The sequence below is a fragment of the Buteo buteo genome, chromosome 2, assembly GCF_964188355.1.
Source record: "Buteo buteo chromosome 2, bButBut1.hap1.1, whole genome shotgun sequence".
In the NCBI taxonomy this organism is placed as follows: domain Eukaryota; kingdom Metazoa; phylum Chordata; class Aves; order Accipitriformes; family Accipitridae; genus Buteo; species Buteo buteo.
The window spans coordinates 37,619,166-37,690,603 of NC_134172.1; the positions used below are offsets into that span (position 1 = coordinate 37,619,166).

General features: G+C 42.2%; 3 protein-coding genes across 11 annotated transcripts; 2 read left to right on the forward strand and 1 right to left on the reverse strand.

Moving 5' to 3' along the window:
• Positions 1-20,099: 20,099 nt before the first annotated feature.
• NFE2L3 (NFE2 like bZIP transcription factor 3) lies at positions 20,100-23,075 on the forward strand (the record flags this gene model as incomplete). The annotated part of the gene is given in 3 exon segments (XM_075051097.1): positions 20,100-20,751; positions 20,754-20,964; positions 20,966-23,075. Coding segments are annotated over 3 exon segments (972 nt in total), but the record flags the coding sequence as incomplete, so codon positions are not given.
• Positions 23,076-28,067: 4,992 nt separating this feature from the next.
• On the reverse strand, positions 28,068-42,527 carry HNRNPA2B1 (heterogeneous nuclear ribonucleoprotein A2/B1). Of its 7 annotated transcripts, none has more exons than XM_075051005.1 (13): positions 42,318-42,527; positions 36,738-36,848; positions 35,649-35,795; positions 33,923-34,133; positions 33,487-33,588; positions 33,308-33,397; positions 32,700-32,762; positions 32,190-32,309; positions 31,783-31,905; positions 30,692-30,774; positions 29,613-30,537; positions 29,241-29,371; positions 28,068-28,413 (listed from the first exon to the last, which is right to left on the reverse strand). In XM_075051005.1, the coding sequence occupies exons 1-10, from the start codon at positions 42,345-42,347 to the stop codon at positions 30,713-30,715; spliced, it is 1,059 nt and encodes a 352-aa protein (XP_074907106.1). In that variant the 5' UTR covers positions 42,348-42,527; the 3' UTR covers positions 28,068-28,413; positions 29,241-29,371; positions 29,613-30,537; positions 30,692-30,712. The 7 variants fall into 7 exon arrangements, with proteins under 7 accessions (XP_074907106.1, XP_074907143.1, XP_074907151.1 ...); XM_075051042.1 differs by having other exon boundaries at positions 33,317-33,397; positions 42,318-42,526; XM_075051050.1 differs by lacking the exon at positions 42,318-42,527 and adding an exon at positions 40,809-41,144.
• Positions 41,691-53,890, forward strand: CBX3 (chromobox 3). Of its 3 annotated transcripts, XM_075051069.1 has the most exons (6): positions 42,592-42,716; positions 44,392-44,442; positions 48,307-48,449; positions 50,015-50,180; positions 51,574-51,668; positions 53,247-53,890. In XM_075051069.1, exons 2-6 carry the CDS (start codon positions 44,419-44,421, stop codon positions 53,371-53,373), a joined length of 555 nt encoding a protein of 184 aa, XP_074907170.1. In that variant the 5' UTR covers positions 42,592-42,716; positions 44,392-44,418; the 3' UTR covers positions 53,374-53,890. The 3 variants fall into 3 exon arrangements, with proteins under 3 accessions (XP_074907183.1, XP_074907176.1, XP_074907170.1); XM_075051082.1 differs by lacking the exons at positions 42,592-42,716; positions 44,392-44,442 and adding an exon at positions 41,691-41,824; XM_075051075.1 differs by lacking the exon at positions 44,392-44,442 and having other exon boundaries at positions 42,581-42,716.
• The last annotated feature ends 17,548 nt before the right edge of the window (positions 53,891-71,438 follow it).

The window sequence follows — 71,438 nt, forward strand, 5'->3', positions numbered from 1 at the left end:
CCAAAAAGTTGAAGGAAATGTAACACTTTTCTAGCCCGGAGTTGTGTCCAAAGGTCTTCTCCCACAGCATATCCACCAATGCCTTCAAAACACATGCTCCTTTTCTTCTCCATCTCTTGCAAGAAACTCCATAGGTTATATCCATCGTCATATATTTCCTAATCGTTAGAAGAGTTGATTTACAAGATTAAAAATTATTTGCAAAGTTTTTGGCTTTGCTGAAAAATAAAAGGGGGGGGGGCTAACACCAATGAATAATGTGGAATGTAAGGACTTCTCATGGTGCATGTCTGTCCTGGCATTTGTGCCATGAATCATAAAATGAAGTCTCCTGTATTTAGCTTAGGACACTTATAAATTTTTTTTTTTGCAACAGCAAAATAAACATTGTTACCTTCAGTTATGCTTTCAGTTAAAAAGCCTTAAAAAGCCAGCTATCTCTGGCATGGGTAAAAAGCTGGCAATGGAAGACCCTAGCAGATTCCAGTTCATCTGGATTTTTGAAAGAAAACTATTATTTTATTGGAATTCAGGAAACAAAGTGCAAGAAAACACTAGGAGTATTGCAACACACCCATTGCATAGTATCACCCTGGACACAATGAAAAAAGGGAAATGTCATCTGTGATAACAGAAGAATGAGAAACTGTACCCATTACACACAGAGTTACCACTGAAGAAGTGACACTTTCAGGGTCTGCCCGAACAGCTTTACACCTTGCCAATGCCAAAACAAGTCTGAACCACTCAGATAAGTAGAAGTGATGAGAAGTGATAAAAGGCCTTTTTGGAGGACAGAGAGAACAAAACAGCTGCAAAAGTTATCTCTAGGATGTGTGAGAGTAAGTTCGGGCAGTGCTAAGTAGATGTGTTGTGGAAAATGCAGTTCAATAGGTGGGACAGCAAAGGCATTGGACAGATATTTAGCCACCAGGTTGATTGTAATTAAATTCTAAATACCCGGGGGTGGGAAATGTTTACTACCAGAGGCAGGTGGAGAATCTCTTTGCATCGTTATATTCTTGTATTTTTTTTTTCTCCTCACCCCCCCCCCCCCCATCCCCCGTCCCCAGCTGCCTACTTTCTAACTGGTCTCCTTTATTTCCAGCTCCCTCCAGCAACCGACGGCTGTCACTCCCCCCGGGCACGGAGGAAGCCCCCAGGACACAGGTGGGGTGCCCGGCCCCGCGGAGCGGCGCTGGGTGCGGGGGTGTCGGGGTTCCCGGGGTGCCGGGGTGGGGTGTGCGCGGAGTGGGGCCGGCTTTCAGCCTGGCTGCGGGAGCCGGGGCGGCGGTCCCCGCCCCTCCCACGCACACGCACCCCACGAAGCGCGTCGGCTGCGGGATCAGCGGGCCTGCCGCCGGGCAGCCACGGGTCACCGACCCCCCCGAGCCTCCGCTGGCAGCCGGATCTGCTCCGGCCGGTGCCCGCCTCGGCCCCGGGGAGCGCTGCCCGCCCCGCCCGGGGGAGCCGCCCCCCGCCCCGCTGCGGGACGAGGAGGAGGAGGAGGAGGAGGAGGATGGGGCTGGGGCTGCGGCGGCTGCCCCGTGGAGGAGGTAAGGGCGGCGGCGGCGGCAGCAGCGGGACGGCCCCGGAACGGGGGAGGCGCGGGCTGTCCCGGCCGGGCAGGCACCGGCAGCCGCGGGCTCCGGCTCTGCCCCGCCGCCTCGGCCGAGCGAGGGGTGGGAGGTGCGCCCCGGGGAGGGCGGACGGACGGTCTGGGGGTGTAGGTGGGGGGAGAGCCGTGGGGACGCGGAGGAGGACGCTTTTCTGAGCCAGACACCCCCCCCAAAAAAAAAAAAAAAAAAAAAAAAAGTGAGGAGGGACACCTCCAGAAACGTCCCGGGAGGGAGTCACGGACAGCGGGCAAACCAAAGCGAAAGCAAAGCGAGCGGCCGGTTCGTGCTGTGGAGCAACGCCGTGCAGCGGTTTGCTAACGGAGCAGCGGGCGGTGGCTCTCCAAGCCCCGGAGCGGGGGCAGCCGTTCGGAGCTGCCCCGGCCTGGGCACACGCGTGGCCCCCAGCGCCGCTCGTCACCTGCAAGGCAGGGGGGGTGCGAAGCCCGGACTGACACTTCGGCTCGGCACGTCCTCCGGAATCGCCTCGGTTTTCTTCGTGTGGGTGCACGGGCAGCTCAAGAGCGTCGTGCGGTGCATCGCGATGAGGAGCAGAACTGCACCCCTCGCCCCGGGGAAGGGCATATGTGTGCCATAGTCCCGTAACTACACTTGTCGGGAACATTTCTTACATCTTGGAAGCCTCCCTGTGCCAGGGCTGAACTCCAGCCTCGTTGTATCCGCTTCTGTTATCAGCATGGCATCTCAAGCAATACACTCGCGTGAGAAGCAGCAGCAGCCGGTTTCCCTGTTTCGGTCCCACACCATATGCAGCTCTTGCTGCGCTTCTGTCTGCATGCAGCCGCACAGACCCTCGTCCTGCGGAAGAGCTGTGCACAGCTGTGATTCGAAGATTAGCCGAGCCGTTCAGCTGCAGGGACTGCTTTTCTGAGTTGAGTCGCTAGTGGGCATAGAGCTTCATTTTTCTGGGCTAGTTTACGATCTGAGACTTTCATAATACACTGTGCAGGTACAAAAGATACAGTAATGCCAAAATGATGATTTTTTGACTCAGATGTTCAGTACATTTTGAAATATCAAGTTGAACTACCAACATTTTTCAAGATGGTTTTGAACCATTATGAATAGCTGATTCTTATTATGAATTAATGGACCAGCACCAACTAACAATTATTAAATTTGTCTTGCATGGTAGTGTTTCTTTTTTCCTTCTTCCTTTTCTTTTTCCTCTTCCTTTTTTTTTTTTTTTTAATTTATTTCCCCATGCATCCTAGGTTCAGCTGGGATGGAGTTAATTTTCACTGGGAAAGGGCACAGCCAGGACAGCTGACCCAAACTAGCTATAGTAAGCATTCCTCTGCTCAAGAGAGAGGAAATAGAAGGTACACACCACGGGGTAACCTGTGGTTTTACCTGGGTGACCATGGAGAGTACATGAGGAAGTGGGATGGAAAACCTACCTCCCTAGATTCACAGGTACCTAAGTTGCAAGGAAAAGCAATCAGAAAAGAGGATTCCTCCTGGAAGAATGCCACGGGCAATTCCCCAGACAGAGGGCTGATCTCATTTCTGATTCTCCCAAACGGAGTTCTGATTCACATTTACAAAGAGTGAGTAATGAATACTTTGGCCAAGATTAGGGGGGCCCTGCCTCCAACCAGGTGGAAGAAAGGGACAACCAGGTTTATTGGACTGTGTGGATTTGATGGCCTGGCATGTCAGACCCACAAGGAGTATAAGGCTCTGGTAGACACAGGGTACCCTAATGCCATCAAGCTATAAAGGGGCAGAACCCATCTGTATTTCTGGAGCAACAGGGGGATTCCAACAGCTAACTGTATTGGGAGCTGAAGTGAGTCTAACTGGGAACGAGTGGCAGAAACACCCCACTGTGACCGGCCCAGAGGCCCTGCGCATCCTTGGCATAGACCATCTCAGGAAAGGGTATTTCAAGGACCCAAAAGGGTACCGGTGAGGCTTTGGTATAGCTGCATAGGAGATGGAGGAAATTGAACAGCTGTCCACTTTGCCCGGTCTCTTGGAGGACCCTTCTGTTGTGGGGCTGCTGAAGGTTGAAGAACAACAGGTGCCAGTCGCTACCACAACAGTGCACCAGCAGCAATATCACACCAACCGTGACTCCAATTCCCACCCATAAGTTGATTCATCGGCTGGAGAGCCAAGGGATGATCAGCAAAACTCTACCGTTTAATAGTCCCATATGGCCAGTGCAAATGGCCCTACCTGGAGGCTCTGGCAGAAAGCACCTGGGGACACCCGAGGCCGACCCCTGGGGTTTTGGAGTCGGGGATACGGAGGATCCGAGGCTCGCTATACTCCAGCTGAAAAAGAGATACTGGCATCATACGAAGGAGCTTGAGCTGCCTCGGAAGTGGTTGGTACTGAAGCACAGCTCCTCTTAGCACCCCGACTGCCGGGGCTGGGCTGGATGTTCAAAGGGAGGGTCTCCTCTACACATCATGCAACTGATGCCACATGGAGTAAGCGGGTCGCACTGATCACACAACAGGCTTGCATAGGGAACCCCAGTTGCCCAGGAATTTTGGAAGTGATCGTGGACTGGCCAGAAGGCAAGGATTTTGGAATGTCGCCAGAGAAGGAGGTCACATGGGCTGAAGAGGCCCCACTGTATGATAAACTGCCAGAAAATGAGAGGCAATATGCCCTGTTCACTGATGGGTCCTGTCGCACTGTGGGAAAGCGTCGGAGGTGGAAGGCTGCTTTATGGAGTCCTATACGACAAGTCGCAGAAACTGCTGACCGAGAAAAGTGGCCAGTGCTCTATCTCTATACTGACTCATGGATGGTGGCAAATGCCCTGTGGGGGTGGTTGCAGCAATGGAAGCAGAGCAACTGGCAGCACAGAGGCAAACCCGTCTGGGCTGCCCCATTGTGGCAAGATACTGCTGTTCAGCTAGAGAAGCCAGTGGTAAAAATACGTCACGTAGATGCTTACGTACCCAAGAGTCAGGCCACTGAAGAACATCAAAACAACCAGCAGGTGGATCAGGCTGGTGGGCCTATGACACCTCAGGCCATCAAGGAAGAGATGCAACATATAGATGGGCTCATGATCGAGGGGTGGACTTGACTGTGGACACTATCGCACAGGTTATCCATGAACATGGAACATGTGCTTCAATTAAGCAAGCCAAGTGGCTAAAGCCCCTCTGGTATGGAGGGCAATGCGATGGGTGAAGTATAAATATGGGGAGGCCTGGCAGATTGACTATATCACACTCCCACAAACCCGCCAAGGCAAGCGCCATGTGCTATAATGGTGGAAACAGCCACTGGATGGCTGGAAACACATCCCGTGCTCCATACCACTGCCCAGAACACTATCCTGGGCCTTGAAAAACAAGTTTTATGGTGACATGGCACCCCAGAAAGAATTGAGTCAGACAATGGGACTAATTTCTGAAACAACCTCATAGACACCCAGGCCAAAGAGCATGGCATTGAGTGGGTATATCACATCCCTTATCATGCAGCAGCCCCCCGGAAAATTGAACGATACAAGGGACTGCTAAAAACTGCACTGAGAGCAATGTGGGGTGGGACCTTCAAACATTGGGATACACATTTAGCAAAAGCCACCTGGTTGGTTAATACTAAAGGATCTACCAATCGAGCTGGCCCTGCCCAAGCAAAACTTCCACATACTGCAGAAGGAGATGAAGTCCCTGTAGTGCGCATGAAGAGTATGTTAGGGAAGACAGTCTGGGTTAGCCCTGCCTCAGGCAGAGCCAAACCCATCTGCAGGATTGCTTGTGCTCAAGGACCTGGGTGCACTTGGTGGATGACATGGAAGAATGGGGAAGTTTGATGTGTTCCCCAAGGAGATTTGATTTTGGGTGAGAATAGCCAGTGAATTAGACTGTATGATGTTAACTGCTAAATAACCCTGCCACTGTACGTCATTATATCTGTAGTGGCTATATGCTGTATCAATGGTATTACAGTAAGAATCACCCAAGTCACTGAAAGATGGACTTTGAGACCAAGTGAAGTGCAGCAGTGATGGAACTTGAACTGGCACCCAGTAAATTCCTCAAGATCGATGTCTTCAACCCACAGACCGTGGGCATGGATTGCATCAAATACACCAGCTGCAAGCTCTGGAGGCAGCATGCAGCAATCCAACAGCAAACACCATCTCTCCTACCCTGAAGGACTCTTATGACAGATGGAGCCCCAAAGTCATTAAATAAAATCAACTGTCACGTTAGAGGGATGGCCCATAGACTAAGGGAATGATATCTGTGGGCAGGGGTATGTATATATGTATACATATATATATATATATACACACACACATCAAAGACATGGAAATTGGTGGTGATTAATTGGAAAGTCTAGGAACTGGGCATGACGTAGATGGTATAGAATAAGGGGTGGATAACGTCCTGGGTTTGGGTGGGATGGAGTTAATTTTCACAGGAAGCTGGGAAAGGGCACAGCCAGGACAGCTGACCCAAACTAGCCAAGGATATTCCGTACCATGTGATGTCATGCTCAGTATATAAGTGGGGAGCGGCTGGGGGGTCAGTGTGGTATCGCAGCAGGGGAAGCGGCGGAGCATCAGGTTTGGGGTGGTGAGCAATTGCATTGTGCATCGCTCGTTTTGTATATTCTTTTATTAGTACTATTATTATTGTAACTCCTCTCCTTGTGTTGTCCCAGTAAACTGTCCTTACCTCAACCCATGAGGCTCTACCTTTTTTTGTTGTTGTTTCTCCTTTCTGATTCTCCTCCCCATCCCACCAGGGGCGGGTGTGCGGGGTGCGGGGGAGTAGAGTGAGCAAGCGGCCTTGTGGGCTTAAACCACGACACCATGTGTTAGCTTGGTTATTTTTGTAAAGTAGTCGCAAAACTAGTTTCAACACCCTAACTCTAAGGGATCACTCATTTCTGTGGAGAGAAGATGATTCATTTCTTTGCTAAATGTAGGTCTGGGCCTCTCAAGTACATTTTATTTAGGTGAAAGAATGATTGGACCAAGATAAGGCAGTATTAAGTTCTTGACCTAAAACGTAAATGGACTTCTAAGCGAAAACCCCTGTGTCTCTTCCACCAGACTTCTTTTGAAGTGCATGACAGGTCCAAAACATGAAACAGGAAAAAGTTGATCATTGTTTTAAAGGTGACCTCTGTAGGTTTGGTAAGTCTGCTGGTGCTGTCAAAATGTTATTGTAACAGTATAATGGATTTCAAAGTGGTTTAGCTGATTTATAACCTTCATTTTGCCTTTTGTAAAAATAGACCTGAGCTATTTTTAGTGTTTCTCTTATCCATGCTAGATCAGGGTGAGGAGTCTGTGTAAACAGATGAAAGTGATTGCTTTGTTCTGCTTGGTATTGTGGGATTGTGTGACGTTCTGCAAAGTTAGCAGCTGGATTCACCCACCACTGGATTAATTTTATTCATTGGGCTTCAGTCCCTGGTGAGAACATTGCTGGCAACACAATGCGAGCTGTTGATCCTCATCCTTAGGGAACTGGTATTTATAACCGCTCTGGAAGATAACTGCAGATGAAAAAGAAAATGAATCAGTGGCGGGAGCATACTAAACTGTACGGGGTTGCCTGGCCTATTTTTCTGTTCTGTGCTAAGATGAGATGTAGTGCAGTGTTAGGACAGCCTGAGCACTTCATCTTTGACAATGAGTACAGCAAACAGGTGGGTTCCTACATTTAGCTTGCTGCCCGACAGGCTGGGATCAGCCCTAACCTTTGTATTCGCTACTTTCCCAGCAAACTATTTCCTTCAGTCCGTTTCTGTAATCAAACATGTTTGGTGATGAAATGTAAACCCCACAATATTTTGTTGCCTTAGTAATAAATATAACAAAATATATTTCTTCTAAAATACACCTTTTAATGGAGAAAATAATCGTGTGATCTCAGTGTCTTGCTACCTGTTTTCTTAGATGGATGTGTGTAACAGGACCAGGGAAAACGACTGTACCACAGCAGAGACTACATTTAAAAAAGCTTTTTATTCTGAATCCTATCCATAATTCACTGTCCTCCATTACCTACAGCAGGTCCTGTTCAAATTTCTTTGCTGGAAGGTTGTCAGGCATTGGAACAGGCTGCCCAGGGAAGAGGTGGAGTCACCGTCCCTAGGGGTGTTCAAAAAACACATAGATGTGGCACTTCAGGATGTGGTTTCGTGGGCATGGTGGTGTTGGGATGACGGTTGGACTCGATGATCTTAAAGGTCTTTTCCACCCTAAACGATTCTGATTCTATAGCAGGTGGTTGGTAGAAGATGTGCTCCTATGGCTTAGTTTATTAGTTTAATGCCTCTGCGCTGTTCTGATCTGGGTCAGCTACAGAATCAAAGCTTGTGGGTTTGGTTCTCGTGCATGGTTAAGATTGAGACTATGGTACCAGGGCTCCTGCACAGGAGCCATGAGTTACATCTTTAGAGAAAAAAAAAAATCAAGAAAAAAAAGCAATAAACTTTTGCTTTGAATAGCCAGGAAAACATGCATCAGTTCATGTAAGGAAATGGAATAATTTCTATAGTAATGAAAGGTCCTACCATTTGCAGAATACCCCTGACCAAGGTTTGAGGCTCCAGTGGGCATGTTTGCTAAGGAAATAGATAAAAAACATAAGAGTGAACCTTGTCTTTTCTTTGGGGTGATTATTTCTCACGGTACTTTTTTTCCAGATACAACAGTGTTTATGGACCACCTAGTCTTCCTCTTCACAGTTTGCTGAAAAAACAGATTGCAATCTTATTTTTTTAAGAAAGAATTTGTAATGGGAGCACCACTTGCTCCTTAAATGCTGACAGTATACTCAGCACCTATTTGAATGCCGACATGTCCTGTTGAAAACATGGGTGCCTAACTTCTTTTGTCCTACTCAAATCTACTCACACAGGTTTGTCACACTGAGTAGGCCATATGTGAGTAGGTCACATGGACTCACACAGGTAAAGTTAGGCATGTCTGCTTATTTTTTCCTACTGTGCTTGTAAATTATTGTTGGATTGCTCAAGCAGTGTGTTTTAAGGAAAACACTAAATTGAGACACTGTGTGGCTGTGTAAATGTTGGAGTTTTAAGCATAGAAAAAGTAACAAAAAATACAGAATAGACATGCAGCTGGCACTGGATGTAGGTCTGATCTTCTTCTTCTGAGAGAAGCCATCCCACAGGCGCTAACCTGGGGTGCTGTCCATGCCCCACTGTGCCAACCGAAGGCTGCATTTTCCTTAGGCTTCTCACTGTAACCTGTTCCAACAACACTTCTAAAAGCTGTTATGTTGATGCAAAATGAACGAAACCTGTTTTCCAAAGCACCTTAAAAACTGTGTATGGGGAAATGTGAGGCCTCAGTGATGCAATGTGTGGCATCAGTCCCATGTATGTAGTAATAGTATTCACAAATACAGAGAAAGTCTCAAGAAGCTTGTAATACAGTAGTGTCTTAGCTGAAGATCTTGCAAGACTTAAGAGCTGCCCTACTTGGTTCAGTGGTTATCTTTTCCCTTTCTCTCTGTATATCAATATTTCTATGTGTGCATGTATGTGTTTATATACGTAGACATTTGAAGAAAGGGAGTACAAAAATTGGATGAGTTCTGTATCTTTCACGGAATATACAGGGGGAATTATTTAGATTAGCAGGAATGGACTACGTAGCTCTTCAGTTTTTCATCTGTGGCCTGAATCTTACAGTAAAAATGTTCTCACTTTCTAAATCGTGTGAACCCCAAGCAGTGATGCTGCCCATGCCAGCAGAAGAGGCAGTACCTGAATGAGGGCAGCAGTTGCTGTGCTGGGTCATCGTGCCGTACATTGGACATGCTCCAGCTCAGGGTGAGACAGAGGAGGAAGGCTCTGCTCCCACCCAAACCAAAGTTTGTTACATCTGGATGTATTACATTCTCTACAACAGATTTTGAAGTGATTCCCAAGAGCTGAATTCCTATGCTCAATTAAAGAACTCCTGCTCTAATTAACAGCATAACATAGCTATTGTTTATGAATTGCAAAAGTTAAGGAAGAAGATGCACAGCAGATAATTTGTATTATTTGTGCTGTAGTCTCTAGGTTCATGTTTAGAAAGGGCAGTTTGGGTCAGGTCATGTAAAACCCCATATAGGCACAGTTCTTCGAACACTGTTAGAGGCAGAGTTTCACAGTATTAAAGCACTGGAGGGGGTGAATCCATCCTGGACTTTGGGTACTACTTGAAGTATTTACATGTATTTTTATGAGTGAGAATATTTTGAGTTTGGGATTTTTTTTTCCTTGGTGAGTGTCAGAAGTTTGGTAGAGTGAAGGTAAGTAGAAACCAGGTAGACCTTTTTCTGAAGGCTTTTCTCCAGTCCGTTTGAGAGCAGTCCCACTGAAGCTGTGTCCTTAACTTACAGAACATATTTCAAATTATTCTTTTTTTTTCCTTTTGAACTCATTGAGCACTAGGACATGGCAATATTGTTGTGGAGGGATATCTGCAAATAGATAAGTGGGCCAGGTCCCTGCTCGTGGATGGCTCTTACCCGTTAGCCAGAACTCACCTAGGTTTAATAAGACAGGGTGTGAAGGACTGCGTGGTGTTTCAGGGAGAGATGGGGTCAGAGAAGAGCCTCAAACATTTGAGGTATGTATTGTCTTGAAAGACTGTGATTTTGATTTTTGTTACGGTGTGCTGCAGCAAGCACAAGGCTTTGAAAAAGCCAAGTCAAACCGGTGGCCAAGAAGGGTGTAGAGTGAGTCAGTGGTGTGGGGCTGACCTACACCAGCATTTTTTTTCTCCCCTGGAGAGCAGAAAAGGTATTCCTGGTATAGGGTGTGAATGAGAACTGTTCCTTTTCATTCTTTAGGATGAAATTAGTTTCTGATGCAAAACACCACCAGCACAGGACCAAATGGCTGGAGTGTAAAACTGTTTGGTTTATGTTTTAGAAGTGGTTTTAGAAGTTCATTTTAATGGGGATACCGAGCTGTCTTCAGCATGCAAACTGATGTCTTAATTGAAATTAGTGACGATACTATTTGTGTCTGTGTCTTCAACTTGTACCCGTCTCTGCCTCCATTTGGGGAGTGGGTTGCGTGTTAATTCTGTGTTTATGCTGAACATGTAGAGTGCACAAGTATATATGTTTTGTAATAGCTGACATAGCTAAGCCATTCTATCTAAAGCCCTAACGCTTTTGTTTCCGAAATGCATGTGGTTAGAGAGGTGCTAAGAAGTCACAGCAACAAGTGGGAGTGCCTTTAACAGTGTACATTTGGTTGTGGCCCAGGTGGTATTTTTAGGATTTAGAGTAGACGTGTTGTAGACATTTGACAGGTGCCATGTTTGGAGTCACAGTTATGTACTGTTTGATTTACTCAATCGCATTGCTTAAGCATGGTTTAGTGTGATTTTTTTTTTAAGCCTAGCCATATATAACATAAAAGTTATTTTGAGATTTTGCATCTCTGTCCACCATTCCACCCTCCATGCTTTCTAAACCCTGGCTGCATTTTAAATAATAAAGTACTCTTCTGTCCCTGTGTTTTCAGAATATTTTAGGGCTCTTTATTAATATAGAGAAACAGCAAGAAATATTTTGCTTTTTAGCTGAGATTAAGTAGATATCAATTGGTAAGAATAATTATCATCACATATTTAAATACACAGGCAAGGAGGAACATCAGTAACCTTAGAGCTGTAGGGTAACAGCTATGCATCGTTATATTTAATTATTAATCGTATTTAATCCTACAAAGTAGTAAAGTGAAACTACTGGTTATGTTACTAGAAGCTGTATTTCTTTTGCCTAACTTCTACTGGTGGGACAATTTTCTGGAAATACTGCTTAATTATTCAAAACATGGCAAAGATCACCAGGTTACTAGCAGATCATCAGCTAGTAGCAAGGAGAGGGCTGGTTCTACAGACAAGTGCAGTTAATAAAGGAGAAGGGACACAAGTTTGCAGAAAAGCATCTCAAAGGTTAATGACAGTAATGGAGTGATTTAAAGCTTGACAACTAAAATAAAGAGAATGTATATGTAGAGGAATTAGAAGTCAGCATGTGAACAGGATACATAAGTAATCAGCACAAAAAGTTATGTCCTTTTGCAAATAATGGTGGTCATATACCTTTGCTCCGGTGCTGGGATATTTGTAGAGATAACTCAGAGTCTGTCCGCAGTGAAACAGCTTTCCAGGGGCAGGTACCCCCTACCTCTTGGTGCTGCCTGTACACCCTGGCAAATCACCCTGTCTGCTCTGTTCTGCTGCTGCAAGGTGTTTCTGTTACTCCGGAGCTAGTTCAAATATTTCTGTGCACTTGTAACCCTGAGCTGTGTAGTTTTAGCCCTCTTTGCCAGCTGCATGCTGATCAATAGCTGAAAACAAGCTTGCGTATGCTTTCTGCTGCTCGTAGAGAGGGGTCTCGTTCACCCAACCAGTGCATCGCGATAGGCCTATTCATATTTTGATATCATTACAGGTTCTGCTCCCTATGCGTTGTTTTATGGGCAACAAATAATATATGGCTGTAGGAAGCAAAGGAAGGATATATGCAGAGGGCTAGTTTGATGTACAATGCACTCAATTCATGCTGAGATCAATACTCCAATGTACTTAATTGGAAACCAAAGGCTCTATTTTTAACATTATAAGAAACTCTGGAAACTTGCCAGAGCAGGCAGCATCCTTCCAATTAAGTGTAGGCCAGGCCACCCACAAAATCATACTTGTTCTCACCTCCACATTGATTCTTGGACCACTTTAAGTAGCAGATTTGACATAAATTACTATTTTTCATATTCCAACGACTGACAAACTGAAGCTGATAGTTGACCTGCGGTAAGTTGTACCTTAGGGAAAGGGCAGATGCACGGTTAGAGCCCAGCCTTCCAGCCTACAAGTCTGCAACTACAAGGGAAATCAGACTTAGTCTCAGATTGTGTTCTCTAGCCCAACTGAAACTAGTAAATGGCAGTAGCAAGACTAGAATTTAAGATACTTGGGTTTTTGGTTTTTTGGTTTTTTTTTTTTTTTTGTGGGAGTTTTAGTGTAAATCTCCTGCCTTGCACTTGCACAGAAATCCTTCCAAATGCAAATCGAAGGTTGTCTTCAGGTAGGGTTGCGGTTTACCGTTTGGAAACAGCCTGCTGTGGGAGGTGTGAACTTCCACACCCTCCAGTGTTAGAAGTGGAAAGACTGCTGCAATAAATGGGTTTGGTGGTAATATTATATCTTCTACAATCAGCAAAAATCAGTCTTTTTCTCTGTACAGAGACCAACCACGTGTGGTCCTGATCTAGCTCTTGTGCTCATAGTGGTATGACTATAACTCAATCACTGTTTCTTCTGCTACCATTAATGCAAAATAAGCAACAGGACAGAAATGATAATTGTGGCAGTGCAGTACTCACTAAGTAATATTTACACCTAATCCGTTTTGTCATTAGATGTATATTCAGACTGCAAAATTAAGCTATCTTTAAAGAAATGCCATGTTAAAAAACATGATATGGCTGTTTCTGGGGGAGGCACCCCTCCTATTCTCTCCATAGCAGTAGCCCAGCAATCAATCACAAGTAATGCATGGGCAAGGGAAGAAGTGTTCAGTTGTTGAGCGGTATTTTTCAGCTGTTCTTCATCACTGGGAAAGACTAACAAGCTGGTGGGAAGTGTAATTTCAGAGAGTAAATCTTTAACAGCATAATCCAAGGGATTTTTGTTAAAAGCCAAAACTGAGAAATTAAGGGGAAAAGATTCTTGTTGTGTTACATGATTTCCATGTAGAGTGTTTCACTGAAATGATCCCATATGTGGAAATTGGTGCTGTGAACAATCTTACATGCACTGTATCTGTACCACCACTGTTGTGAAAGCTGGTCACAAGGCCACGCTCCTTCAGAAACTGCCCTGGTAGTGGTGAAAACAGTTTTTTTAAAAAGGGTGGATAACATTGTGGTAATAATCAGTGTGAACAGGCCTAAGTATATTTTAATATCATCTGCTGGCGGAAGAAACGGTGGTAGTAAGACTAGTCTTCAGAGCCACACGGTGCAGCATTATAAAGCTCATTCAGTAGAGATGATACATTCCCCTTGGTAAACTACAGTGAATGGTCATGATAGCAAACGTGAGACCCTGCCTCCCTCCCCTCCCATGCCTGCTAGCATCTCCGTTCATATCAGCAGGAGCTTTGTGCGAAGATCAGAGGGAGGCTCTGAAGGACGAAACGGCATGTGATCCTGTAGTGCAGTTGGTGGCTCTCGGCCTGGAAACTAAGGGTACCGAGACGCTGGCTATGGCTTAGCAGAGAAAATAGTCAAAGACGTTATTTTTTCTTAAAAGATACATAAAAATCAATGCAGACTCCAGATAAATCCTAAAATTCATGGTCAGAAGTATTCCCCATCTCCTTAGGGTCAACAGCTCTATATAATGATAGGAAAAGACCTGAAAATTCAGTTGTCTTTGACTTCCCAGAGAAACTGAAGCCATGACAGTCTCCACAAATTTCTACAGGCTGCGGGAGCATTTAGTTTCTCTTCAGAAAGGAGCTGTCCCATCAGGCACATCAGAAGTTCAGTTGTCCTCATAGTGGTGCTGGGAAGGACCATCTCCATCATAGACTTCAGCAGACCAGCATCATCTGCAGACAGATTTCCACCATAAGCAAGTTGAACTGTGAGTGTTTCAGATGATCTGCAGGACACATCGTGGGCTCTTCACAAAGTTACCGCAAGCTTTTCTTTTCCTTTGCGGTTGAACAGGTTTGTATCCCTGGTAATTTTGATAGGAACCATCAAGTCGTCACCCATATACTTTCTGTATTCAAAACCAGTGCTTACAGTTATTATTTTGAGGCATCACATTATAGATACCACATTTCTAACTGTTCCTTGCATTTGCCTCTTCTATCAGCCAGTAGAGTAATGAATTTGCTGTGTTATTCAGGAGCCAAATACTCTGCCTTAGCAGCAGCAGCTTTCCAAGCCACTCAGCTCAAGAGGAGCTGCTTAAGGTCTTTAATAGCAGTTGCTGTTGACTTCTTATGTGCTTTTGATGATGATGACTTTTATAAATTACGATGGTAATAGATCATGTTCATTGGACAAGTATTAAGTTGGTTCTTTGTAAAATTAAAGACTAGCTCTGATCTTGCGAGCATGTAATTATGGGACTAACTTCATGCCCGTGAGTATTGAACTCATTTAAGTGTTTGCAAGTAGCTAGTTACCATGTTCCTAGTGTCCTGTATACTAAATTCCCTCTCCTGCTGTTTTACTACATAGAGGAAAACTGGGGGGGGGGGGTTGTGTATATTTAGAAAAGTAAATTTGTTTTCTCATATTTGGCAATAACAAGTCATCTGGTCATTTCCAGCTGCAGCTGACAAAGAAGACGTAATATATTGGAATATCATTTTTAATAACTAGAAATTGTGTTAGGCATCATTGAAGGAAAGTACCTCTTACATCAGAGTGACAGATCAGTGCTCTGTATATCTATTTGTTGTTAGAAATGACTGTTTATAAAACTAAAGTTCCCTTCCAATCCTTGAAAAGAAAGTACAGAAAAATGGAAACCCAACAAATAAAATAAATAAAAAGTAAAATTAATTTTCATAATTAAAAATTAATAGAATTGATAAAAATGAAATTACTATTACTTTATTTTCAAATTATATTTAATTTTACTCCAGAGTCCTATTTTTAAACCTTTTTACATTTATTTTTTAATGTCTTTCGTATGAACCAATAATTTAAAAAAATCTCTTACACATTTTGAGGACTATTACAACTTCAGTTTTTATATAGTTTGTGCTCTCATATAAAATCTGTAAAGTAAATTTGTTGTGATTTTTAGAACAGAACAGTAACTTGTTACGTTTGCTGCTGTTGAGAGCTTGTCTTCTCTGATCCTGCCATAGCATTTTGCTGGGGATATATGGAACTAATGCAGTGTGGCCACTTGGTTTTCTGGCTGCCATTCCACCAAGTTTCACATTTTAATAGCTCAGACTTCCACTATAAAAGCTGAAATATCAAAGTTTTTTTTAAATATAAGTATGCAAAGTCCTTAGCAGTGATTCCTTCTTACCCTAGCAATACCCCAGCCCTATAATAAACATTTTAAAAGTCTGCTGATATGATTATAGATAAAAGATAACTTGAAAAATGCTTCTGAGACCACTAAATCAGAACCATTTCATTGCTGGAGATTAAAAAAACCAACATCATTCGGATAAATGGGAATTGGGTAATGACTACATGGAAGTGATGGGAAAACAGAGCTGCTATTACAATACATGTTAACGCGACTGTTTTCCTGAAAGAAAAAGCGAGAGGTTTTACTAACTGGCCATTCATAATTGCCTATTTTAAGATTCCATCACTGAGTATGTATCTGGCTAGGATATGCTGTTGTGAAATGACATCCAAAAGACACTGATAGCCCAAATTTTCCATGAAATCACATCATCATGTGTCTGTTTTAGAAGAATTTGTTTCCACTGTTTATGAATGTCCGTTTCTACTGCAGATGGGTTCAGTGCTTGGGCAGCGAAAGAGGAGTCGGTGTCTGTACTCCTGAACTGATGTCGGCCTCATTCTGCCCCCAAAGTCTGCACAGAGTCAGTTCATCCACATGAATGAACTGCGCAGTGTATATTTTATTTGAAATGCTATAGCTGTAGAAAAATGAAAAAAGTGCATTTTAAAGATTAATTTTGACAGCATGTTGCTTAATAGAACTGTTTTATTTGTGTCTTGAGGATGCTGACCTCATGAAAGTGTGTCAGGAAGCTTTGGATGACTGCTGTCCACACCAAGGACATGATCAGCTGGAACTGCAAGAGGAGGAGGAGGAGGAGGAGAAAGGCATAAGTCAAGTAAATGATAAAAAAAATGGAAGAAGGGAAAACTGTGAAGAGGAAGTGAAGGAGGATATAGGTCCTATCACTAAGATAGAGAGTAGTGAAAGAAATGGAGTGAATGGTTTTGAAAGGAATATTTGATTGCTTCTTTTCACTTGGAGTGTCCCTTGCAAGGGCAGGAAAAGAACAGTGACTTCAGATGGTATTTTGTGAATGATGCCCTTGTACACCCTCTCGACAATTGCCCCCCCCCCCCCAGTATAGTTTATGTTCTTGAAATGTTTATAAGTTTACAGAAATCCCTTGCAACTAATCACTTTTCAATTTGGTTTAATCTTCTTCATCATGAAGGTGTTGTGTTTGTGGGCAATGATTTTTTGGGGCCTACAAACACTTGAGACGTGGATGCTAAATTATACTGCTTTCACCATTATGTGAGACTTGATGCTCAGATGTAGAATTACATTTGGGAAACTGGATTGTTCAGATCTTAACATGTGTGTTGTAACTAGAAGGCAGAGAAGTAATCTTAATGATGTTAAACCAAAACAGTTGCACTTTGGCTTTTGTTCTCTCCGAGAACTACAATGAAAAGAGCATTCAATCCTCTTGAGACCTTGTGAAAGCTAAGAACATCGGATCCAGGTTTCTTGCCACTGCCCTGGGCAGCTAGGTTTTGAAAAAATACTTGATTTCTCCACAGTGGTGGGTAGGTGCAGCTTGAGAGAGGAGGAAAGCCCGGTTCTGCTCTTGTGGGGCGGAGTAGGGATGCTCCTGCCATGGAGTTATTCTGCTCGTTCTAACAACATGACATCTCCCTTCAGGATGAAGACTTGATGGCGGAGGTCAGCAGCAGTATTTCACAGAGCTGTGCTCTATTTCCTCTTGGACTTTGATTTTTACCTCCTTTTATGTAAAATAACTGTACTTTACAAAGTGTTTCTGTTTCTTCTGTCACAGAGCAACCACAGCCACGTAGATTCCCTTCTCTCCTTGAAGGGCTATTTACAGCTTCTGTCATCACAGATGGAAAATATGCTAGAGGTAAGTGATAAAACATCTGTATTGCTAATAGACTGGAATACAGTCAGTGATTACTGGATAATAAAAAAACCCCAGGGAATATATCAGCAAATCAGTGTAGTAAAACTTACCTAAAGACACTATATCCACCTTTTACAGCAGCCATCATGGGCTCTACTTTAAAATTTCCCCAGTAACTTGTCTGGGATATGAAAGCTACAAAGTCCTGTCTTTCCTGTGACCTGGTGTTCAAAGTCGGATGGAACTGCTGGACAGCTTAATTCGTTCAACTAATAATTCCCTTTCTGAAATCTAATGCCAATTCATATTTATACAGCAGCTCTTGGTATGTTTCGCTAGAGCAACGCTGAGTTATTAAGCACTAGCAGCTATTAAGCATTTGCAGTGAAAGATTACAGTTGTCATAAATATTAGGTCAAGTGCTTACAAAGATACTTCCCTCAAGAAGAACAGACCCATCTTCACTGCAAATCAGGTCAGTCAGCATTAGGAGCAAACCCATTTTGTTTTCTTGTTTTATCTTCTGGGTTTCTGATGCTATTGTTTACTTTCTGGGCGCCCATCTTTACAAAAACCAGTTATCTTAATTGGAGTCTCCCTCCTCTTCCACAGCTCATAGCTGCAATCATTAACTGGGAAGCTACTCCCTACATTCGTTTTTTGCAATACTCCAAGGGCATCCTACATAGGCTTCTTGTTGTAGGAGTCTTTCAGGGTCATTACTGTTTTCCGTATAACTTCATGCTTATCTCTGGAACACCTCGTTTGGGGAACCTGTAGGTTGGATAGTGCCTCCTAGCCCATAAATTAGCCACCTCCTCCGTTCAGCTTTGGTAATGGATTGCACACTAATGGGGTTCAGAAGTTCATCAGTTTCATTTTCTCCGTTCTTTTCATAATTGGAAAGGAATTTGGCTGTAGCCTTTATGTAGCTATAACAATACACAGTTGCATATTTTATTTAAGACTATTAATGCACTGCCATCTTGTGACAATCTATCTGTTGAAAATTGATTGCTTATATCTTCCAGGTACCAAGTCTTTACAGTGTGAGGGATTTTTTTAATAGCCAACTTGCCAAGCATATTTCTTTTCAAGGGCTTAATTGAAAATACCAGCTCTATCTCACAGACTACAGATGGCCTAGTACAAGGTAACTCCCTAGGAGAAATAAGGCAAGACTTTCTTCACTTACCTGAGCTCCCAGTAAGCATAGTGGAGAATTTAAGACATTCTGGTCTTTATGGTACATCATTCCTTCTCTGTGGAAAGTGCTTTTTACATTGTCTGTTCAATGAATGGCAGTCAGAAAAGCCCTTTCCTGCACCACAGTGGGGATGCTCAGCTACGGAGGAATTATGTCATATGCTTCCTACTTGATGTATTTACATTCTCAAGTTTTTTGTATCCGTGTATTTTATGACTACTCGTCAGCAAGTACCCTGACATAATCTTGTGCAGTGGCTTTGTATTTCTAGGACCTGGCAGCTATAGCCCAGGCCACAAAAGGTAGGCCTTAATGCTACTGCAGCACTCATTTATCGTCTGGACTTCAGGTCTGAGGGATCATACAGCAGCTTTATTTTTCTAAAGAAAAACTGAGGAGTAATTTAAGCCAAAAGACATCCACAGAAGGTATGATCTGGGGGGGGTGTGTTTCCTCCAAACTGAGTAGTAAAGGAATTGAGTTGAAATCTGAACACAATAAACCTCAGTTAAGAAGGAGCAGCCTTCATGGCAGCTGGCAGCCCCAAAAGCTTTATAAACTGTGGAAAAATAGCAGTGAGAATGTGCCAGCACGACCATAGTGCCTTAACGTTCCCGTCCTCCTTCCCCCTTTTCTACACCACTGTTCTCACTGGTTAAGTTCTGCCAGTGAGCTATTTATCTTCTTTACAAGGTTAATTTTGTAACAGTTTAGCACCTTGAACCAGCTCACCCTGGAATCAGACGATCATCAAAACCACTACCAGTGAAAGAGCAGGACTGCCCCTCCTAGAAGGACCTTTTCTTAGACCAGATCAGATGAACACATAGGCTGTAGTTTGATATATGCTTAGCAACAGTCCCATTTCCACCTCTTAACACTCATCAGTCCCACACCATCCTTCGCAAGCCCTCCTCTTCCCATCCCTTCAGTCACTTTTGTTCTGCACCCTTCCCGCTTCTTCTTACCATATGCCAGTGCAGGTTATGCTGTATACAAATGAGAAACAGTATTCAGGATAGCCAGAAGAAGAGTTTAACATATAATTTTTTTACTTCAATAGATTCAAATAGTGGAATATTAAAAAATAAATTGATCAAGACCGTGTAGGGGAGGAATGTAGAGGCATTAATTTTACAAAAGATCCCATACCCACCCCATCCCCCATCATCTTTTAAGCAAGTTTACTGGAAGATATACAAGTTGCTACTTCCAGTAGAGGCCGAGACTCATCATGCTTACACCACAATACAAGTTAAGTTTGATCCAGACACTTTGCCACTGTTTCAGTGCTCATGATGCCAGGCTATTAAGAACCGACTACCCCACTCAATCAAATTCAGAAACAAGATAACTACAAAAACAAAAGTCGTTTTCTAAGTCAAGCTCTAATATCACAAATCATTGGTCAAATTTGATGGGGCTGTTTCAGCTGCTGGCATTAGAAACCTAACGGCCCGTGATGATAATTTTGATGAAAATAAACTCATGTCTTTGGCTTTGGAGGAAGGCTTTGATCCTATAGAAGTTTCTCAGCTCCTTGAAGAACGTGGGTCAGATTCGGAATTGTCTTTGAATTCAAGTCACAGCACTGCCTCTTACTGAGTCTGCAGCGAAGGTGCTGTTGGGTACAGCAATGATGTTAAATCTGCTTCTTCACATGGCTTAGGAGCTGTTGGTGGCCGTAGCCAAGAACGCAGTAAATATGGCCATGTGGAATACCCAGGTGATTCAGAGTGTTCTAGAGAAGCCATGCTTCAGCATTTCCTTCATAACCACATTTATAATCAGCTGCCAAGTCAAGTAGCATCCACTCCGGAGCATCAGCAGCAGATGCAGATGGAGAGACCAAACAAAGTAAAGGGTAGATGCCATAATTCTACTGATACAAACCTTAGCAGCAATGAATACCATGCAAAAGCTCTGAGAATACCATTATTGGTAGATGAAATTGTGAGCATGCATATTGTCTCTTTCAACACCACACGAGCAAAGAAGCATCTGACAGATACTCAGGTATTACTTTTACATGACATCAGACGAAGAGCAACAAAGTTGCTGCCCCAAATTGTTGTAAACAGAATGCAATTCTTAACTTGGAAGAAGACATATGTAATCTTCAAACACAAAAGGAGAGCCTTAAAAAGGCGCACTCTCAGTGTAGCAGATCAATCAGCCAGATGAAGTAAAAGTTAAATAACTTTTACTGTGGCATTTTCAGTAGATCGAGGGATGACCAGGGTAGATCTGTTAACCCATGCCCATGTCATTCATCACAGTAGTGATGGCAGTGTTTTCATAATACCCAAACACTTGGTCAAATCAGAACAGAAACAAGATAATGAAAAAGAGCAGAAACAAAAATAAGATGGCTGAAGATCACTTAGGTTTTATTTTTCCTGAAAGAACAATAAGGATATTTGCATGAAGACTGGAGGTCAGTAATTACAGTAGTACAAACAGAAAAGACTACACTTGAGGAGGAAGACTGCATGTTCAAGGGTCTGGCAAAGCCAGCCGACTGGAATCTGTGAGAAAGTCTATCAGCCAAGGCTTCTGAATGAGGAAATCTGTTTAATTTTAATTAGAATTAAAGGAGCTAGGCCATCAGTCCCGGTGCAGTTATATAAGCCTATGTAAAACTAGGAATTTAGTTTCTGGTGATGGGGGAGGGGGTAAAACATCAGTGGGGGAAAAAAAAGCGAGCTTAGATCAATGGTACACACGGAAGAAAAGTGTGTTTTGTTCTTGAGTACTTATTCTTCATTCACAAAATGAATGTATTTTATTATTCTTTTTTAGCACAGAAAGAAAAAGTGTAGCTCGAGTTCATCATCACCTTAAAATCACTGTGGATTTATGTATTCCTAAGAGATACTCTGTGCTTTGCATTTGTTCAGAACTGCCTAGTTTTCCTTTGAGGAGAGAGGCCCAGGAGGCTATTGCATTTTTCCTCACTAGTTTCACAGTCATAACTCTAAGCAAATATAAGGTAGCAATTAATTTTACAACTCATATGGTCAATCTGCAAACAGATTCTGAAAAATTAGTATCTGATTCAATATTGTCTTACCTTTGTCCTATGGAACTGAATCATCCTCAACTTCCTTCCATGAAAATGAATGATGGTGAATGAGTTCCTGTTCTGTCTCCTACCTGATATATATTTACTTGTGTACCTTCCCTTCTCCCTGCACTTGGATACCTTCCTCCAGGAGAAGTACTAAAGCTTTTCTTTTTAGCTTTTTTAAACTGGTATTTTTAAAGTATCTTCAATGTTATGGATTTAATTTTTTGTTTGTTTTCCCAAAGTCTTTAAGTTGAACCAAATTACTATTTATCTGTACTTGTGATAATGAGGTTACACTCCAATAATGGCTTTAAATAAAGAGAAGAGCTTTTGGGGTCGGTATTTATTTGTGCTATGAAAAAGAAGACATTTTATTCACTCACATGCTTATTCACAACAGTTTATCCTTTTCTTTTTTACCTGAAAAGCATCTGCAAAAAAGACAGCCTAAAAGGCACATAATGAATGATAAGGAAGGAACGTTAAGAGGTATACTAGTTTGTGAGATAGTAAAGTCATTATATTAACAAGTAGACAGCAACAAATACTTTTCATATCTTTTATAAACAAAACCCATAAAACTGGTATTAAGAAAAATCTCATTGGTCACGGCATGACGACAACATAGCAACTTTATTGTCAGTTGTGTTAAAAAAAACCAAAACACTTGCACCAAACAAAAACTATACCTACATACAATACAAGTTGAAATGCCAAATTATACCTTTTTCAGAAATAAACTATGCCATTAGCATGTAAGTCATGTTGTTTGTTTGCACTTGTGTTTACACAAGTTAACTGGTATCAAGTGGCATTTTCTAAAAAGGGAGCACTGCCTCAGAGTGCAAAATGCATGGAATTATGGGTAATTAAATCAGCCAGTTTGAACAATTTACTCTGCATTTCATATTAAAGGATTTATTTAAATAAATGTGGGCATCTGTTATTTATCAGTTTTGCCACAGCCTCAGATTGATAGGGTAAATTCATAGCAGAAACTTTCATTAGTGAGACCCTAAAATTTCTTGCCATTGACTAAGCATTAGTGTGAAGCCTATCTATCCTAACTGGTATTCACAAGGAATTTATTTAATCACTAGTTCATGAACTTCAACCAAAACATGCAACTGTTATGCATGTGACAAATTGTGAACTTTATTTCTAGGTCTGGGGGGGGGGGGGAAGTGTATTTGAGTCAGCATGATGGTAATCTTAATTAAATGACATAATACGGCACTTTAAGTCCATGCATGTAGCCTTTGCAGGACCAGGTCTTTTAAGTCTACTTCATGGCCCGTGTGCACAAATTCTGATAGATACTACATTGGCCCATAACTGATAAAACCAGGAACCCAAGTATTTCTGGTTTAGGGCCTTGCAATGCAAGTTTCTACAGTCCTACAAGGGAAGGGAGAGGAAAAAAACCCCTAAACCTTCTGATGCCCACTCCTTTGGCAGCAGTAGAAAGTGAGCATTGCAGATTGTAAAGCCAGCTACTACTGAAGTAAAGCATACACCCAACTGGGTAACAGTTACATGGTTATATTTTGGCATATGCTGATTATTTTCATAGTATGTTGGAACTCTTTCAAAGAGAGCGATCCTAATAGCATCATACTCCAGCTGGTCCATATAAAGTGAAGACATCAGCCCCAAGCCCATTCCATTACCTTTAAGTTTTCAGACTGGAAAGCATCATGAACTGCCCTAAGCTAATCCTACTTTCGTTATTGTTCAACAACTGTTATTTCTTTAAGGGGTTTACGTATGAATCTCAATTTCTGAGAACTCAGCTAGCAACTATACCCCTACAAAACCTCTCAGGTGAATTACTAATTTTGGGTGGAGTCAGTGTTATAACAGTGCTGATGATGCAGACACTGAGCATTACGTCTGGATGCACTACGTACTTTTCTCAAACCTTAAGCTACCTACCCACAGACAAGAAAAACTGTAGGCAGAATTCAGAACAATGTCCCATTTCTTCAGTTTTAGTAACTGCCATTAAGTTTCATCTAAACTGTTCATGCTTTTTGAACTGTCTTCCCTTTCTGTGACTAGCTCATGGTTAAAGAAATAAAACAAAAAAACCCAAACCCAAACCCTGCTTGGTCTTGGATACATCTTACATTTTCACATCCTTAAATTATTTGTGAAAGTTAGGCTAGTCAGGTAAGGGAAGAGCAGGTTTTATACCAAGCTTTCCTCCCAAGACAAAGGGTTTCCGAAGCTACTTTTAATATGCTTCATATAATGGCCTTACACACTATTTTCAACTCATATACAAAAAGGAGACACTGTACAAAGCTCGAGCAGCTCTTCAGGGAAACAGCATTGTTAGAGAAAACTTTTAACAGAAATGATTGCAAAAGGTGGGAAACCCCTGACTGAAATCTATCTTGGCTTTCTTACTATACTGCCGTAACTTTCAAGAAACCAAAATCCTAAGTGTACAAACCAGAACCACGTTGTGTAAGACAACATGATATGGTATCAAACTTACTGGAGCTGGCTGCCTAGAGAAAAAGCTATTGAGGATGCACCCTACCTTACTGAATACTAACATGGAGAAAAGCATCTCTCTGAAGAAGGAACAATGAAAACACTTTTAAGACTTGCTAGGAAACTGCAAAGCTGGGGATTGTACATTTAGTTGTTGATGCAGCAACAAAAAACTGGAAATACCGATGTGGGAGTTATCATTAAAATACTGTTCCCATGGTAAAGCTATTATGTAGCCCATAACATTTGAGTGGTAAACTGCATTTCTGCTACATTAATAATGAAAAGAGGTTTTCTGCAAGAGGTTAGAAAAGGCCAGACAAATACCACCAGGTGGTGGGGAAATCACAAGCAGATTACCTTCTCCATTATTCCTGGTAGTAAGATGCGTAGGCACTCCATAAGAGCATGAGCTGCTAGCTGCGCTTAGATCTGTACCTCTTAGAGAAGCATCCATTCGAAACAAACCCAAGTTAAGTACTTCATTAGAATGCAGTACCCTAAGCGTTGTTTATGACATGTAAGGCTCAACACTCACATACAGGCATACCACAAGCAAACCCTCACAGAAGAGACATGGCATACTGCTGCAACACTACACATGCTTCAAATGACCACTAACAGTACTGCACTGAAGTGCAGCTTTAGCTTCATGTTCTGGTTTTATTCAACAGACTTGGCTTTTTACAGCAGTGAAATTTTACAAGCTAAGACCGTTCCTGCTCATGAGCTTACAATCTAATTTTAGATGGGGTAACCAGAGTAACAAACTTTGAAGAAGAAAGAAAGGACAAAGCAACTTCCATCAAGATCAGTTTGTCGGTTTTAACAGCTCAGTATTTGTCCCAAAATACACATGCTACATTTGTACCTTATGGGAGTCACAAGTATGGTTCCAATGAGAATCTTGAGGATAGAGTAGGTAGAGGCCTATAAATGAGGCAACAGGACACTCAGCACCAGGTTCTAGTGAAAAACTATTTATTAAATAAACCAAATAGAGATGACACGTAACCATGTGAAGTCTTATTACCATAGCATACCTCATAAAGGCACTGCAACTTCATACCTGCTACACAGCTACCAGAATCCCATTAAATCAGCCACCGATTTCACACAAGAATGCCCAAAAAAAGGCCAAGAAAGAACAGACCAAAGAAGAGGAAGTGGGGGGTGTGGGAATCATGCGTTGGTGAGAACCTAGGGGGAACAGCCATTTTCTAGGACTTGCCCACAGTCACCTTGTTCATACAACAAAGCACAGCATGGAAGGTCACACAAGCCAGTTTGTACTACATGGTTCCCAAACACTGTTGACCTAGCATGCTCTAGTATGCACTGTCAGGCAAGTCACACAGCCATTTAGAGTTAAACACTGTTTACTTTTACTGTTGATAAATAAACCAATTCTTGCTACCTTAACTGGAATAACTTCGGACAACACTGAAACTTCTGCTGCAATGCAGATCAACACTAGCTGCAAAGCAAGAACACAACTGTTAAAAGGGACAGTATGACCTCTGGCAAAATAGATCAATGTTACGCAGGAAAAGCCTTCCATGTTACACTCCTATGCATTCCTACCAGTATCGCTGTATAAATGAGAAGAGAACCTGGCATCTCCCTTAGGAGGAAAAAAAAAAAATTAACAGTACTACTACAGGATTTCACTTGCATCATGCACTCTGCTTTGAACACAAACCAAGACCCTAAAGCTACAAGGGATGTACTGTTCCAGTATGTTCTCAGCAAATCATCCTTTCACAAATGCAGTCAAGCTGCCAAAACACTCAGCTGACAGCTCCTTCAAAATTCAGATCTATGTTTTCAGGGGTTTTTTCTTCCCCAGAAGTAGTATGATTTCATCCCCAAGGTAGTATGTACATTCATCATAGAATTAAAAGAATGCAATCTTCTTCTCCACAAACAACAAAGTTCAATTCCTGCTAATTTTACAGTATTAAGAGCAATTTTTCACATTCTCCTAAACAATTTCCACCCCCTGAAGCAGAAGTAATAGAAGTGAGTAAAATTCAACTTTCTTTGTAAGTAACACAGGAGAACACAAAGTCTGAGTGGCCAGAACCCTGGTATTGACTTCTCTTCACCACCACTTTATAAATGCAAGTCATACACTGTAGTTTTTTGCTCCCGTACCGGTTACCAACAAGTCATGTTGTCTTTCACATTCTTCCCTCAGTTTGCTGCAGAAAATGTTTGCTGGGGGCAAGCTGGGCCTAGTACTGACAACCTGATCCCTCAGTACACTGGAACATACTGACCAGCAATGTTACCCTTACTTTGAAAACAAAGTCTGTAGAGTGACAAAACCCCAACTTTTTAGAAATTAAGAGATGAAAAGCATACATTGTCTACAAATTGAGGACCAGTAATTGACCACACACTGTTGTTTTTATTCAAAGTTGCTAGCTTTCAGTATCAGGCTGACTCAAAACGGCGACTTCTCTCACTGAATTCATCAGTAAACACTGTGATTGTCACTTGTTTTAATTCTTAAGAACATACCAAGAAAGAAAAGTCATGAAAGTTCAACAGTAAGACAACAAGAAACTTACTCAAATAATCCAAGCTTTCAAAACTTCTAAATATCCAGTAATTTAGTTTTTGCATACTGCTGTTGCCTATACATTCCTTTGCCGCATCACCAGTAGATCGAAGTTGAAACATCCTCATTATGGAAAATATAATGTACTTAATTCAAGTAAATTTTAAACCTTGTTGTAAAACTACTGAAAGAGTGTAAGTATCTCAAACAGAAAGAGAGAAGAATTATTTCCCTTTGAAGTGCTTTTTTTTTATGTCACATGAACGTGGACTTGGCAACTGTAAAGAAAAACTTCCATCAACTAAATCTAAGTTACAGGGAAGAAGGCAAATTCCTGATCAGCTGGTCAACTCATTCTGTTGGAAAGAAGAAAGTAAAGCAGATTTTGCGCCATCTTCATTTTCTGCTTCCGTTGCAGCCCACTGGTTACCTATGCAAATATTTCAAAGTTTAACTTAAGAAACAGAAAAAAAAAAAATGTGAACCCTTAAATAATATTGAATCATATAAAGAAGGTTAAAGACACTATGATTCTGCCAAAGCTGAACATATAAATTTCAAGTTTAGAATAAACTATGTATGTAGGTAGCAGGTTAAAACAGTACAGACTGAAGATACCTTCCCTCAAATACATTCCCAACTGAAGCTTTCCCAAGCTCATGCTTGGAGTTTGGTTTGGTGGGTTTTTGTTTCTTGGGGGGGAGAGGTTGTGCAGTTTTTTGGGGTTGGTTTTTGTTGTTGTTTTGTTTGTTTTTCCCCAGAAGATGCAGCTATCAGTACACAGTTCTGGTACAGCAGGAACTCTACATTCCATTCAAGTCTTTCTCTCTTGATGCTAACAACTCTTTACAGGTGGAAAGGATAAAGCTATTGTCCTATCACATTTTGACAAACTGTCTTAAGTGGTTAGTTTCATTAACAGGAAAGGAGGAGATATTTTTATAAAGTGATATAAAACACAGTCAAAAAGCTGTTTTAAAGCAATTGCGTCCAACAGCAAAAAGATCAGCATTTTTAATTTGTAGCACTGTTTCTCCCAACAGAGAACAGATGCCTATGGTCAGAGATACAAGTTCTGTGAATGCACTTGCCAAGTTGACTTTGTTTTAAATCCACCTCAAAATTGAATGTTTCAAATCATGAAAGGGTCTAAAAGCTGCACATAAACATTATTTAATGTTAGACACACACTAAGTTTTATTAAGCATTACACTAGAACTACTTTGGTATAAAAAATACTTTATTTTAAAGCTATGAAAGTTATAAAAATATGTAGTTAAACTTTCTACTCACAGAATGGTTGCTATTTTAACATTAGTGATTTGTTTCTCCTAACGAATCTTAATTTTATTCGAAAGGTTTACAAGACATTATTACTGTAATTTAAAAAACCCAGCATTACAGGGAGCTGTACTAATTGTGATGTTTTATCAGTATTCATTTAACCTCTAGATTTTTAATGAAGGCAGCAAAAACAACTATTTTCTGATGATACAGAATTTCTTATTTCTTGAAGCGTTTCTGTGGTTGACCACTTCTTCATTAGTTACCTGCAGCATGGCACCTTCCTGCCAAAGAAAAAAAAAGTGTATCTGAAGATGTTTATCACATATGTCTAAACCAAATTACCAATAGGGGAACTTCAGCCATTTTAAAAAAAAAAGTATAAGCAGTTCACTGGTGTGTCTAACACAAAAGGAACAGGACTTCTGTTAGCTGAGTCCACGTTCTTCAGTGGGTAGCCTTTTAAAGGCAGTGGAACTTTGAAATTCGGGCTTTTTTTTGTTGCCTTTTTTTTTGGTGGGTTTTGTTGATTTTTATTTAAAAACCAAATCTAGTAGAGTATGCCACCCTTACTCTGAGTAACTCATTACTTGATGAATTTTCATTAATTTGAGGTGCAAACATTCAATGCAGTGAGAGTAAGGCTGACTGAATTTGGCACTAAGGTTTATTAGCTGCAAGAACTATAAAAAATGGTGGAAACCTCAACATTCTAGCCAAATTCCAATTTACATAATTACATTATACACTTATGAAATACCACCTGCAGTTTCATTTGAAGTTTTCACTTGCCCTCCTAAAGAACTGCTTATGCAGTTGTTAAAAGAATGGACGACACATTCCTTCACAGAGGCAGATGTATTCTGTGGTGCAATTTTTTTCCTTACACGTAAACAGTCTACAGTTACTTGGGAACCTTCAGGATGAAATGTGTTATATAAAATAGATTACAGTAGACAAGACACATAACAACATAGTTCATTTTCAACAGCACAGAACTACCTTCATCGCATTACCTTGCAACCACCATAATGCATAGACTCCCAAGAAAAAATAAAATGTTGCAGGATGCAAAAATAAAGTTGTATGATTTAATTAACTTGTGACCTACCATTTTAACTACCAACACCAGGGATGGAACCCTTGCAAAGCTTTACTAATGGACACTTGCAGGTCTCATTTGTTCAACTGTAGCAGTGTACAGTGGCAGCAGTCTATGCTTGTCCAGGGTTCATATCATAGCTAGATTCCAGTAGGAAAAAAATATGTTAAGTAGCTGAAATTAACAAAAATTTGTTTGTAAAAAATTTAATAATACAAGAAAACAGGATTCACAAATTTCTTTTAAATTGATAATTGTTAACTCAATGCATTGCTATGTTAAACTACATAATGATAATCACTATACTGAAAGAATACTGTCATACAATATTAGTTTCTTGGTTTTGGAACATTAAGAAAGGAAAAGTAAATAAGATCTTACCTAAAGAAGTTTAACTGAAGCTTAGAACTATTTTGCTCTACACCCTCAGCCTTCGTTGGCATCCTTATAAACTACTGTAGTTAAAGCTTTGCAGAAATACAGCACAGCTTTTTAAGACTGGCTGAACTTAGTGACGTTTTCAAGAGTTCTCTTGTACTAGACCTGTGTCCCTGGAAGAGTACCTCGCTGGGGATATTTCCTTTCCTTGCCATTGAAGAAGCAGCATCTAAAAGATCTAAAAAGGTGTTTCTCCTTGCAGAGATATCCCTTAAGTTATCTAGATATTTTAAACCTGATCATTTACAGACAACATACTTTTTTCTGACCAGCATTTAATTTTACATGTACAACAATAGCTTTATATTATTTGTGGGACCTTATACTACCCACTCCTTGCCTTATTTTACAGTATTAAAAAAAAAATCTAAAATTACACAATATTTCCTTTAGAATTATTTTATTAAATCATAAATGTACAACAGCTTCTTAACTCTACACACGCACTTAAATTTTTAAAAGGAAAACGTTATGTCTTATTACACCATGATCCTGGCTAATAGCTTTTCAAAACTTTGAGAAAAATCTTAAAAAAGGTTTCACATGTCACCTGAAACTTACAAATTTAACATTATCAAAGGAATGCTTCTACACTTACAAAGACCACTAGAAAGAAACAACAATTAAAAAGCTAAGAAACTGTCTCAAAGGCATTTTTACAATCCTTCCTCCACAGTAAGGTAATGTTATTAAATAATCCAAATCCATTCACAAAATGGCTCTCTGCATCTGCTCTGGTGTCTTCTGCCATATCACTGCATATTTATGCATGACTGAGATAAGTGTTTCCTTAACATTGTTATTTCGATAACCTGAAGCTGTTCTGTTACCTCTGGGCTCTCATCCTCTCCTATTTATACAGTGAAGCCTGTTTCAACAGAAGTAAAGAGTAAAAAAATAGGTTATGAAATTATTCATCTAACCATTTTTTAAAGGAAAGATAATATGATCCTAAAAAGCTTTTAACTCCTGCAGCTACTCTCAAGAATCACTGCAATTTTAACACTTATAAACATACTTACCCATGGCATGCTTGCAGAAACTCAATAACGGCTCCTCCCTCCATATCCACCACTTCCTCCACTGCCCCCTGGACCATAGTTTCCTGCAATTGCAGAAAAACAACAGAACAGTTACATCAGTACACTTTTTAAACCTAGGAATGCTTTTGATTCTGTAAGATTAACATCTCCTTTACTTCCAGAGACAGCATATACAACAAAGATTTTAACATTTCACTGCCTTCCTCTAAATAACCTCCAAGAACTGCCACAAGGACTACATGCTGAAATCTTAGAAGATTCAATCAACAGTGTCACATGTAATTTGATGCACTGTACTGTCTTGAGCTTGCGAGGGCTAACTTTATCTGCATGCTAAACCTTACATGAAAGTACTTCCTGTTTCAGTTTCCGTTTCACAAGCTTTACATGCCATATTAAACAACATTTAAACAACAGAAAGCGTCAGAAAAAAGTGACACTACAACGAGGGGGGAAAAAAGAAATCCCAGCAAGCTTAGTGGACATTCACTAGACACTCTACAAAGCTGATAGTGAAGAACATGAAACTTGGCTAAAATCTTTACTGACTGGAAACTGCAAAATATTTCATAATATTCTGGAAAAAGTTAATATCTTGTCATTATCTTTTAATAAAACAGTAGTAATAATTTTCCCCAAGACAAGCTTTACAGTTTCAAGATGCAAAATTGTATCCAACTTGCAGAAAGAACATAGGTACTGCAGGAGTAACCCATTTCTACACATCAATCTTAGAATCATAGAATGGTTTGGATTGGAAGGGACCTTTAAAGGTCATCTAGTTCCACCCCCCTGCCACAGGCAAGGATATCTTTCACTACAGAAGGTTGCTCTAAGCCCCATCCAACCTGACCTTGAACACTTCTTCCAGGGATGGGGGCATCCACAACTTCTCTGGGCAACTTGTTCCCATGCCTCATCACCCTCATTGTAAAGAACTTCTTCCTTATATCTAACCTTAATCTACCCTCTTTTAGTTCAAAACAGTTACCCCTTATCTTCCCTTCCACCTCCCTGAGACTAAAGCCCACCCACTCTGGCTGCAAGGCAGGTCAGGACATATACAATACCTCCACCATATGGTCCCCCCATGTTCCTGCTGCCACCAAAATTTCCACTTTTCATTGGACCATAATTTGAAGGTTGTTGGTTGTAGTTTCCAAAATCATTATAGTTTCCACTTCCGTAATTGCCTGCATTATCAATACAAAAGTGGAGAAATATCTAGATGAGCTAAAATGCATATAGCACTCACCAAGTTATGTCATTATTAGAATTTTAAATAAAGTACAGAATCACACAGGTATTCCAGCAGTGTATGCGACGAACTGCTTTTTCACACTATTTCTTACCATTTCAAAAACAAGAGCTTCCTTATACAACATTTGCAAACACATACCTCCCCTGCCCCAAAATCTCAAATGACTTGCACTAATTTACAACTGAAGTGCTTGGCCATTTCAAGCCAGTAGATTACCTCCTCCATAGTTGTCATAGCCACCTCCATAGCCCCCACCCTGGTTGCCATATCCAGGTCCTCCTCCACCATATCCTCCTCTTCCTCCTCCGTAACCAGGACTGCCACCAAAGTTGCCACCTATGACAATATAATCCTTTTGAAATAAACTTTTCCATGTATAAGGCAACCAAATTATACAGGATCAGAGGGTATTTTTCCATTTAGTTGTGACCAAAATCCACCAGTCAGACTGCCTAAAAGCTTCAATTAAAAGGCTTAATTTACATCTTGATTTTCCAGGAAATTTAAGAAACCCTGCTGTTCTAAAGAAAAGGGCATTGTTGTCCAAGAAGTAACCATACAATTTGCCATGTAGAAGTATAGCATGAGCGAACAGCCACGTGCGCTTCTTAAAGCCAATCAAATGGCTTTGGCAATTAATATCAATTTATTACAAATGGTAAGTGAATGTAAAAATGTTTCTGAGTGACAGAAAAACAACCACCACCACTGAAAAAGTAAACTAACCTCCAGGTCCTCCACCATATCCGTTATACCCATCACCAAATCCACGGCCACTTCCATATCCATCTGTTGGAGAAAAAAAAAACCAGAATTATTTCAATTCACCTGTAACAAACTAACTGAATTCTCAAACCCCTACGACCTTAAAGACCAAATCTCAAGAGATTATTGATTAAGCACACATACACCTGAATTCAGAAAAATATTATGTGAAATAACACATCCAATCATTGCCCTACATCTTCTCTTTTCTTGCATTTGTAAGACACCCAGTTTTAATTTTGGACATAGCCATTCCACTATAAAGGTCAGGCAAGTACTGCACAGAATTACAGAGGAGAAATTTCTGAATTCCTTAGCAAAATTACTAAGTTTAGGTTAATTTTGGCTTTTAATAAAATCCTTAAAAAAACTAAACCAAACCAACTTCATTTTACTGAATATCCACATTATCAATTTCTGTACTACAGAAGTTGTTTGCAAGTTATTTTTCCAAAAAATTCTGTAACTGCTATACCTGCATTTAAATTAAACAGCAGTAGCTTACAAAGTTATCCAGAACCAGAAAGACAGTATAAATAAGGAAAAAAAAAATAATGCTACAAACATGCCTGTCTTACCAGCTCCCCCTCTGAAATTGCTGCCAGGTCCTGGACCAAAGTTGCCACCACCTCCACGTGCATCACCAAAACCGAAGTTCCCTGTGGCAGTTTAACATTTATAAGCAGTGAGGTGATGGAAAGTGAACACAAAAATCAACCACAAACCATTAACCATTACTTGTACATACCTCCTCTCCCACTCCTTGAATTTTGAACCTCCTGCATTTCCTGTCTAGAGAGAGCTTTCCTTACTTCTGCATTATGGCCATTAATGGTGTGATACTTCTGCACTGTAACAACACCAAGTAAGATACTATCAGCATTTAAGTACTGATCTGGCAATAAGAATATCAGGCTTCCAAAAATCAAAGTGACTTCCAAATTATTCCATACATATTCTGGATCATTTAAAAAACAAAAATACCATACGATTTTTAAGCAAAGAAGCCCGAACTTAAATTTAAAATACATGTTCCCACACAATTCACCAAAAGTACAATGTAGCAAATATTCATGCACATAACTAAACCCATTATCTCTTTAGTTTAATTTTAGCTTTACACAATTACCATAACTGCAAGGATTAACACTGTCAAATGAAAGAGTGAAATGAAGCTTACTTACATACAATCTTATCCACAGGATCATGGTCATCAAATGTAACAAATCCAAACCCTCTCTTTTTACCAGACTGTCTGTCAGTAATGATTTCAATAGTGTCAATTTTTCCATATTCCTCAAAGTAGTCACGAAGGTGGTGCTCTTCAGTGTCCTCCTTAATACCACCAACAAATAGTTTTTTCACAGTAACATGAGCACCAGGTTTTCCAGATTCCTGTTAAAAAAAATCCTTTAAATTACCGAAGAAGAACAACTTCATAACCCACTATTTTGCCAGGATTTCAGGAATGGAATACAGATAAACCAAGATTTTTCAAGCACTGAGATAGCACTCTTATAATGCATGTCCCTGCAATCTTGCCTGGGGGCCCTTCTGGGACGGAAGTAACATGGGGTAATTGGGATGTTTTTCCTGCCCCCCTTTATGTCAAAGTCTTAAAAGCACTGAAAAAGATACAGATAAAAGTCCTATTAAATGCATAAAAGTAAATAAAAAGCCTTTAAACGGATTTAGAGAAAAAGTAAGATCAACTGTTTGAAAGAACTGGAAGTACTTAATAACTTAAACTAGAGCACGATTTTTGTAATTGAAACAAAGATGTGTCAGCTTCCTCTCCCCATTTCCCCAACAGCAGTGAAACCCACATTCCACTCCTATCAACAGCAAAGGTCATTCAACCTCAGCAAATCCACAGCTATGCATTTTAACTCCTATTCAAAATATGAAGACAACTCCTCACACTCATGGGTTATTTTTACACTTTGGGCATGATATCCACACTGGTGTACTAGGCAAGAATGACTTACTCCTAAAGCTCAGCAATAGCTTTTGTGTATAAACAGTATGCACATACGCTGCTTTAATTACCTTTTTCCAACTGCTAACCAACCCTGCATTCTGCAGAGAATGGAAAGAAAACTAGGCTACCTAACAGGGGTACCAGTTGTTACGATTTCCATCTCCCTTGACTCCCCCTCTGGGACAGCTCATTCAACTCCAGTTCATCAGTCCAAATATATTAAACAACTGGGTCCAACCTTGAACTGGTAAACCCTCCCAGAGCTCCCACAACATAGTAAACAGAAGTCACCTAGAATCTGCACTTGTTCCTCAAGTACCTCTGTGCCACAGTAACCTGACTGAAAAGTTTACAGGTGCACTGCATTCCTGTGCACACACCTAATTTGTACCCTGACATTTAAAAACCAAATATGCCTGGGGCTAAAACTAGAGCAGTGCTAAGATGATTTTGTATACCACCACTGGAAAGAAAGAAGCATCCCTACTACGTTCCCTATTTTTGGTCACGTTATATACCTTTCATAAATACCCCACAAAAGACCTTGGAATAGAGTCAAGAGAGATTAACGTGAGTGTATTAATTTGCGGTTTAGTTACAGTAACCATTCCAGAGAAGAGTTAGTTTGGAATTTGCATAATTACAGGCATTCAACATGGTTTTGCTAACATTACTTTCAGACACAGTTGCGTCCCTTGCAGACATGATTCTCACCCAGAATAACTTAATAATTCACTGTAATAACAGACATTTATGTAACTATCATTTAACAGACTGCAAGTATGGGAAATAGTGCCCCACCTACAGCCTTTTACCTAGAGAATTTAAATCCAGGCAATTTCAAACAACAACAAAGCGTAACTGTCTGACCAAGACAGAGATTCCTTTTTCAAAGCATGGAAAGTATTTGCTTTCAAAGCCATCCTTACCTCTCTAGCCACAGCTCTCTTGGGCTCAACCACCCTTCCATCAATCGTGTGAGGTCTTGCAGCCATAGCTGCATCAACTTCAGCCATGGAGGAGAATGTTACAAAACCAAACCCCCTTGATCTTTTGCTTGCAGGATCCCTCATTACCTAAAAACAATGAACACGTTTAAACCATTTCTACCTCTCTCATACTAAGTGTAACACTAACAACATTTGGGGAAAACATGTCAACTTCATTTACATTTTCCTTGATTCGATTTCAAAACACAATTATAAAGTAGCAGGCTGTGCTGATTAAGTACATGAATGGCACTGCTTGGCACAGAAATGCAAACCATTGTTGTCCACCAAGACTCTACCAGTAACTCAGAAATGCTGCTGTATCACCAACGTATGTTTATGTTTGTCTTCTCAAAAAAATAAAACATATACTTTCTTTTAAGCTTTCTGAAGACTACAGACTTTAAATTTGTGTTATGAAAGACATATTTACTGCTCCCAAAACAAATTCAGTGGAGGAACTTCTGCAAGAGTCACGGTCCCTGGAGGTATTTAAAACACATATAGACATGGCACTTAAGGACATGGTTTAGTGGTGGACTTGGCAGTGTTAGCTTTATGGTTGGATTCAATGATTTAAAGGGTCTTTTCCAACCTAAACAATTCTATGAAAACTTCACACATAAAGACATCCTTTTCCAGCTCTGTTGAGGCTGCTTACCATGACATCAGCCTTCTGCCAAAGGTTACCAATTACACACGTTAATAGTGCTCTGTGTAAGCACTCCCTAATGCACTTCAGCCAATGACGCCCAAGTTAATTTTAAACTGCTGAAACCAGTGGTTATAGATAATCTGGGAGATTTTACAGGAAACAGATTGTGAATGCTCCCTAACTCTATCAACAGTTTGCAAGAGAGAGCCTGTGCATAGCTTCAATGGACTGAATTATGTATAAACCAACCAACTGTACACTTAAAAAAATTTAATATTCTATCTTTTCCTTAAGCTATCCAGAAAACTAACTCCCCACTTTTAAAATTTCTAAACATTCTACTCAATCGTTGTGCATCAGTATGCCAAACTTACCACACAGTCTGTAAGCTTTCCCCATTGCTCATAGTAACTTCTCAAGCTTTCCTCTGTTGTTTCAAAGCTTAAGCCACCAATAAACAGTTTGCGGAACTGCTCCTTTTCCCTCTATCACAGAAAAGAAGATTACATTAATATAATTAACAATACCCCATTTGCATCAGCAGAATTAGACACTAAGGAAGATTTTCTTAAATGTCAAAAACGTTCAGTAAAACATATTTTTCAAAATTAGGCTTGGCTCTTCTAAATGTTCTACCACTATTGAAGAAATTAAGCAATTTTTGCCGCTTTTACAATAGCTTTTAATTATGTGCTTCTTCCCATCTCTCCCTCCAAACATTAAGAACAAAGGACCACATTCAAAAGACTTCCAGAATAGTCCTCTAAAAGATCTTTAGGATATGCTTTTTAAAGAAAAGGAAAAGAAAAACAAAACCAAAAGTTCTCATTACAGGTAACATGAATTCATTTACACTGTCTGATTCTACTCCAGATGGCATTTATTTTTAAAAATCATTCTGGCTCGAATTGTTGTACATGGATGCTATCATGCTATTTACGCAAGGCATTAAAAATAAAAATAAATGAAGATACAGCCGAACATGTTCTAAAATGGGTCATCGATTCATATTTTCTCATTAATTATTGAAACGAATGAAAGCTGTAGCATCTAAACTGGGATCCTGCACCGTTGGTATCAGTGGTAAACCTATCCACCCTCAACGGTAGCACTAGCAAAACTCGATTCCCTTTAAAACTTAAATGTGAATAACACATATTCACATATGTATCCACTAATGTAAATTATCCTTTCAGTAAGACTTAATTCTATTACCTTTCAGAGAAATTATCACTGCACTTGCCATCACAGCAGGAATTTCTGCTGAACTAGTACATAATTAAAACAACCCAGGACGAATAATAAGGCATTACATTTACTATTTTGTATGTAGTATTACACCAAAGCAGGAAGGACAATCTTCCAACCTCTACCAGTTAAAAATACTTTCATACTAACTTTTTATACTAAGCAAGCATCATAATTGTCATCTTCTATACACAATAGCATCACTAGATCATAAATTTTGCTGTTTCGTATGTCAAACGGCAACCATTAAAAAGCTTTAGACTGTTAACTAATTTTAAAAATCAAGAAAATCTGCTTGGGTGTTTGGTTTTGTGTTTTAAACAACCCAAACACTGCATAGTTAGCTGTAACTGACAAACACAACATGACCAACTATGCACTTGACCCTAAGATAAATGTAAAAAGGAAATTAAGACAACCAATGAGATTTGGAAAATATGCAAAATAGTTCAGTGCACAAATGCTTTTAAAAGTATTAAGCCAATCTGCACGTAGATGAACATGTTTTCTGAGGTTCTCCAAGGCAGGCCTGGATCTAGATGCATGTAACAGGAAGACAATTACTGTAGGTAGTACTGAATCAGTATTTGTTCAAAATGCATCACCCTATTACCAGCTTGAGATACTGCAGTCTGACAAGGAAGTCAACCGTTAGAAAAATAAACTTCCCCCCGCCCCGCCCCAATAAATACTGTATTTGAGAATGATCAGTTTAAATGTCTCTTAGAAAACACTTGGAATCTGCTATTAGATCTACTATTTTTTCTTCTAAGGAACACAAAGGAAGCTAGTACTGTCTCCTCCTCGTATAGACAGGCAAAATTAGACACAAGAGTTTAAAAAGCAGCAGACCCACGTTAGGTCAAATTTTGTTTCACCTCATCTCTTAAAAGGAATAAAGCAAAGGATGCTGCACACTAGACTTGGGCTAAACAGTAATATGCTGCAAGTCATACTATTATTTATAATTTGAGTAGGCTAGCAAAGAAATCATTTTAAGCAACGATACTGCAAAAAAAAGCCTCCCTTCAAATTACTTCAGTTCTGCTGCTTGAAAATTAGGGACTACTTGCTATAGTTTCATATGCCCACAAAAAGACACTTTTTCCTATATAATCGATTATTGCCTGCCTAATAATGCATATTTATAGTCTTATAAAAATAAGATAATCAAGCAAATTTAGTAGACATGTAGGATTTTTCCAGTAAGTGTTAGGTTTACCTTTGAAAACAGGTATAAACATGTAAATGGAAAGAATGGGATTATCAGCTGTAACAACTGCATTTGTTTTTTAAAGGACAAACATATACCACACTATTAATAAACATTAAACAGAATTAGCAACACACTTGGAAGATGCATAAATTCTTAGAAACTATAATCTACCATATATTGTCATGCAGTACATGCCCTACCCAGAACAACATCTAGGCACCACATACATCAGGACATGGCAATAACAAAATTCCCTACCAGTTCTTTAGTTAAAATGACTGAGTGAAAAGATCATAAACGTGTTGTTCCACTAATAGATACACAGCCTCTGGATGTAGAAAGACTATGTGTTTTAAATGTTAGTTTTAAGAAGCTATGGTTAGTCTAGCATCAACCTCCCACCAGGGTCCAGAGAATTCTGACCCTCTGAAGTTTATGCTGAAGCTGCAAAATGTATGATAAAGAAGATCATAATCACTCCAGTCCCTCTCAGAATCTTGATAAAAATCCTCATGTGCTACCCCCCCCCCCATACAGCCCACCCCCACCAAGGCCCACAATATAAAAGCTGGAAGAAAAACCTTTTCTAAGGTTTCCATACTACTACACTCTGTGGCAGGAACAGAGTGCGAGAGGATATCTTTGTGAACTCTGTCGAATCTCCATTAGTGCTTATTTTAAACCCTCCTTCACAGGTTTAAAGCAACACTTCAAAGGCCTGGGAAATGCAGAGCTTTTGCTGGAAAATTCATCATTAAAGCAAGGAAATGTGTTTCACATAGCAATAATGCGTGCACAAATACTCCAAGCTGACCGCAGACTTCTGTAGTTAAGAACCCGAGTAACAAAAATGGTTAACATAGACAAGCGAGTGGAAGCTCTGAACTACAATGGCTAGGCCTGCCAAAAGCAAAGCTGCGTTTACTGGTCCCAAACTAAAAAGACGCTTCTCTCCGCCGCTCCCCGTCCCCGTGTCCCCCCCCCCCCCCCCCCCCTTTAGCCCCTATACGTTCTACAGAGCTTTGCAATCCAACAGCCTGGTTCTCCCCCTTCCCCCACCGTCTGATGTTATCAGGAGCTAAGCGGTTACCGAGCCGGCTCCGCCATGTGGCGGATATCAGGAAAACAGGGGCCCCCGCAGCCAGAAGGGGAAAATGGCGCCCAGAAGCAGCCGTCGCCTCCACGGACGGCGATGCGGCGGGAAGGAAATAGCTTCTGGCAGTACCGACCCCAGATGAAAAAAAAAAAAAAAAAAAAAAAAGATAAATAACACCCGGGTCCTCGGGCTAAACTGTAACCAAGTGCTGCAAGCCGCATCTAGCGTGCACCTACACACACCGTACCAGGAAGGCGTTGCAAGCGCTCTTTTCCGCCCCCGCAGATACCAGACGACTATAGCTGCCTGCCCGCCTCGCAGCCCCTACTGCCCCCCCTCCGCCTTACTCGCTTTCTCGCCCTCGGAGCGATCCTCACAGCCTGACGCACAAGCGAGTCTCGGCGCCGCCATTTTACCCCTCCCCCTCGCCACCGCCATTACTCGCAGCGCCACCCCGGCCGGTCACCACCTCGCAGGGCAAAGGCGACTCCCCGGATCGCGCACTGACTGACCTCCATGGTCGCGTGTCCCCCCTCCTCCAGCGCCACCTTAACGGCAGCTCGGCTAACGGGTACGTCAAGTAATTTAAGAACTCGCCACCCGCCATGCACAGCTACCGCAGCTTCCGCCTTCTCTCTCGGCTGCGCACTAGACCCGGCCGCCGCTTCCAGAACCTTCCTCCCCGCTAACGCTTCCTCTGCGGAAAGACATCCAGCCCCCTACCCGCAGCGCACCGACAGGGAGCCAGCAGCGGCACCCAGACCTTCGCTGACAAGGGCTCAAGCCCGCTTCTAACGCCCAGACCCGGAAAAATTCACTCCGTATGCATATCCAAACATGCCACCCTCCTTAAAAGCAAGCTCCGAATTTTCCCTTTTCACGTACCATATTCTTCATGGTTTACGTATTCCTGCTTGAGAGTACCGTACAACTGGTCAGTAATGGCTGCCTTAACTGTTACGTAATTTGAAATTCAGCTCCACGTAGTGCTAGCGCCCTCCTTCTCCAGCCTAGGCTCTCTTCCGAGGTTTTAGTTAAAAAAAAAAAAAAGGCTTGAATCTGGAGCTTAAATATCTCCGAAGGGGCAGCCGTTCTGTATAACGCCCCTACGTGTTTTTATCATGTAATAAAAAGTCATCAACTCCGTTAGTAATGGCTGTCTCCGAAATGAGCCGAAGGAGCCGTCGTCGTCGAGCTTATCCGCTTCGACAGTCGCCGGAAAAAGCCGAAACGGGAATAGAAGCCCATTCGACTCACTTCGGCAATTTCCGGAATCTGCCGAAGCAGACAAGAATGGCGCTCGGAACCTGCTCGGCAATTTCCGGAGAAAGAGACGCTGCAGTCACCGACTACCGAGCCCGTTCGGCAATTTCCGACAACGGAAGAGATTCGCAATACGTGCCCGAGCCGAGCCGAAACCTCCCCGATCGCGACTGGCACCGTGTCGTTTTTTTTTTTTTTTTTTCCGGAAATTGCCGAACGGCCCCGAAGACTCAAACCTCAAAGCGAGCGGTTATAATTAGCCGAAGGCGGCCTCATATTGCGCCCCCCCTCTCCCCCCCGCTGTCCTCTCCGCGGCCACCCATAGTACTGGCAGGGAGCAGGCGGGAGCAGAGCGAAGCGCGCCCCCGAAATCTCCCCTTGCTGTTGGCGGCCTGGCCCGTTCCCCCTCCGCCCGGGCAAGAAGAAGTGGTAACTACCCAGATTTTGGCGCCAGCACCGACATATCGCGGGGCCCCGGGAGCCAGCGGAGGGAGGCGGATTTCGCCGCAGCCTGCTCCGTTCTACCCCGCACCGCCGACATCGGGCGCGCCGCCCGCTTCGGCACTCTGTTCTTCCTTCCTTCCTCCCCTCCCTCCCTTTTTCTCTCTTCAGCGGTCCCGCACGCCCCGCGACAAAGGGTGAGTGCTGCCGCCCCGCACACCAGGGAAATGGCGCTGGACCCGCTCCTTTCTTCCCGCCCCCTCTTCTCTCCCCTCCCCCCTCCCCAGCTCCCGGGAAAGCCAGCGCGGATCCACCCGCGGCTCCTCACCCGGAGCGAAGCCTCCCCAGCCGACTGCGACCCCTCTCCCCGCTAATAAAAGAGTTTCCGAGGTGCCCCCCGCGCCGCGCTTTCCGAGCCCCCCCCCCCCCCCGCCGCCCTCGCTAACGACTAGGCCTCTCCGCCGCAACGCGGGAAATGGCCGCGCTCCAAACGGCCCCCTCAGCCACACTGCAACGAGCTTCGAGCCCAGCCCGGCGCTCCCTGCCCGCCCTCCCGCACCGAGGGCCTCGCTCCGCGGCGGGCGGCGGCCGCTCCGGCCCAACGCGCCCTCATGGCGGCGGCCATCATGGCGGCGGCAGTTACCGGGCGCCGCGGGCCCGTTCCCCCCGCCCGCCGCCCACCCGGCTCACCCAGTCGCTCTCTCTGTCGCCGCGAGGCATCTTCCTTCTTTTGGACGCCTGACGCGGTCCTGCGCTAGCCCCCCGTTGGAGAGACGTCTTGGCCCCCCTCCTGTGCTGGCGGCGACGACGGTAGGAGGTTGCAGCTCGCGCGTAGGCGGCGTCGTGCGCTCTGCCCCGTCAGCCGCCGGCGCGCACTGCTCGGCCAGCCCAGCCCCGCCAGCCGCCGCGCCCGCCCTGCGCCGCGCCGCGCTGCGCTGCCGCCCAGCCGCTCCCCACCCCCTCCCTCCCTCCCTTCCCCCACCCCCCGCCTCAACCCCCCTCAGATGTCGCTGTTGCCGCCGCTGCTCAGTGCGCGCAGGGCGAGAGCGAGGAGGAGACGGGAGACCCGAGCGGCTGGGCACCATTGAAGTCTGTATCCTTCTCTCTCTCTCCCTCTTTCTCTCGCTCCAGCCGCCTCCTTTCCCCCTTCCCTCCGCGCCCCGCAGAGCGGGCCTCGCCTGAGGGCCGCCGCGGGGAGACGGGGGCGCAGCCCGCCTGCCTCTTCCCCCCCCCCCGTCAGTACGCTGCCGCTTCCTTGGCGGCGGGGGGGGGGGGAGTAACGAGCGGAGCAAGGGGGGCCGCGGGCCCGGCGCTTTCACGGCGCCTCCCGGGCCGTGCCGGCGGGAGGGAGGACGGGCCCCGGAGCGAACGGGCTTTGCCGCGGGGAAGGAGGGCTGCGCCGGGGGCGGGGGCAGCGGCACCCGCGCGGCGGCGGCGGCGGTGGCGGACGCGCTGGGGAGACAAAGCCAGCCCGCCACCGCCGAGGGGCGGCCTCCTCGCCCGGGCGTCCCTGCGCCGGGAGGCGGCGGCGGCGTGTGCCTGGCCCGGGGGAAACGTGGCGGGGTGGGGGAGGCGGCGTGGAAGGGGCCCTGGCGGCGGGGGCGCGGCGCAGAGGGGCCCGCCGGGCGGCGGGGGCGGCGGCTGCCCTCCCCCGGCCCTGGCAGCGGGGCGGCGGGCCGGCCCCGCGCCGCCCGGGGCAGTCCCGTTAGCTCGCCCGGGGCGTCCCCGCCGGCCTCACGTGCGCCCACCATAGGCCCGAGGCGCAGCCTCCCCCAGCAGGCCTCCGCAGGGCCGCCTTTATCTTCTGGCGGGGGCGGCACGGGGGTTTTGTTATTGTTGTTATTGCTGTCGCTTTTCCCCTTCCTCCTGCCTTTCCAAGCGGGGACGAGACGAGCCCCTCTGCGCTGGGGCCCTAGCCCCTGCCCTTCTCCCAGCTCACCTACCCCACCGCCTGTAGGACTGCCAAAACCCACCTCCCGCCTCGGGGGAGATTTGGGCGGGATTGCCGAGTCCGGGAGGTTTTCTGGCCTTGAAGGACTCTCTCTTTTGCCTTGCCCAGGCATATGGGGAATTCTAACAGTTCTATAGTTTGCAGTGGGGCGGGGACAATACATGCCTAAGGAGGTGCCCGGTATGAGAAATGACATGGAAAAGGGGATGGATTGTGTTCAGCATCGTCTGTGGAGGCTAAATATCTAGTATGTACAGCTTAGCTGAGTTAATGTTGCTCTAGGGCCTTAACTCTTCCAAACTGGAGAATCAGAAGGCAACGTTATAGTTGCATTAAGGAAAATATTTGCTGTTTATAAGCATTTACTACCGTGTAAGAGTAATGGGTGACTCATTATTACACCACAGATATGTAGCTGCTCCCCACCAGATTCGCAGTTAATATACCTAGGTATATCTTGATTAACTGCTAGAATCTGAACTCCTGTTCTATTGGGTTTAAGGAAATAAGCATCCCTGATGGTCCTTCCCCCTTTTCCCTAGAAACATCTCTATGCCTTAGAAGGCCTTGGGAAAAACCTTTTTTCAACCCTATGTACCACTTTGTCAGTATCGTTTATCCTGGCTAGCATAATGGTGCGTTACTGGGTTATGCCGGACAAAGTAGTAACCTACTTCTTGTTCTGGATTTAATCCGTATTAGAAATGTTATATGTAGTGAATACATGGGGGTTGGAACAAGGACCATGCTTGTATTGGGATGCCTTTCTTTCAGTAATGTAAACTTCCTTTTAATTGTCATGCATTTTTCTAGTAAAAGCTCTGCAAGTCTGCAATAAAAATGGCCTCCAATAAAACTACATTGGTAAGTTCATGCACACCTAAAGTATATAAGGATTTAATCAACATATTTTTCTTCAAACTTATAACTTGGCATCTCCATTTAAAAGATACATCCACATCTCCCCTCCCCAGCATTATTCTGACCAAAATTTCAGATCCAGAAAGTAAGGCTACTAGAAAGGACATTGTCTTTGGCTTTAATAAATCTGCCATTTCTAAAGAGGCTTGTTGGGAAAAAAAAAATAAAATTAAAGGACTCTGCACTATTTCATCTGTCCTACAGTAGAAAACACTAAGGATTTTTTTAGCCTCCTTTCAGCACACCATGTAATTCATCATATATGTAAAAAAATAAAATCCAAATCATGTATTCATTTAATTTCTCCCAGTGTATTTGGAGAAAACTAATTGCCTGAGAAAAGGCAGTCTTTACAGATGAAAAATAACGTTACTGTGAAATAATGTGGCGTAGTTAAGATGCCTTTTGAAATGATTTTTAACAAATAACAGTTTCTTTGAATTTCATAGGAGCAGAGATTATCAGATGTCAACCCCTCTTGGACCGTTTTAATGATGCATTCATGGATCTCAAGTCCTGTAAAGCTTTGCTTGACGTTAAAATATGGACTTCTAAGGGCAGTTGGTTGCTGGTTACCATTCAACTAATAATGTATAGTTTTGTGAAAGACAGAACTGAAAAAGTATAGTGTGAGATGCATCTTGAGGTTGAGGCAGGGAAGTAAGCAAAAATACAAGTGTACAATTCAAAATTTGGATAGCAGAACAAAATTCAAAATTTGGATAGCAGAACAACTGATTTATAATGCACTCAAAAGGCCTGTTCTTAAATTGACTGAAATGATTACTGGTTGACCCAGATCGAGATATATTAAAAACTTGTATTAACTCCTGGCTTAGAAGTGCAATGGAGTGCTTCCCTTATATTGTACAACAACAAACTATTTTAAAAGATTTCGCCAAGGTGAATGTCTGAACTTTCTGTTAGTAGTTGATTGCCCACTTTTCCCTAATTTGAGGAAGAGAAGGAGTTAGCCAGCCTGGGGAGGGGGTGCCAGAGAGAGAGGAAAGAATCTGTGAATGCAGTATTTTTAATCTTTTGATGTTGTTGAGAATTTTGCTGCACAGGTCAGGAAAATCAGTTATGGTTCCCATGGGAACCATAACTAATTCTGCTTCATTATGTATTTTTATGCAAAACCTAAACGTAGTAAGGGATAGCGTAGCTCTGGAACTGTAATTCCAATTTTGTTACCTCTTATATGTTAAAACACTTCACCACAGTATCACGTCCGTGTTTTAATCTTGTCCCTCAAAGAAAGAGTGGTTATCCACAGATCTGCATTTGTCATATGTGACTTGTGAATGCAGAAAGGGAAATGAGCCATAGATGTGTGTTCAGTGGTCAAACGCCCAAGTTACAGCTTACAACATGCAACTCCAGCTAGAGAAGGGAGCTTCAGGGGTCCAGTGGACATTTAGCAACCTTTAACTTCAGTCAGGTACCACATTCACTTGTGGGCTGAGATTTACATTGGCTTGTGTAATCTCAGAATGCACAGGTTTTTAACAAAGGTTGAGTATTTCTGCAGGTGCTGCAATCAAGTATTATTTTCATAGGTTGAAAAGGCTCAAGAGTTTGGAAAGCAGTGCTGGTGCACACAAGACCTAATTAAACTTCTAATATTTAAAACAAAAGGCAACATATTATTGATTTTATTATTTCTTACTGTACTTCCAGAAAAAAAATACAGGGCCACATTCATTTTCTTCTGTGGAAGTTTATATAAATACCTAAGTCTTAGAAAGTAAAAAAAAATTGTTGCTTTGATAGAGAAATCCAAAGAATTTATCTTTAAGTGACAAGAATTAGTGAAGCCAAAAAGGGTACCAGAAAACAGTCTTCCATTGAATGAAAGGATTTTAGTCTGATGGAGGTGTTCCCTACTTGTAGCCTGCTTGCCTCATTACCAGTAATTGTAATGTTATTACTATGGTACAGTGAATCTGTGTCTTTTTTTTCCCCCTGCTTCTTTTTTTTGTTTGTTTGTTTTCCTCATCTCTACCCATTTCTCTTTTTCACACTTTCATTTCTTGAAAGAAACTGCCTACATAGAAGTGTTGGACATCTTCATGTTTTTATTTTCCTTCCATTTCAGTCTTACATTCTTTTTCCTGTGGAGGCAAAAAAAGCCAGTGTGCCTAAGTTGACACTTTTCAGACATGAATGCTGTGGTCAAAATATACCTGGGATATGCAGGCAGTTAAAATTTAATTGGAAGTACATGCTCTGTTTTAGATAATCTCTCTTCTATGCTTCCAAATCAAAACAAATGTCACATGAGATATAATCATATACGGAAACTTGCTGTTTGAAAGAGAAAACTTGAAACTTTTCCTGGTCTTCGTTGTTTGCACCTTCAGTTTATGGGTTCCTAACCAGAGTAAAGCTTTTTGGGGAGGGAGGGAAAAATTTAATTAGGAAAAATAAGACGCACAAAGACAGGGCTTTGGAAAGAAAGAATCGGCTTCAGATCTTCAGTTTACAAAGGGAAGACAGTTTTTCTTTGTCTTACTTTTTTTTTTTTTGCCTTTTACGACATCAAGACAAAATTCTACAAAGTCTAAAAATTTGACAGTTTCAAAATTGCTTCACAATATTCTCAAACTAACCCACATTAATTCTAGAGAGGACTAGAGAAAGGCCGTCAAGCAAATAGAGGTGCTTTGTGATTTTTTGCTTGTTTGTTTTCTGTTCTATAGGAAGTATATTAGTAAGGAATTAGTTCTGTCCGCTCTGATTTAGGGTGCTGCATGACTATATGTTTTAGGAGCTTAATACTGCTCCCAGTAGTTTATGGCTGCCACTTTAACAATTTCCTTATAAGGTGCAGTCCAAAATGGCAAGCAAACTGCTTTTGGTCTGCTAGTGCTCCAGAAATGTGATACAACAACATGATAGGCTTGTTCCAACCTTTATAAGATTACAAACAAGGAAATTCTGAAATGTGTCCTTCTATTACTATTTAATTGTGCCTTATTAAACTGGGAATGCCTTGAGGATGATGTGGATGTAATATTTATTTTAAGAACTTAAAGAATATTACTTGAAATATCAAATGTAAACTTAAACCACTTATAAAGTTTTTTAAGTTAGCAAAATTTCATTTACGTGTTAAGTGCTGTACTTAAGTGTAGCTGTCTTAAATTTCTGCACCTTTGTGACATCTGTTTGAATGTACGTTACATCGGTGCGTGGCTAAGAATGAGAAGGGACTGCAGTAATGGAATGCTCCTAGCATGTATCCTGTTCAATAGTTATGGATTATTGTTGAGTATTTTGCTTATTGTAGCAATACACCATAAACTTTGCTCCCATCAGCTTCTCCTTTGTTTTTTGAAAAGGTAGTAACCACCTTTTTTGGAGTACCATCCCTTTTCTAATTTATGCATTTTCACAGTTACCTTACTACTTTTCTTTACTTCTGCCTTATGCTGTTTCTTGCCCTCTGCCTTTTCACAGGCATAGAGTTAACTTTTAGAAGCTTCATAAATTTTTGAGCACGTAGCACTGAAAATTAAATTTATAAGGGGAGTAGAGGCACTGAGTGTATGGACAAAAATATGTCACCTTTTTAAAAACTGGTGTTGTGTATCTCATTAAGCAACTGAAAAACCCCAGAACATTAGCATGTCTTGCTCAGGTTACCTGACCACATGCCCTAACATAAAAGGAGTCTGAGCTTCTGGCTTTAGTGTGAATAAGTACATGATTCTTTGCTGCTTACTGAGCAAAGTTGGATTTGGCCAGTGAAGTAACTGTGTAAAGCAAAACAATGAATAATGTCATTCTGAATTTCTTTTGTAGCACAAAATGGGAAAGAAACAGAATGGCAAAGGTAAAAAAGTTGAAGAGGCAGAGCCTGAAGAATTTGTTGTGGAGAAAGTCCTGGACAGACGTGTTGTAAATGGAAAGGTGGAATACTACTTGAAGTGGAAAGGATTTACAGAGTAAGGCATTAACTATTATTTTTTTCTGATAGAATGCTAAATACTAACCATTTATTTGAAATAACTGTGCAGAGAGGGGATTGAATGGTGGGGATACTTTTTAAAGAACCTCAAGGGAAGGACATCCATAAATGCATATTGAAGTGGGGCAGTCAGGTGTGAAAATAAAATAGAAGATATGTAGCTTAGTGTTTGTGCTACATAAAATGTTCCAAGACTTTACCAAGTCTTTAGTGATCGTTCTTTTACCACTGTTCTTTGATTTAGCTTGTGTCAGTATCTATCAAGGTAAGCTAGACTGACAGTTGTTATATTTATATATGTGGTGGAATGAACGTTACTTCTGAGTAAGAAATTTTGCAGGGATTTAAACTGTAGGCAGCTCTGAAGCAATGATTATGAAGCAGATAGTTTGCTTATTATTCACTTTTCTGAACTGCTTTCAAATTAGATGAATTTGCATAAGGAATTCTGTGGCATGGTTGCCTTCATTAGGCATACCTGAAAGGTGTCTTCTGAGTCTCTTTCCTAGGATTTATGGCAGCACAAGAAAACCTTACAATGGACTTAAAAAGTTGATTGTTAAAGAAGGCACGTAGTTATGCCTCCTCTCTCCCGTGACACTTTCTGCCAGTCTGCTTTACTAGCTGAAAAAGCGATGAACCTACCATTTGAACATAAGTAGTTACATATGCAGTCAAATTATTGTTGCATTGCAACATTCTGCATTCTAGCACCTGAAATTGTGTAGTGATAAGTGATAAGATAAAAGCAAAATGTGTTTAGTATTCAAGGGTCTGATTTGAAGTTGTAAAAATATGTTTTAGTAACTGCAGATAATTTTTAGGCATCCTGCTTGTGCAGTAGCACTGTGGCAGTATTTGTGCATGAGGACTTCTGGTGAGGTGCTTAGTTGTTGTAGGGAACATTCATGGACTTCTTAAAACTTTAGTTAACAAAATGCACACTTACTGGAACATTTACAGTGCCCAGCTGTGGACGTGGAACCTTTGTTCCCTCCTGTAGTTGGCTGAAGGAAGGAGATAGTTCTAGGTATAGTTGATCTCAGTGCTCAGAGACAACTTTTGATAGTGTTCCTCATATATAGAAGCTTAGACTTGCGTACTTGCACTGTTTGTAGTGAGTGTTGTGTACATTCTGTTCTCTGTAAGTCTTAGTGCTCATATCATATGGTTTGTTTGCATGGACAGTCTTTAGAGGAACCAGGGAAGGGAGTCAGTTTAAATGGACAGGTAGGTTTTGGTAGGGTGGGGATTGCTTGTTTTAACTCCTATGATCCCACCCAGATCATAAGAGTTAATAGAGCTGCTTATTCTGTATCTCCAGCTTAAAAACATTGTTTTTCAACAATAGCAGAACATGTTTTTTTCAGTCATCAAATGCAGTACATGAAGGTTACTAGAGATGGCAAGATGAGAATTCTTAGGTTTAAGAAACCTGCCTTACATAATCAGAAAAAAATTAACTTGCTTAAGGTGAGCCATGTGGCTAGTTTTATGTTTTTCTTCTTTTCCTAGTTTTACATAAATGTATGTATGTTTCAGTGCTGACAACACATGGGAACCTGAAGAAAACTTAGATTGTCCAGAGCTAATCGAAGCTTTTCTGAACTCTCAGAAAGCTGGTAAAGAAAAAACAGATGGTGCCAAAAGAAAATCTTTGTCAGATAGCGAATCTGATGATAGTAAATCAAAGAAAAAGCGTGATTCTGTAAGTATATGTTCATGTGCTAAGCTTTGTTTTTCCTGTGTCTCTTCCCTAATTCTCCATCCCCACCCCCCCCAAAATCCTGTTGTGATTTTGAGAACAAGACCAAACATGGGTTTAAAACTGTAAAAATCGCACAGCATCTGAAACTGTGGTTTGAAAAGGATAATCATTCATGGTGGTTAATGAGACTATCCAAATGGTGGGTGAAAGGTGAGTGATGGACAACATGACTAAAAAGTTCTTGCATTGTCCCATGATGCTTACTGAATAATTGAAAGTAAGACTGGTTAAGAGTTATTTATGAATGATATTAAGTGATCAGCTTGTATTAGAGCAAAAATTTCATTAATGGAACAAAGATGAAGTTCTGTTTTGGCTTTCATATTTAGCATATGATTTTAAATAGGTGAGTGGCAAGATGGCAAAATGTGAAGACCAGTCAGTTACTTAGATTAGGACCAGACATGGTGGTGGAGAGGGAGTAGAAAGGATGACTGAAGAAAGGCTACCTTTTCTTAAAGGTCTGGGTTTCTCCTACAATTTAAATGAACAAACAACATGACAGATTTAGTGCTGATAAGTACAAAACAATGCACATATAATAATGTGCTCAATAGTTCGCATTTTTCTCTGTAAACTGTAAAACTCGCAAGTTGAAATGAAACTCATTGGCAATGTCAGTGGTTTACTGAAGACAGCTGATGGATGTGTGGTTACTGTCAAAAAAGTTGGAAGGCATCAGAAGGAATAGTTGATGAATAATACAAAGAATATTTTAGTTTCTGTATAAAGTCAGTTTTGTGTCTCCATCTGGTACAGTAGTGGCCACTGTCTCAAAAAGAATATTGTGAACCTAGAGGAACTAATACAGGAAATAGTTGTGATATTCCTTACCACCAGTGTGATCTCAGTGAGCCAAGAAGAGTTGAGGTATTCCCCAAGGGTTCAGTTTCATGGTTGGCTTAAGTCAACCCAAGTCGGTTGTTTTGCTGAAAAGGATGTGTTTTTCCCATTTTCAGGAGTGCACTTGTGCTTTGCCTCTTTTGTTGCTTTTACTGGCCATGATTATTTGTTTATATACTATAAGGATTTTTAGATCATTTGTTTCATCTCTTGAGTTTTCAGAGATAAATGCTAGAAACATTCATGTAAAATTCCTTCATTATTACTCTACGCATGAATGACTTGGCCTGAAGATCAGTCATGAAAAAATAAAATTAATGTAATCTTCAGACAATTATATGTAATTATAGCTTTTATAATTATGTAAGGCTATATTTTTTGTTCTGATATACACATATATAAATATACATAAGAATGCATATATCTAGCTCTAACGCCAAAACAGAATTTTATCTTAAACTAGATAACAATCTTCTAACTTACTCAATAGGTTGATAAACCAAGAGGGTTTGCAAGGGGTCTTGATCCTGAGCGGATAATTGGGGCTACGGATAGCAGTGGAGAGCTTATGTTCCTCATGAAATGGTAAGTCTTACATCCACAATTCTTGTCCATATTAAGGGAGTGCGGGTAGTTGCACTTAGGTTAATGAGACAACTTAGTTTCAGGAGTAAGACAGAGAAGCTGGTAGTCTGCTTATTAACCTTGTATTCTTAGGAAAACAAGGCTTCTATAATCAGTTTAGGACTTAATCCCCCTTCCTTCAAAACCCAAAATAACTTTAGTTTCTATTGGTTCACTTTTACAGAAGTAGAAATTTGAAAGGTAAATTCTGATAAAATATGGAAAAATTGACATTTGTGTAGAAAAGCTGGATCTCAGTAGTGTTCTTGCTGAGGGAATGGCAGGCAGAAACCCAGCTTTACATGTTCCAGTAAGCACAAGCCAGCTGCTGGATAGCCAACCATTTAACCAACCATAGTGCCAGCTGTTCTGCATGCAACCAAGTGGAATTGGAACCAACTAGTGGAGGAAGGTGAGGTTGAGATGAAGAATAAACAATATGAAGGAGAGGTTTATCGTTATGGGCTAGTAAGAGGGGAAAGTGATGGGGGGAGTTTGTGTTTTTGGGAGGGTAGGTGGAGACCAGCTTCATTAGCTACAGTGTTGACAGAAGGACTTCTTGCCTTGTGAACAAGTAGGATAAAATTAGTACTTTTTTCCAGTGTTGAGAATACAAGAGGTTGAATTAACATTTGCTGGGATCAGATTTCTTATGGTGGTGGGATGAGAAGAATGATAGCTTTCCACAGCCTTTGAGAAGAGCATAATTTTCTGAATGGAGTCAAACTGAGTGGTCTCCAGATAAACTTGTCATGTGATGTGCCTGGACTGCTGAAGATTAGTGTTTTGAAAGATTCTGTCTCTCTTCTGCCTTTTCAAATTCTCGATAGATTTTATGTGAAACTTAGAAGAATTGCAAAATATAGATTGTGACTATTTGAATTTCCGTAGTGACAATTGGCAAAATCAAACACAAAACATACAAGCAGCAGCTTTTTTTTTTGTTTAGTTCAGTTGCAGTTGATTAGTTTTTCATAACTGATTGTAGGCAACAAACATAGATATGAATATGTGCCCCAAACTGACTTGTAAAGGCAGCATACACTTTAAAATGGAATCTGAAGCATGTCAGACTGGAAAGTTTGTTTTATTACCCCAAGACAGCATCAAGAATAGCAGTATGAAATACAGCAAATTACTTGCATAAACAGTAAATATAATTTGGATGCAAGTACCACCTCTTAAGACTGATGCTACTGATTTTTAAAAGTCTCACTTGGAATTTTTGATTATGCTTTAAAGGACAAAATTAGCAAAGTTTTACTTTTTTCATTACATACTGCAATAGGTAACTGTATAAATGGTTCCATTTGAATAGTGTTTTCCTTTCAAACAGAAAAAAATATGGGAAGGGAAGGAAGATGCAGCTATAGAAACCTTGCCATTAGCATGGAAATTCTTGGTAGCTATAGAGAAAGGTATACTGAAAACAGATTTCTAGCTGATGTTCTTTTCAGAATTTATGACCTATCAAGAGCTGCTAAATTTATTGAATTAATGATTATGCATTTTCTTAAATCCCACTCTCTTCTACATCAGGAAAGACTCTGATGAGGCAGATCTGGTGCTGGCCAAAGAAGCTAACGTGAAGTGTCCTCAGATTGTAATCGCTTTTTATGAAGAGCGACTAACTTGGCATTCATGCCCAGAAGATGAAGCACAATAATTGTTTGCATTGCTTTTTTATATATATGAATATTAAAACCTGAAATTTGATTTATTAGCAATGTGAGAAGCATACATTCTAACAAGAATCAAATCTGATATTTTTTTGAAGTAGTATGTTTTGCATCAACAGCGAGTAAATAAAAGCTTTCTGCAACTTGTTTCATTTATCACAAGAGAGCATTTGATACTACTACTTCCTCCATATTAGGTAAAAGCTTTTATAAAAAGTTCATAAACTTCCATAGTTATTACAGAATCATAATGAATGTCTAAACAAACTCACAGATGTTTTGTAGTCTTCTATACTATTGATGTGCATGTATCTTCTTTACCCAAACCTAGCCCTTTAAACCTGTAGAATCATTCTTTTTAGTATTTGGGATCACTTGGTCTCAAGAAGACCAGGTGAAAACTAACTTTGTAGTAATTTGAATGTTATCAGACTGTATATTGTTTACTTTATTGTAAATACTGGTGAACAGTGGTCAATAAAATAGTTTTATATTCTTCCTTTATACTGATAGGCTGTGACTCTTTTGAAGCGGTATGATATTTCTGAACTTTTGATATGTTAAGCTCTCAATTCGTAATATATTTAACTATAAGTTGTTTTTTGGGGGGTAGATTGATTAATTAATATTACCCCATTGCTACTCTGTAATCACAATACCAGACAAATACCAGGCTTTGATTCTTTGTATTTTTTTTGGTGAACAATGCCTGAAGCATTTTTTTTCTAGTCAGGAAAGGCTTGTGAAATGAATGTGCTTCGGGTACTTGTTTAAATCACAGATAGCAACCATACTGCCTAGGTATGGCTGCTGGTCACAAGGCCAAGCGGCCTATGCAGATATACTAGGAAATATTTGACATGTGTTGACAGTATCAGCCTTTGCTTTAATTTCAAGTCTTAATACAAGGCTACAGTGTAACTAGCGGTGGTTTGGATGGAATTATTCTTCATGCCATTGCCTGAAGAATACTTGCATAGCTCTGCCTTTAAAGTGGAATATTTTAAGGAAGATACTTAAGTCATATACTTTAAACAAAAGACTTTGTTTCTCTTTCAGATTGAATTTTAAAATAAGTCCTATAATCAGCTGCTTGGAGAATGCCTTCAGAAGGGCAGAAGTAAGGGGTGGGGAACTCAGGGGGAGGAAAGTTGCCTTTTTCCATTCTTTCTCCAGTTGCCATTCCTCTTTTCACTTGCTTTCGTCTGCACGCCTTCTTTTATTTGTGTTTTGACTACCATGGTATAGTTTGCCTTGAGCTGTGCCTCTCCATATGTCAATGGCCAAGCTTGTTTCAGAATTCCCCTTGATTTTAGAGTTTTGATTTAAAAAAAAAAATAAAATCCTGTAATATGCTACTGTCAGCATGCTAGATGAGATTAAGATTGCCCAGCTATGCTTTCTTAGAAGGTTAAAAAAGATGGGTATTCCTGGAAAGCTTCACATGCTGTGCTGAGGAGCGAATAAAGGAATTTGCTTGACGTTCTTCCAATACTGTTTCACAAATCATTACTGTAACTATTTGTCCTCACATAGTTTCAAAAGCTATTTACATTGTGAATCAAAACTTGTCATTGTAAAACACTTATTATAGTTAAACAGTGCAGTGGCTAAACTGATGCTAAATTACCTTTTTATGTGTAACTGCTTTGTCTTGTCAAGATTTTGTTGTTACTGGGTTTGGGCAGAATTTAGTTGCCATCTCTCTGTGGCTGTAGGAAAAGTCTGATACCTCTGTTAGTGCAGGGGTTCCCTTGCACCAGGTAATGATAATTTCAGAGCTTAAGTAGCTTCTCTTGCCTGTTCCGTAGACACATTACCCCAACCTGGTCATATGTGTAAGTCTTCTACAGAGTTCATGGCTTAATTCTTTGGGGCCTATAATAGGAATATTTACACACCTAGGATATAGAATTCTGAAATCCTTGCTTTTTTACCCAGTAGCTTGAGAAATACCTGGGCTAAACAAGAATTCCAAAGCAGCTTGCGTTCTCTTGCCTGCTTCTGTAGTATGGAGTGCTTTTTTTAAAAGAGTTTTAAAACTGTTATTCTACAGGTTGCTTTTTATTGTTTGAAACTGCCGTTTCTATACTTTGTTTCAAGTGTGGATATCAAGTTTATATGAAGTTGCTGATTTGAAGCGATACCGGTTAAATGATTGATTTAAATTCTCGGTTATTGTAAGTGGTAGACCTAGAGATTTTTGTTGGAAAGTTGATTCTCCTCAATTTGTAACCCTTAAAATATAGATTTGCAAGTAGATACAGCTTTTGCATTATATTTGGTTCTTCCTTCTGACTATCTGTAAAAATGCACTGTATTCACATTTAAACAACCTTACAGCTTGATAGACAATTACTTAGATTTCTAATTTTTTACATTATGATGGTAGAAATGTTGACTGGTATTTGTTTCCCTTTTTTTTTTCTCCTCACTTTGTGTCAAACTGCATTTTGATAGTAATGAAATGCAACACTTTAAATTTAGTTACACGTTATGTAAAATTATGCTGAATGTGCTGCAAACATATGCAAAAAGGTAACAGATGTTATTAATTTAAAATAACTGATTAAATAAATGAGATATCTTCTGTAGTTAGTGAGTTGTATGGAGGTTTCTGGTCATTGTCCTTTCTTATACCAAAACAAATAGGTTTCAGGCTGTCATTTCATGATCACTCTGTGTTGATGCTGCTGTCCTGAAAAAAAACAACAACAAAAGAACCTGCAGTTGTGTTTGCTCCAGCACTACTTCTCACCCTGGCTGAAGAAAATACTCAAGTTAAATGTAACCAGGTAGTGCTAGATTATGCAAAATTCAAATCATGATCAGTTATGGCATCATCTTCTCACAGCCTGGTTCTTACTTCTTTGCTAGGAAAGAATAAAACTCCTAATTTGGTCATTAGTATTGAATTAATTGCAAATTAATTAAAGACCAATTGCTGTTAAATGGAATAAAACCTTAGTACCTGCAAAAAAAGCTGTCAGCACTGCAAGTGAATTTTATCAGTTCAGCACAAAGAGATTTTACATGCTTCATGGTAATTCTTCTAGATTTATGGTCCAGTTCTCTTTAAAACTGCTTGACAGTTTCTTAACAATAGATTATAGCAATTTAGGACTCCAGATATGTTGCCATAATTTCAGAGGTAACTAGAAGTATGTTCTTTAACTGCAAATTATTATTTCTCTTAGTCACTTACCTGAATTAGGCTCTTGCACTATGGATTATTATCTTCCTCTCCTGTTCTAAGACCTTTCTTCCAACATCCTCAGCATTTTCCTTAGTGTTGGTGTCCTTGTCTTTCTGTTTGGAGTTTCTTCTCAAAATGCCACCTTTTATTCAACTTTTGAGCAGCTTGTGTTAAGACACGTCTACTCTGCTGACAGAGGCCTCTCTCTAAACTAGGACTAGCAGCCAAGCCAGATGCCCCCAAATTTGTTTCTGAGGTGCCTCCCCCAAAATGAAAAGTCTTACTGCACAGACTTGCTGTACCTTACAAACTGAAGCGCAGTACCATGGAAATAAGGCTGTATGATTCCTGGGCCAAAACGTTGCAGCGTCAAATGGAGCCACATTTTTCCTGGTAGTTCTCTGAAGCTTTGTCTCCACTTGCTCAAGGAGTTGTGCTTTGTTTTACAGAGCGAATATGCTGACTAGCTGTTGGGTTTATCTGTCTGGTAAGTATACTGTTCCCTGGCAATTTCCTCCTAATATTGTTTTCCTGTTCTCCCAGCCTTTAACTGTGACAACACTTGAGAGGATGTGCACCAGCTGAGGTAAAAGTGTTTGGTAGTACCTTCATCTCAGCAGGACCTGGAAAGAGCTGCAGAAGCTTTAAGCTTTGCTCCTCCTTCCTGTTCGACAATCCCAGCCATCAGCTTGGGTAACATCAGATCCTTTTGAAGTTCAAATGGAAAACTTCCATCTCCCAAAATCCCTTCAGGGACTCCTATCAAAGCATTCTGGGCTCTCATTTCAAATAAATGATAGATGGTTTAAGCTAAAAAAAAAAATACCAAGGAAAATTGAAGCACTTGTCCCAGAGAAAGAGCCTGTAATAGTTCCACCCCCATGCAAGCGGGAGCAGTGCTTTTCTTCCTTATAAAGTGCTGTGGGATTTATTAATGTGGTGAGAGAATTGGATATGATTCCCAGGGCTCCAGATGGCACCTGCCAGATGGGAGCTCATATTCTTATGTCTAAAGATGCTGGTGTTGATGGCATGGGGTTTGAGAATGCAATAACCTTTTGTGATGGATTTTCTTACTAGATAATGGTTTTAGTAAGTGGTCAAGTACTCCCATTCATTGCAGTGTCTGTAAAATTATTTTAATCTGATGAAAAGGTAGCCCTACTGGGTATGGTATTGGATGGCAAGGTTTGGTTTGTTTCCTTGGTTGAATGTACAAATCCCTTAGATAATGCTAGACCGGTGGAGGCATTGGCTTCTACATCTGATTCCTTTACAAAAATGGTTTTCTTATTCAGGTCCGCTGCTCTGCACAGAGTTCCCATTTGAAATCTGTGTGTATTTTTGCTTCAAAATCTTTGTCAAAAACATTGGGCCTTATTGCCTGACATTTTATAAGTAGGGTCAACAGTCAGGAGGTTATGTCTTTATAAAGAAAAGGCATGTTAAAGAAACTTAGAATCATAAAATCATTTGGATTGGAAAAGACCCTTAAGATCATCAAGTCCAACTGTTACCCTAACACTGCCAAGTCCACCACTAAACCATGTCCTTAAGTACCATACCTACACGCCTTTTAAATACCTCCAGAGATGGTGACTCCACCACTTCCCTGGGCAGCCTGTTCCAATGCTTGACAGCCCTTTGAGTGAAGAAATCTTTCCTAAAATCCAATCTAAACTTCCCCTGGTGCAACTTGAGGCCATTTCCTCTTGTCTTATCACTTGTTACCTGGGAAAAGAGACTGACAACCACCTCACTACAACCTCCTTTCAGGTAGTTGTAGACAGTGATAAGGTCTCCTCCCCTCAGCTGCTCCTCATGAGACTTGCTCTCTAGACCCTTCACCAGCTTCATTGCTCTTCTTCGGACATGCTCCAGCACCTCAATGTCTTTCTTGTAGAGAGGGGCCCAAAACTGAACACAGGATTTGAGATGTGACCAGTGCCAGGTGCAGGGGGATGATCACTTCCCTAGTCCTGCTGGCCACACTATGTCTGAGGCAAGCCAGGATGCCGTTGGCCTTCTTGGCCACCTGGGCACACTGCTGGCTCATATTCAGCCGGCTGTCAAACAGCACCCCCAGGTCCTTTTCCACCAGGCAGCTTTCCAGCCACTCTTCCCCAAGCCTGTAGCGCTGCACGGGGTTGTTGTGACCCAAGTGCAGGACCTGGCACTTGGCCTTGTTGAACCTCATACAACTGGCCTCGGCCCATCGATCCAGCCTGTCCAGATCCCTCTGTAGAGCCTTCCTATCCTCGAGCAGATCAACACTCCCACCCAACTTGGTGTCATCTGCAAACTTACTGAGGGTGCACTTGATCCCCTCTTCCAAGTAATTGATAAAGATATTAAACAGAACTGGCCCCAGTACTGAGCCCTGGGGAACACCACTTGTGACCGGCCACCAACTGGATTTAACTTCATGCACCACAACTTTTTGGGCCCGGCCGTCCAGCCAGTTTTTTACCCAGCAAAGAGTATGCTCGTCCAAGCCATGAGCAGCCAGTTTCTCAAGGAGAATACTGCGAGGAATGGCGTCAAAGGCTTTACTGAAGTCCAGGTAAACAACATCCCCAGCCTTTTCCCTCATCCACTAAGCAGGTCACTGTGTCATAGAAGATCAGGTTAGTCAAGCAGGACCTGCCTTTCATAAACCTGTGCTGACTGGGCCTGATCCCCTGGTTGTCCTGTACTCGCCACGTGATGGCACTCAGGATGATCTGCTCCATAACCCTCCCTGGCACTGAGGTCAGACTGACAGGCCTGTAGTTCCCCAGATGCTCCTTCCAGCCCATCCTGTAGATGGGTGTCACATTTGCTAACCTCCAGTCAACTGGGACCTCCCTGGTTAGCCAGGACTGCTGATAAATGATGGAAAGTGGCTTGGTGAGCACCTCCACCAGCTCCCTCAGTACCCCTGGGTGGATCCCATCTGGCCCCATAGATTTGTGTGTGTCTAAGTGGTGTAGCAGGTCGCTAACCATTTCCCCTGGGATTATGGGGGCTTCATTCTGCTCCCCATCCCTGTCTTCCAGCTCAGGGGGCTGGGTACTGTGAGAGCGAGAAGAATTGGTCTTACAATTAAAGACTGAGGCAAAGAAGGCATTAAGTGCCTCAGCCTTTTCCTCAGCCTTTGTCACTATGTTTCCTCCCACATCCAATAAAGGATGGAGATTCTCCCTAGCCACTCCTTTTGTTGTGAAGGTATTTGTGGAAATATATTTTATTGTCTTTTATCGCAGTAGCCAAATTAAGTTCTAGTTGGGCTTTGGCCCTTCTAATTTTTTCCCTGCATAGCCTCACGACGTCCTTGTAGTCCTCCTGAGTTGCCTGCCCCTTCTTCCAAAGGTCATAAACTCTTCTCTTTTTCCTGAGCTCCAGCCAAAGCTCTTCGTTCAGCCAGGCCAGTCTCCTTCCCTGTCAGCTTGTCTCTCAGCACACGGGGATGGCCTGTTCCTGCGCCTTCAAGATTTCCTTCCTGAAGAATGTCCAGCCTTCCTGGACTTCTCTGCCCTTCAGCACTGCCTCCCAAGGGACTCTGTCAGCCAGGCTCCTAAACAGGCCAAAGTCTGCCCTCTGGAAGTCCAAGGTAGCAGTTCTGCTGACCCCTCTCCTTACTTCTCCAAGAATCAAAACCGCTATCATTTTGTGATCGCTGTGCCCAAGATAGCCTCCAACCACCACATCACCCACAAGTCCTTCTCTGTTCACAAACAACAGGTCCAGCAGGGCGCCTTCCCTAGTTGGCTCACTCACCAACTTGTCTAAGATACAAATGCGCTGATACTGCTTAATTCTATCCAAGGAATTTTTACAAAATAATCCTGAAGATAGTTCTAATCTCAAGATATGATGTCAAGAATTTATGCAACATAGTATCACAAGATTGTAAGTGGAGCACCATTGCCCACCCAGAGCAAAGATAAATTATGTCTCTTTGGATGGAACATGAGCAAATCTCCACCTTGTTCCCAGCTTGAAGGTATTTTAAACTCCAGAACTGAATTGAGAGGATCTGTTCACACATCTAAAGGCACATGTCTGCTCTGGGAAATCATAGTGAAAAGAAGATGGTGGTAATTTTTTTTTTTTTTGGCTTCTCAATAATTTCTAGATTAAATGTGTTCAATCAGAAATGATCTCTTTCAGCTAATGCCTCTGCTGTGTACTGTGGCACTGAGCCACTGCCTCTTCTTTTTCCATCATCTTCTTCATTAGGCTGAAGGTTTTTCTTGGGCCTGAGATCCAAGACTCAGAATTGGTTTAACTTGTTAGAGCTCTTTATTTGTAGGAATTTTTACAGACTGAAAGACAACTTTGGTTATGCTTCTCATTATTTTTGAGTATCAGCTAACCTGCTCCTAATGAAGCAGAACTGTAAGTTTCATTCATGCTCAGTAAAAGATGTATTAATTTTTTGTTGTTTTCTGCAGTGGTTTGATATTTTGTGATGATGTATATAGAGGCAGCTGTTCACAGACACAACATGTATATTTTTTCGTACTGGAACACTGCTTTTCGGGCTTAACTTCTGAAATTGTTTCTCACAGTATTTCTACCTGAAGGGAGAACAATGAGGAAGAGAAGTCTCACAGGAGCACACTTCTCCTGCAAGTCACAGCTCAGTTTTTCACACTCAGCAGATTTAAAGCAAGAGTTTATACTTTTTACATGTTTACTCAAGCTGAAACTTCAGACCCTCCAAGGCTCACTTTCCTTGGTTTGATCATTTTTGGATGCTTCACAGGACACATGCTCTTGTAGGGGAAATAGTTTCTCTCTGATCAGGATTGGGTTTCGCCACTGTACACAGAATTCCTCCAAGCAGGAAGGTCTAATAAGGAGCATCATAAGAGATTGGTAATAGTATATTTAAATGCTGACAAGCTTGTGATTTTCCTTCAATGCCATGATACTTCAGAGTTTATATGCTTCAAGCTTGTTTTAGTTCTTGCTGTAGAGTTTTTTGGTGGAAGAATATAGGCAGAGGATATATTTGTATCCCAACTTCTCACCAGCTTGAGAGGTAAAAACAGTGAATTATAACAATCACAGAGGAGATTATTTGTAGCAATTTAATGCAATATCTTCATATATCAGTGCATGGCATCAATGTAACACAGATGTTGGCAGGGATGTTAAGAAGAGGGGTGGTTTGCGTGGTCAGGAAAACGGCTATTAGCTGAAAAGCTCTCTGAAATGTAGCCTATGCCACAGAAACCTCTGCAAGTCCCTGCTTTTGATATTTGTGATGTGATACCATGGGTAACTATGACAGTGACAGGAGCTCTAGCAGCTCCTGGGGTGTTACAGGCTGTGAATGCTGCTCTTTCTGTAAAGAGACCGTTGGTACAGGGCTGACATTGGGGCCCATGAATGGACATGCCAGCCAGCGCCAAAGGACACCAGTCCTTCACCTGGCAGAGCAAAACTCATCAGTATTGCCCTTTACCAAGCACGTGATGTGTGTCTCTAACACAGAGAAGAGATTTCAATCCGTCGCCTCCTTTCCCCCATGGCCTCGCTCTTCTGCTGGCTAGAGAGGTCACTATTTCTTGATCCTTTCCTTCTAGAGCCCGCCTTTCCCTTTCGGTGGGGACATCTCAGGGACCCAACTCAGGACATCGCATGAATTGGCAACAAGCCGTCCCTTCACAGCTTCTGTTTCCTGACTTTGGTTATGAACAGCTCTTGCAACAGCATTGCTACTGCAGTTCCCTCCAGCTTGTCTCACTTTGCCTTGGCTGCAGCTCTGGTGTTTTGAACTGTTGTCCTCAGCATGTGCCATCTACTGGACTTACCAGTACTGCTGTGATGTGAGGGTTTATTTGCACTAACCCAGGAGATAGGTATAGATATAGAGATATGTAGATAGATATAGATGAGGTATAAATATAGATATAGATTAGATATATAGTGTGTGGTTATGTCTGTGTATTATTTTTTCCTGGTTGTTCTAAGAGGTGATTATGCTCATTTTGTACCAGGAGTCAGCAGAGGCAGTAGCATTTTCCACTGTTGTTTTCAATGTGAATAATGGTGTTTTGCCTAAAAGAACAGCTTGTTCAGACAGACAAAAAATGTCCTCATTTCTGATAGGAACCCAGCTGGGGTCTGCAGCCTACAGCAACATCTCCAATAACAAACTCAGTGACTTTCCCTTTTACCCTGACAGACCACTGAAGAGATAAGCCTGATGGGAGAGAGACCAACAGTCATTCTACATTTCAAGGATGTGAACAAACTTGCCAGCGTGATTTGTTGTCAATCTGTAAATCTCTACCCTCTATACAGTACCCTTCAGTGATACTTAGCTGAGGTTTTTTAAACTATTCTACACAACTGAGTCAGATACTTGTTTTTCTTAAGCGTTGTAGGGAAAACATGCTGAATCCATGCAGCTTAAACCACATTGGGATCAAAGCGCTTCATTGATCTGTCAACAGCATGGAATTAAGCAGCAATCAGTGAAGTGTTGCATTCAAGTAATAATACAACAGGTAAATGCCCAAACTGGACACATTAATGTTAATAAACACCAGCAAATTTCTAAATGCCCTCTGTAACAAACGCAAAGGAGATTTCTTAAATGCTACAAGCCTTTCCATAAGAAAGGCAAGCATTGTGCAAAGCCCTGATGAGAACTCACCTGTACCACTATGGACATTTCTCATTACTCGGGTTCAAGAAAGATAAATTCCATCTAGGACGAAGGCAAACAAAGACTAAGCAGTTGATGAGGGGCGTGGAGGGCCTACAGAAGATGACTAGAAGGAGCAAGACAAAGGCTGACAGAACTGCCATCACTTTCAAGAAAGATACCAAGGATGAAGGCCAAAGGAGGAAAAGAGCTATTGAAGGGCAAGGAAAAATATGGTCAAGAACACAAAACAATTCAGGTCTTCTTTCCAAGAAGAAGACCTTACCATAAGCAGTGTAGTAGCAAATGTCACTTGGTGCATTGATAAGGAATGGTGAAATCCTGCACACTCTCTACGTCTCTGCAAAGTTCACACAGAGGGAACCAAAACCCTTCCTTTCACCTCTGGCATTGCCACAATCAACTGAATGTATATAGTATAAATGCCCTTATTTACATAGTTTGAATGTACAGATTAATTTACAGGGACACCCAGCAGCCGTGCCCAGTGCATGGCCACCAAAGGCAGGGACAGCCCCCTGGGCCTCTAGGGCACAGGGACTGCCTCGCAGCCAACGCCCCAAATGCTGGGCAGAGGGGTGTTGGGTGGGGCTGCAGGGGGTCCTGTCACCCTGAGATCACAGTGCCACCACCCGCCAACGCAGCAGTCACAATGCCCCGGGGCAGGATAAAAGGGGCATCTTCCCGTGTCCTGCTGCCAGTCTGCCCGGCTTCGCCAGCAGGACAGAGCTGCCCTGGGGGCGGCCTGAAGACATCCGAGAGGAACTCCTTGAGCAGCTGGTGGAATTACTCGGAGGGGGCTGAGGGAGGAAGACTTGAGGCTGGATGAGACTGCTGGAGGTTCTCCGCTGCAGTTCCAGCTCCTGGTGGGGCCATACTCAAAGCTCATCTGACGGGTGGAAATCCTGCTTCAGCCTTTGGGGAACAGATGCAAGCTCCTCAGGAGATGAGAAGAACCACCAACGCCTGGAGGTGCCCGAGGGTCTCAGGCTTTTTCAGCTGGATAGCGGTGGCAAGACCAAGGGAATGCATTCTTGGCACTCAAGGAGCACTGAAGAGCTCACCATCCATCCTCATCCCCTGCGGAGCCAGTGGCAGTAGCTGTAAGAAATGGGATGCACAGATGTCCCAGTGCTTCGGAGCATCCGCTGGTGTCCTGCCAGGCACGGGAAGGTTTCTTGCCCCCCAAAGGTCGATCAGGCTGGGGGCATTTTGCTACTCTTGGAAGCCCCTGACATGGCTCCAGGTTGAGGGAGGAAAGGTGACGGGCAGTGCTAGTGTCTCCTGGGAGGCGTGACCAGCCTGTGGGACGAGGAAGCAGGTCTTGCTCACATGCTCAGGGAATAGCCGATTGCCAGCTCTGGGGTCAGGAAGGAATTTTCCCCCGGGGCAGATGGGCGCTGGTCCCCGGGGGTTTTTTGCCTTCCTCTGCAGCACTGAGCAGGACCACTTGTCAGGGCTCCTCTGGTCCATTTTGGCTAGGTTACTGCCTGCTGCTCATGCACCTCTTGTGCCCTGCAGCTGGGGGGAGGAAGGCTTTTTTTCCCCCCACGGTGGGCTAGCAAGTGGCTCCGGGGGTTTTTTGCCTTCCTCTGCAGCACTGAGCGCAGCCCCTTGTCAGGGCTCCTTTGGGCCATTTTGGCTAGGTGCCTGCTGCTCATGCTCCACAAAGGTGGCCCTCGTGCCCCGCATCCGGGGCGAGGAAGCTTTCTAGACGCCCAGGGTGGGCCCCAAGGGTGGCCCCCGGGGTTTTCATCTTTTCCCCTGTAGCACTGAGCACAGCCCCTTGTCAGGGCTCATCTGGGCCATTTTGGCTAGGTTCTTCACTGCTGCTCTTTCACCACCAAGGCACCACTAGTGCCCTGGCTTGCTCTGGCTTTCTTTCCCATTGCAAGTTTGTAGCGGGAGCGAGCTCTGCTCTTCCCTTGGCTCCATTTTCCCAGGTGTTCTTGCTCGTGCAAAACCCCCTGTCCTTGGAAGGGCTCCAGGCTTGCTGCACCATCAGGAGCTGCCACTTTCCAGCTCTCCCTGCATGCGATACAAGTGCCGGGCAGGCACGAGAGCACTTTTCGTGCATTGCTGGCCAAGAAGCACAGCGGAGGAATTTTTTGAAGGCAAAAAAGTGCAATTGTCATCAGTTGGTGTCATACTTTTGAAAATACTCCACGGTGCCACACTCCTCCTCTTCTTTTGTGTAGGATTGGGACCGATCCTCATTCTTCAAATTCTCACTCTTCAGGAAACAGGGACTGCTTGGCCTGTACTCCTGCTGCTACTTTCCGTAGCTCTGTGGCTTTCCTTTGCCAGACTGCAAGGGATGTTTTTTCAAGCTAGACTGAAGCTGAACATCAGCCTGCTCCTGGCTACACATGCACATTGTGTTAATGCTTGTGAGCATTGGCTCTGAAACAGATTCAGAAAAATAGAATAAAACGAAATGAAACAAAATGAAATGAAATGAAACAAAATGAAATGAAATTAAACAAAACAAAACTAAATAAAATAAAATAAAATAAAATCCTGTTACCACTTGTAACTTTTCTGATGTGTGTCCTTGAAAGTGTTTTTGGAGCTGAAAAAGCCCTGGCATTTCAGGCAAATAACAGTTTCATCGTTATTGGACTCATTGTGAGTGCAAGGCAGAGAAGAGACAAGAGAAGAGAAGAGAAGAGAAGAGAAGAGAAGAGAAGAGAAGAGAAGAGAAGAGAAGAGAAGAGAAGAGAAGAGAAGAGAAGAGAAGAGAAAGAAGAGAAGAGAAGAGAAGAGAAGAGAAGAGAAGAGAAGAGAAGAGAAGAGAAGAGAAGAGAAGAGAAGGGTTGTGCTATGTTATGCATGACAAGCTATGACCGAGGTCTGAGGGGTCCATCCAGGTGACTGGCTATCTGCAGTGCAGTCCCAGGCCCATCCAGGAGACAGGGTGAGAGATGGGCACACCTTCAACATGGCTCAGGCAGGGACTGAAGGCTGCAGGCTGAGCTGAGACACGACCCTGGGATCTTGGCAGGGGGTGGTGTGGGTGGGGGTCCCAGGGAAGGCCAGTCCCAGCCTTTGAGGCCTATGAGCACCCCCAAACCCTGACAGAGCTGCACTGCTTGTCTATTCTCCTTTAGACGTTTATGGTTGGCCACTTTGGCGACAGAGTATTGGGCCAGATGGACCTTCGCTCTGATGGAGTACTGTTGTGCTCAGGCTCTTGTGTTTTGTTCTGTTTTTCCAAGGGAAACAGCTCAGGCATTTCTAAAAATAAGTATAAGAAAAAAACCAACAACAAACTAATGGGGGAAGGAACAGGTATTGCTCACATCAAAAAGATTTGCAACCATTTTGTTCCAGAGCACATCCTGCTTCAGACTGTGGGCTTGATCTTTGAGCCTCACTGGTGTCAGAGATGTGGTCTTTTGCCATCCTATGGAAACCCAGCTAAACTGAATGAACACAGAAGATTTTCAAAAACCCCAGTTCACACATGCTTTTTGCAAATTTGTTCAGATACTCAAATTATCTCAAGACAATCCACAGCTCTCACCCCATCAGAAGGTACATGCCTCCTTCCCACCGAGTGACAGAGCCAATGCCTAGGATGGGACATGATTACCCATTCAATCCCTTCTGCTAGTGTAGGGTTGGGAAGAAATGTCATCAAAGATTTTCTCAGCATGTACTGTTAGGGAAAGAAGGAGGTAGGAAGAAAAATTAGAACAGAACAGAACAGAATAGAAGTAGTTCAGTTGGAAGAAACCTACAACAATCATCAAGTCCAACTGCCTGACCATTTCAGGGCTGGTCAAGAGTTAAAGCATGTTATTAAGGGTGTTGTCCAAATGTCTCTTGAACACTGACAGGCTTGGGGCATCGATCACCTCTCTAGGAAGCTTGTTCCAGTGTTTGACCACCCTCTTGGTAAAGAAATGCTTCCTAATGTCCAGTTTAAACCTCCCCTGGTGCAGCTTTGAACCATTCCCACAACATGTCCTATCACTGGATCCCAAGGAGAAGAGATCAGCAGCTCCCTCTCCACTTCCCCTCCTCAGGAAGCTGTAGAGAGCAGTGTGGTCGCCCCTCAGCCTCCTTCTCTCAAAACTAGACAAACCCAGTGTCCTCAGCCGCTCCTCACAGGACCAGTGTCCTTCCAGCCCCTTCACCAGCTTTGTTGCCCTCTTCTGGACACATTCAGGGACCTCCACATTCTTCTTAAATTGTGGGGCCCAGAACTGCAGAAAATACTCAAGGTGAGGCTGCACCATTGCTGAATACAGTGGGTGTCCTGGTTTCAGCTGGCATGGAGTTGATTGATTGTCTTCCTAGTAGCTGGTATACTGCTATGTTTTGGGTTCGCTATGAGAAGAATGTTGATAACACACGGATGTTTTCAGTTGTTGCTAAGTAGTGTTTAGTCTAGTCAAGGATTTTTCAGCTTCTCATGCCCAGCCAACAAGAAAGCTGGAGGGGCACAAGAAGTTGGGAGGGGACACAGCCAGGGCAGCTGACCCAAACTGGCCAACGGGGTATTCCATACCATGTGACGTCATGTCCAGTATATAAACAGGGGGGAGTGGGGCTGGGGGGATCGCTGCTCAGGAGCTAACGGGCATTGGTCAGCAAGTGGTGAGCAATTGCATTGTGCATCACTTGTTTTATGTATTCCAATCCTTTTATTAGTGTTGTAATTTTATTATTGTTATTATTATCATTATTAGTTTCTTTCCTTCTGTTCTATTAAACTGTTCTTGTCTCAACCCAGGAGTTTTAATTTTTTTCCGATTCTCTCCCCCATCCCACTGGGCGGTGGGGGGAGTGAGTGAGCGGCTGCGTGGTGCTTAGTTGCTGGCTGGGGTTACACCACGACAGTGGGATAACCCCCTCTTTTGACTGGCTGGTTACGCTGTGTTTGATGCCCCCCAGATGCGGTTTGCCCTCTGGGCTGCCAGGGCGCACTGCTGACTCACATTGAGCCTGCTGTCAACCAGCACCCCCAGATCCCTTTCTGCAGGGCTGCTCTCCAGCCACTCCTCTCCCAATTTATACTTGTGCTCAGCGTTACTCTGTCCCAGGTGCAGAATTTGGTGTTTGGTCTTGTTCAATTTCATGCCATTTAGGATAGCCCAATGCTCCAATCTATCTAGATCCCTCTGGAAGACCTCTTGCTCCTCGAGAGAGTCAACAGCATCTCACAGTTTGGTATCATCTGCAAACTTGCTAATGGTGCATTCAACTCCTGCATCCAGATAATTGATAAATATATTGAACAGAACTGGCCCTAGAATTGAGCCCTGAGAAACACCGCTGGTGACCGGTCACCAGCCAGATGTAGCCCCATTCACTACAAGCCTTTGAGCCCTGCCATTCAGCCAGTTCCTCACCCAGCACACCGTCTACCTGCTCATCTCACAGTTGGACAACTTGTCCAGAAGGATGCTGTGAGGGACAGTACAAAAAACCTTACTAAAACCCAGAAAAACTATATCCACCACCACCCCTTCACTCACTAGGCGGATGAGCTTATCATAGAAGGATATTAAATTAGTTAAACAGGACTTTCCCTTCGTGAACCCATGTTGACTGTGCCTGATGATTGCATTGTTGTTTAAATGTCTTTCAATAGCACCCAGCATGATCTTCTCCATAATTTTTCCAGGTACTGAATCAGATTTGCACATATAGTTGCATATCAGTTCTACATCTCCACAGTAAAGGAGCTGTTATAATGAATTAGGTGAGGCCTAATGATTCTGCCAGACCTGACAGATCACTGCACCGTAATTCAGGGCTTTGTGTTCAGTGGATTGTTTACCATCATTTCAAATGATTGACCCGAAATTAAAAAACCCTGCAGATAAGCATTAAGTCTTAATATTTCAGAAAAGTGTATATTGGTGAAATCATAGTTACATAAAGGAAGCCTCTTTGCATAGCTAAGAAATAGTACTTTTATTAAGTAATTAATTTTGGATTAGATGAGCAGAGTTGCAGTTGGGTTCTCAGTGAGATAAACAGACATATACCTGTAAAACTAGAAAGCAGAAATTTTTCACCAGGGCAAGGAAAGCAATCACCTTATATGCTGAACCCTTAAACTTGATACTCCAGCTGTTGTACTAAGCCATAAATCCTGTTAAGGCAGTAAAATCAGACATTCAAGGGAGAAACAGCATCTCACCTTGTTGTCACGGACATTCTGCAGTTGTTGCAGCAGCATCACTGGCTTTTACTGAGCAGCATTTCTGATTATTCTGTATAATTTCATGTGTTCTATCTGATTAATCCAAAGTTTTGGATGCTATTGGTGAACATTTCTTGATTTTGATAAGTCACAGCATGGTTGATTTCTAGTAAATGCATCTCTCTGAATTCAGGATTTTGTATTTGGCAACCACCCTGTTGCTCTAACTGCAATATAAAATCCAACAAAGAAATAGGTCAGTGCAACTGACCTATCGACCTCTACAGATGAGGAAATGTAAGGAAAAAGATACTACAAAGATAGACCTGAGACATATGTAAAGATGAATAAAGAGTACTTGCTTCCTTAAGAAAGTAGGAATTACAGATTTTGATTTTCAGTAAAATTCTCAGTGATGTCTGTCCTAATAGACTAAGTTGCAAGTTTCCAAGTATTCTGTAACTGATGCTAGAAAGTCAGTGTTTTTCTCTTCACTTAATGACATTCAAAAGCTAGTTTAAACTAGATAACTACATTTAAACCCAAATAAAACAGAGGAAAATACCGAGAAATACAGAAACACAGTTCTCAGCTACAGGCAACACTAACGCTTACTACTACAATATTGATTGGTATTGTCTTTTTCTGTCCTACGGGCAATAAGAACTTCTCCTTAGTGTGCACATGCTATGGTCAGCAAGCTAAAAATATATCTCATTTTTGTGGACAATCCATTTCAAAAGAAGCCAAGAGAATTACACCAATCAAGATAAATACAGTTATGGAGGCTACTATATAGGAACCAATATGTTTGGACAACTTGGGCAACATAAGAGTGCTAAATTTATTTTTTCTTCCACTGCCTGAAATTCAAAGGCTGCTTGAATTTCTTCCCCCCACCTTTTAAAATACCAATCAAAAGGCAGGCAATGAATTGTGACTTTGGTTTTCCCAGAACCGCGAAATGCTCTTTGTACTGAGCGTATTGGGAAGGTTAAGAACTGAAAATCCATTTGCTCCTTCCATCATTGAGCACCACAAGTAGCCTGGACAAGATGCAACATTTCTGTTGAACAAAAGCCAGCTGAAACACTGTGCAGGCAGCACACTTCCAGTCACCTGAGAAACGCTTGTGTCCTTCCAGTGTTAATAGTCATAGTATCAATGATCCAGGTGGAGGCGCTTAAAGCTTTTGCTTTTATAGAATAGCACATGGTAGTTCTGAGATAAAAAGCAGAATTCATGGGCTTCCCTTTGCAATTCTGTTGTTTCCCTTAATTGTCACAGACCCACAGGTGCTGTGCCTGTCAGTATTCTGCACATCGCTAGTTAGAAAATGTATGCTATCCCCTCAACTTAGAGAAAAATGGTTTAAATCTATCTTTTTTTGAATGAGTTCTTGACTTACAGCTGATTTTACTCCGTCAGGGGTAGTTGAAGATACGGTTGCCTGGTTTAAGCATTTAAACGTGTGGTTAGACATAACACATAATTAAAATATCTCATGTATAGCTGCTTTTGTTTCAAATGCGGTGGCTAAATCTACAAACCGTCATCACATTGCCATAGGCAACGGTGGTGGTGATGCAGCAGATGGCACTCCAGCCTGGGAGTCACGTAGTTGCCTGTGCTCAGCCCTGTCAGCCCACCGCAGGCGGAGTGGCTGGACCAGCTATGGCTGAGCAGGCACCTAGGAGGAGGAAAGGATGGGGAGCCACAGGAGATCTCCAGGCACACCTGGCTGCGCATGGTGTGAACGGCACCTTGGTCTTGCAGGGAGTCGGTCACCCTTGTGCCATCCTCCTGTTGGCTCTTCCAAGAGTTTCTACAGCTAAAGGGACCTCAGGCTGTTGCGTTATAATAGCAGATGGCCACAGGCTGTTTCTCCCCTTTCAGAAAGGCACTGATGCTTGTGGCGGGTGATGTTTGGTTTTTCCCACATAACTGTAGAGAATTCATAGCTGGTGTGCTATGCTGCAATGCTATACCTTTAGACTGCCCCATAGCTAGTCCCAAGAATGCAATGGTGAGC

Coding starts and splice junctions, on each gene's coding strand:
- HNRNPA2B1 (XM_075051032.1), bottom strand. CDS start 42,347: ATGCCTCGCGGCGACAGAGAGAGCGACTGG. Junction 33,398..33,486: donor TTCAAGGAGTGGGAGAGGAG/GTATGTACAAGT, acceptor AAACTGCCACAG/GGAACTTCGGTTTTGGTGAT. Junction 31,906..32,189: donor CTATGACAACTATGGAGGAG/GTAATCTACTGG, acceptor TTGATAATGCAG/GCAATTACGGAAGTGGAAAC.
- CBX3 (XM_075051069.1), top strand. CDS start 44,419: ATGGCCTCCAATAAAACTACATTG. Junction 48,450..50,014: donor AAGTGGAAAGGATTTACAGA/GTAAGGCATTAA, acceptor TGTATGTTTCAG/TGCTGACAACACATGGGAAC. Junction 51,669..53,246: donor CTTATGTTCCTCATGAAATG/GTAAGTCTTACA, acceptor CTTCTACATCAG/GAAAGACTCTGATGAGGCAG.